At 31.1% G+C, this 72,089-nt stretch overlaps 4 protein-coding genes across 7 annotated transcripts; all 4 read left to right on the top strand.

Moving 5' to 3' along the window:
- The first annotated feature begins 17,825 nt into the window (after positions 1 to 17,825).
- Positions 17,826 to 28,485, top strand: LOC105768406 (probable disease resistance protein At4g27220). 2 transcript variants are annotated; one of them, XM_052630555.1, is made up of 9 exons: positions 17,826 to 18,131; positions 19,307 to 19,362; positions 19,542 to 21,460; positions 22,095 to 22,226; positions 23,311 to 24,145; positions 25,558 to 25,746; positions 26,601 to 26,870; positions 27,237 to 27,995; positions 28,187 to 28,485. In XM_052630555.1, the coding sequence occupies exons 3-9, from the start codon at positions 20,289 to 20,291 to the stop codon at positions 28,298 to 28,300; spliced, it is 3,471 nt and encodes a 1,156-aa protein (XP_052486515.1). In that variant the 5' UTR covers positions 17,826 to 18,131; positions 19,307 to 19,362; positions 19,542 to 20,288; the 3' UTR covers positions 28,301 to 28,485. The 2 variants fall into 2 exon arrangements, with proteins under 2 accessions (XP_052486515.1, XP_052486514.1); XM_052630554.1 differs by having other exon boundaries at positions 28,178 to 28,485.
- Positions 19,555 to 20,216, top strand: LOC105767314 (probable disease resistance protein At1g61190). Its single transcript, XM_012586814.1, has 2 exons — positions 19,555 to 20,150; positions 20,195 to 20,216. The coding sequence occupies exons 1-2, from the start codon at positions 19,555 to 19,557 to the stop codon at positions 20,214 to 20,216; spliced, it is 618 nt and encodes a 205-aa protein (XP_012442268.1).
- Positions 28,486 to 36,316: 7,831 nt separating the features above from the next.
- On the top strand, positions 36,317 to 39,753 carry LOC105767313 (uncharacterized). Of its 2 annotated transcripts, XM_052630557.1 has the most exons (6): positions 36,317 to 36,815; positions 37,227 to 37,376; positions 37,501 to 37,908; positions 38,144 to 38,357; positions 38,434 to 38,520; positions 38,877 to 39,753. In XM_052630557.1, exons 4-6 carry the CDS (start codon positions 38,289 to 38,291, stop codon positions 39,327 to 39,329), a joined length of 609 nt encoding a protein of 202 aa, XP_052486517.1. In that variant the 5' UTR covers positions 36,317 to 36,815; positions 37,227 to 37,376; positions 37,501 to 37,908; positions 38,144 to 38,288; the 3' UTR covers positions 39,330 to 39,753. The 2 variants fall into 2 exon arrangements, with proteins under 2 accessions (XP_052486517.1, XP_052486516.1); XM_052630556.1 differs by having other exon boundaries at positions 37,227 to 37,908.
- Positions 39,754 to 52,520: 12,767 nt separating this feature from the next.
- On the top strand, positions 52,521 to 60,577 carry LOC105768405 (probable disease resistance protein At4g27220). Of its 2 annotated transcripts, none has more exons than XM_052630553.1 (6): positions 52,521 to 54,552; positions 55,252 to 56,074; positions 57,444 to 57,659; positions 58,690 to 58,959; positions 59,328 to 59,397; positions 59,502 to 59,682. In XM_052630553.1, the coding sequence occupies exons 1-6, from the start codon at positions 52,556 to 52,558 to the stop codon at positions 59,537 to 59,539; spliced, it is 3,414 nt and encodes a 1,137-aa protein (XP_052486513.1). In that variant the 5' UTR covers positions 52,521 to 52,555; the 3' UTR covers positions 59,540 to 59,682. The 2 variants fall into 2 exon arrangements, with proteins under 2 accessions (XP_052486513.1, XP_012443763.2); XM_012588309.2 differs by adding an exon at positions 60,270 to 60,577 and having other exon boundaries at positions 52,523 to 54,552; positions 59,328 to 60,086.
- Positions 60,578 to 72,089: the final 11,512 nt, after the last annotated feature.

Genomic DNA, 72,089 nt, shown 5'->3' with positions numbered 1-72,089 from the left:
GAAAGAAAGAACAAAGTGGAAGATATTGTTGAAAGTCTTTTGGGTACAAAAATCTGTAAAATATTTTATATTTACTTTTTTATTTTTTTAAGATTTTATTTTTATCCTTTTATAATTAAGACTAAAATGACAAATCTTTTAAATATTGAGGATTAAATTTGTTGAATTTCTTTAGATTTGAGATCAAATTGATAGAATATATAAACATTGAAGGACTAAATTAGTTTAGACTAATAAAACAAAGTTTAGATTATACTTCCTTAAACAATAAATGGAAAGGTGACTAAAATATTTAATTTCAAAAGTTGAATAACTAAAAGAAAAAAATTAAATGATCTAACGAAGTAAAAAAAAAAAAAGTTGAGTCCCTATCCTTATACTTTACCCATGAATAAACATTAGAAGTTAAAATTAAGCCAAAGAAATTTTTGCATGATATATATATGTGTGTGTGTGTGTGTGTGTGTGTGAATAATACTATATTGAAACAGCGCCAAAGCCCATAATAAAAATGCACACAAAGCTAAATAATACCTCCATCAGTTGAGATTGAACAATAATAAAGCATCTCAATTTCTGGTTTTCAACTTTGGCCAGCACAAAGCATTGTGGCTCTGCATGTTTAAAACATATATCTTAATATTATATATAATTGAGGAATATCATGTAAAATTATAATTCTTAATTATGAAGTAATAATTTCAATTTAATTTTTTTTCATCAGAGAAAGAGGAAGAGATTAATAAGGTTTAAACTCATGTTATTTAAGTATCAAATAAACTTTAACTACTGCTTCAAACAAGTCTTGGCAATTTTCAATCAGATTAAACTATGTCATAAATTCTTTTTCTTATGATTTGACTTTTAAACTTTTATAATGGTCGGATAATTTTACTTTGATGAACATTTTTTATATGTATCTTACTTGGGTATAATTATCATATTTTGATTATTGATGCAAATTCTAGATAAAGCATTAATGATTAATCTGTTTAATTGTGTTTTAAGTCAAGTATGATGATTAAGGAAATTGTAGTGAGGGGGAGCTATAGTTGTTTTCTTGTTTACCTTCGTGGCTTGTTTGGTTTGGTTTTAAAAATCGTTAAAATGGAAGATTTAGGTAAGTAGTTTAAGTGGTTGTTTATGTGTCAATGGAAGCGAGCATTTCGGTCATCAATGATATATACAACTTATGTGTCATATTTGGAAGTTAGAAATTTTTTTAAACAAAATTTTTAGACTATGATTAATGCTAATTTTGTGAGAGTATTCAAGTCCATCAATGAAGATCAATTCATTTAGAGTAACGCATCTTAAAATTGGATTGGATTGAATCAATCTTACCAAATCACTTAAAGTAAGGAGATCAGGTCAAGGAGCATTGAAAACATCTCCAAACAATCCACTTTACATTAGTTTTTATTAGTATAATGTATTTTGCTATTTTATAATTGCTTTTAATAGGGATTGAATTATAATTGTTCTCTAGTATATTAATAAGTCTCGGACTTCCATATATTTGACAAACTTGTATAGGTATTGTAACTCAGCATTAAGAGCTCTAATCAATTTATTAAGGAATGCTATTAACTCATTCAATCCTTCTGCCGGTACCCAAAACTTTTAAAATAAGATTGGAATATTAATATTTTTATGTACCAAAAATAAAATTAAGTGCCTTTGGAGCCAGAATTAAATGAAAAGAGTAGAAAAGAAGTAGTTGTAATCCAAGTCCATCCTTTTTTTTTTTTTTTCAAGTTGAAGATGTGTATTAGTGGAGAACAATGATAATCAATTCAGTATGAACTGACAACCAAACTTAACACACTTAAGTAATATCCAAATTGAAACCAATTTGAAGTCTATAAAAATCTAACCAAACACCATGATTGGAATTGGTTTTTGCATTTTCTCAACCCTAAGAAATTAAGAACATTAAAAAGAAAAAGGAGATAAAATGTAGGTCTACCTCCGTAATTTCTCCTTGGACAAAACCAATGACTTGCTCTAAGCAATTGTAGCTCTCTGTATAGAGTTTTTGTACATGCAGCATACTTAGAGCAAGGGAAGGTGAGAAGATAGATTTTAGCTTATTGCAATCCTCAATGCTAACAACTTTTGGACTTTGAAGGCTTGCAATTGAACGATGAGATGGCTTTAATTTCCATATGCTCTCCAATTTCGGTAATGAATATAGCTCCAAGATTGTCGAATTCGAGAGAAGTGAAGTTCGACTTTCTACTTTTTCAAAAAGCTTATTCATTTGGAATGCTACTTGTATCTGCCAACAACTTTTGATGCTCACACCTTTCAGATTTTGTAAGAAATTACTCGTCGGTGGACCATGGCACAACTCTTCCAAACTAGTCATATTTTCTACTTTTAATACCGATTTGGTATTTTCAATACCACCAAATTAGAGAATGCAATAGCTTGTCATTGTTCTCCAATATCAATCGGGAACTCCATATCCTCACAATGGTTAAGAGAAGTCAACTCTTTTACTCAGCTTTTACCCATGCTTGGCACAATGGTTTTTTGTCCATTGACATTCTCTAACCGCGACTTTTCCACATTGAAAAATAAATTGCTAAATGTACTCAATGAGAATGAGGAATTATTAATTTTCAAGGTTCTAGATGTTAGCGCCTACAAGTCATCACGTTGATCATTTATAATTATGTTGTATCTTTGAACACAAAATTTTCTTGAAAGCATAGGTAAGTATAAACTGTCAATGATAATGTAATCAAACTTCAACTCCTGTAAGTTGACATTGTTTCACCTTTATGACATGTAGCTCTAGCAGTGATATCAACCTACATGAAAAAGTAGCACTAATTGTCAGGCTGTGTGATAGAATATATATATGCTAAGGTTTCTAAAAGAAAGTAGTATAATGCATGTCAATTGTGACAATTCCGCTAGTTCTTTAGGTATCTCAACAATATTTCTCAATGATGACGAGGAGTTCGAAGATTAATTGTAGGGATTGGACTCCTTCAAATGTTGTTGAATTTTAATTATTCAAACTAAATAATTAAAAATGTAGATATAAAAATAATGATGGATAATCTTTTTTAAGTTTAAAAGTGGTAACTTCTTAATGATTGTTTTAAATTAATTAATATTATAATTAAAGAATAATGTGCGAGGTCTAAGTCCAAAAACAAAAGCAACAAACTGCATTATGTCTCAATACAATCAGAAAAATACCAAAGAAAAATAGAAGACAAAAGAAAAAGAAACCCGAAAGACTGCCCCATAAGCAACTGATGGAAGCCAAAAAGTTGCATTTAAATATTATTATAACTCTATGTTTGAGAAAATAATAATAATTTATTATCATATGTATTACCCTACTTTCAAATGTAAAAGGTATTTTGTAGGGTATTAAAATCATTAAAAGTTTATTAAAACCAAATAAATTAAATTGTACAATATTATACATAGGGAAGTGTCACGGTTAGAACTTTAGCTTCAGAATTGTATGGTCTTTGGTGATTTTTTGCTTCAAATCTATATAAGTTAGTCTAACTCTTATAAAGTAAAAATTTTATAGAAATTTTTAATATGCTGAAATAAAGTGGAAACAATTCAAAAATGAAGAATTGAAAAAATCTCTAAAAAGTAATGAATACCAAGTATTTGAGTGAATGCTAGTAAAATATATTTAATAACTATTAATGGGATTAATTACAAATGAAGAGAAGATTTCGATTTATAGTGGAGCTCTCCTATAAATTGAATTACATTAATGATAACAAATGCAAATATATCCTCAAAAGTTTATCCCTTCAATTTGAGTGTATCCTGAGCCACAAATCTTGCTTTGTTGTGAGTTGTTCTTGTTTTGTTCTTAATGATCCACTTTATGCTAATTATGTTGCAATCAGCAAGCCCTGACACTACCTTCCAGACCCTATTCCTTTTAAACTGTTGTAGCTCCTCCTGTTAGTTTGAATCTAATCTGCATCCTTCAAGGAATCTTCAACATGGTTCTGGTTTTATCAGTAATAAAATTAAATATTTAGAAAGGGATATTAAGGAATTCGATGCAAGTAGTAATTTAAGAGATCTTTCGACCGAAGAATTAGAGTGAAAGAAGTTGTTGACTCAAGAGCTATGGTGGATATGCCTTGGTAAAATGAATGTCTCGAGTCCGATGTTGAAAGAGGGAGACAGAAATATAGGTTTCTTTCACTGAAAAACTAAAGTGAGAACACAAAGATAAGTGGGTTGAGGAACCTCAAGAGCTGCAAGATAAGATTCGATCAATAGGAATTTTATCACCAGTTTAGTTCCTGGTATAAGCAATAGAATTCTGTTTTGGACCTAAATTACCCGAGACTTGCGGATTCTGAAGTTAATGCTTTGAAAGGTCCCTTCTCAATGGATGGAATTAAGGATGCAATTTGGTTGTACGACAGTTTCCATCCTCGAGAACCAGATGACTTCAGCTTAAAGTTTTATAAAAATGACCGGTTTTACCTCAAGGATGAAATTACAAAGTTTTTCAGTGAATTTTTCATTTTGGTAAGCTTTCCAGAAGCATCAACTCGTCTTTTGTTGTTTTGATTGCTAAGGTCGAAATCCATTATACCTGAGGGAGTTTCAACCAATTAGCCTTGTAAACTCTATGTATAAAATAATGGCTATGGTTTTGGCCAAGAGATTACTAGTTATGATTCCCAATCTCATTAGTGGAACACAATTGGCTTTTATCAAGATGATGGGGTGCTTCTCTCGAACAATATTATTCACTCCATGCATTCCAAAAGCGAAGTAGGTGGTTTTATTGTCAAACTTGATTTTGCTAAAGCCAATTACTGTGTGAATTAGTTTTTTTATTTTATTTTATCATTTAATGAATGCAATAGGGTTTGGCGAGAGATGGAGGTTATGGATCTTGGAGTGTGTCTCGACGGTAAGAATTGCGTTGGTTATTAATGACTCTCCAATTAGGGAAACTTCTATAGCAAGGGCACTGCGTCAAGGTGATTATTTATTTATTATGTTTGTTAGTGGCGGAGACACTTCGTTTGGCTATATTATTCTGGTTTAATTTATGGTTTATCAGGTTTAGTGGATGGTTTCTGTATTTCTTACCTACTATTTGCGGATGACACGATTGTTTTCCTTGAAGGTGATGTGGTAAATATTTAAAAAAAATTATATGTATGCTGGGGTAGTGCTTTGAGATTTTTTCTGGTTTGAGCATTAATTATAGGAAATTGAAGTTGTTTGCTATTGGCATTGATGAAGCAATCACAACTGAGGTGGTGGATTTATGGGGGTTGTGGCATTAACACTTTTCCATTAATGTATTTGGGTATTCCATTAGGTGTTAATCCTGATAAAGTGAGGGTTTGGGGCCCTGCGGAAGCATGGTTATTTATCTTGTATGGCACGGGTTGTTTTGGTTAAATTTGTTCTTTCTTCATTGTCGTGGCATTATATGTCCATTTTCAAAATTCTTAAAGGTGTTCTCGACAAGATTAATGGGATTCGTAGATCTTTTCTTTGAGGTGGTTTTGTTCCAGTCATATAATGGCTCGAGTGAATTGGATGACGGTGTGCATGATTAAGAAAAATGTGGTCTTAGAGTGGTGGATTTGGCTGCTCAGAATAAGTCTCTTCTTGCAAAATGGTTATGGAAATTAGCGACTGAACTGAATTCCTTAAGATGCTAATTGATTTCAGCAAAATATGGAGTTGATTCTCTTCCTTGGCGGTTGAGTATGAGGACCAATTGGTCTATATTAGCAACCTAGAAATCAATCTTGAAGAATGAAAGGAGGAGTCGATTTTATCTTTTGCTGGGCCTGAGGGTTTTTTGTGGGTGCTAGGAGATGGTTGTAATATCCCTTTTTGGTTTGATATCTAGTCTGCAGAGAAACCATTAAGGGTGTGCTTTCCAAGACTTTTTCGACTGGCAAATGATAAATATGCGAAGGTCGTGGACTATTCTATTAATCCCTCTTGGTCGCATAATAATTAGGAACATTTCTTTTCAAGGGGGTTATTAGAAAAAGAGGTTAGGGTGCTTGATGATCTTAAAGTGTTGGTGGGTATCAAGATTAACAAAGTAAACAATGCTATATCAAAAGCATTTCTATCATATCATTAATGAAGAATCGTACATGATATTTATCCTTGTGCTAGTTAACAGACTTTATAACTAACAAACTGATCAGCTAACAGTTAACTAACTAACTAACTTCAGCTTACTTGACTTACTATTCCTAGCAGTGGGTTGAATGTTATAGGTTCCTTCGAAGAAGGATTCACTTATATGGAAATTCTACTCTGTCGTCAGATTTTCAGTTAATAAACTGTATAATTTGTTGTCAAATGTTCCACGGGTTGAAGATGATGGATTGGTGAATGCATTTGGAGATTAAAAATACCTCCCAATTTGCAACCTTTTTTTGAGGATGTTAATATTATAGAGACTTCCAGCAAAAGATTTCTTGTGCAAAAGGGGGATGGAGTTTGAACCTAATTCGTTGTGTTTCCCATGGTGGGGGAGGTTTCCTAAAATCGTCTATCATTTGTTTTATTCTTGCTCTTTTTTCACGTTCTTATTTTATGCAGTTTAATGCTTAGTGGGGCTTTACAAGTTTTGTAAGTCGATCCTTGGATGGCTTCTTGTTGGGGTGCTTTTGTTTATTTTTAAAAGGAAAAGCTAAGTAACACTTGTTAATTTGCGGCTGGACTTTGGTCGATTTGGATTGGCTCGTAACGAGCTGATCTTTAGGGGGAGATTATTGCCATTGGGTGAATTTTTGCTTTTGACAAAGATTTACTCCCTTTTCTAGATTAAAGTTGCATTTATCAGGGAGATTGTTGGTGGAATAAGCCTATGGAGTGTTGTTTTTCTTCATTCTCGAGTAGGGGTGACAACTCGAATCATTGGCGACCTCTTGCAATTGGTTTTGTAAACTTTAACATGGACGGCTCCTCTAGAGGCTGTCCGAGAAAGACTGGAATTGGAGGAGTACTTGGGGACAAGAATGGATGTGTGCTAGCCTTGTTTTTGGGTTCGATGGGTGAGGGAGACGCTGCAAACGCTGGATTGTTGGCCATTGAGAATGGTTTGGAGATCTTTGCAAATTATGGTTGGGTTGGGTGTAAACACCTTATCATTGAGTCCGATCCCATGCTTTCTATTTCTTGGTGCTGGAACCCGAGTAATGCTATTGGATCTATTGGATCTATCTCTTCCATGTATGTTTCTATGGAGTCTAATGGCTGGGCAGATGGGTTAGAAAAATTAGATGTTGTGATAGAGTTCGTTGTTTTTGACGTACTACTGTGTTGTATGGTTTGATCATTTAGATTAAATTACAGCTTGTAGTCACTCCATGGTTAAATAGCATGTGGTTAGTAAAGAAAATATTGGTATAATAACAAATTTTGTCCTCAATATTTATACATTATTTTAATTTAGTCCTAATTTTTAAAAAATAACACGTTTATCCCTCGATAATCGGCATATATACATTTTGTTGATTTTTTCTTGATTATACCAATTTTAAAATTATAAATATAAATTCAAAAAATATAAATAATAAAATTATTTTTTTAAAATCAAATTTTTTAAATATATATACAAATATTGAAAAATATTATATTTTTAGAAAGTATATAATACCATTAAAATTTAAGAGATATTTAAAATATATATAATGTCAATTTGGTGTGAGTCATATAAGTTTGTTTATGATATTTCTTTTATCTTTATAAGTCTTTGTTTAAATTTTGTAAAACTTATATAAATTAATTTAATTACTATTATTTTTTAAATTATTTGTGTAATTTGCAAAGTCAATACGCCATCAAGAATATGTTGATGAAACATTAGAGATGGGATTTTCTTCTTAGAATGCAAACACATAATTTTACAAGCATTGGAACTTAATCAAATTTTACTTCAAGATTTGGTCTTTCATTAAAAAAGAAAATGGCACAGTGGCCGAGCCAGGGGCTGGCGCATTTCGACTTCCAACTATAGGTTGTGTGCAATATATAGAACTCTTCATTTTTTTTCCCTTTCTTTTCTACTATTGAAGATATATATTGATTGGACGAGTTCCTTGCAAAGCGAAGGATAACAATAAATACAAAGGTTTGTCTTCATAATTATCACTAAATACAAGTCCCTCTCAATAAGTTTTGATTTATCATTGAAAAATATAAATATGCAACTTAATTGACTTTAATTATTTATTAACTTGCAAGTTGGATGGGTGTAGTTGGGGTAGGCTTTCTCCATAGCTGACCCATTCTTGCTGTAATAAATAATATTAGAAGGGTTACACGCGAGGTAGGCCAGTTTATCAACCCTTTCATAAAATACATATGAGTGAGTAGATTCAATATCAATTAATGCAAAGTAAAGAATAATATTAATAATAAAAGTACCTACTATTTGGTCTGCTGCATCGTAATTTTCTTTACATCTAGCCGCATATACAAATGTTGGCTGCCTTGCATTTGCCCGATCAGCACATGAACCATTGTTGTTTTAGATTTAATAAATAATAATTTACGTAAGTGCCCGGCTGTGCTGATGCTACGTTGAAAGGAGCCACAGCCTGACACTTACATAAATTATTATTTACTAAATCTAAAACAACAATGGTTCATAAACAGCCTACCTCGTGTAATCCCTTCTAATATTATTTAGTACAGTAAAAAATATATAGTATAAAAAAAACTCATCAAATTTTGGGAATAGAAAAACATTAATTGTAGTTTATATTAGGGACGTCAAAATAAAGTTCAAATCACAATCAACACCATCATTTACTAACCACTTAACATAATTATAAATAATAACGTGTAGAACTTATTTACTTATAAAATATATAATGAATAAATAGACAACTTTCCTAACAATATTATTTTGTTAATTATATTATAGTTATGATGAGTCAGGATTCTCATAGTCAAATATATAATTTCTTTTTTTCTATTACATATATAGCCTTAGCTTTGAAGTAGTGCAATGAGTTCCAAGTGTTACTGTTCAGGCATGTTTTGGATGTGGTTGATGGAAATGTCCATTTTGGTTAATACTACTATGTTTGATTCAAACATTTTAATAATTTATTTTTCTCTTTTCAAGAATTTTTTATAGATAATTTCGTGTTAATTAGTAGAGAAGAGATTGAATTAAGTAAGATTAACTTTTAGGAATTTTTATGTGATCTACTTACCCTATATACTGAGATATACAATCCAAGAATATATAAGTTGACTTTATGATCTTTTGTATCCTTATATTAAGGATAATTGATTTAATGAGATTTGAGTAGATTAAAATGGATTGATGATTTAAATATTGAAGGTTGTTAGTGTGTGGTGAAAAAATAAACTTATGAGAAATTAATGAAGGCTTCTGTAACACCCCAAACCCGGCCTAAATGTTATAGTCGAATCTAGGAGTGTTACGAAGAAGGGTTTCGCATCTAATCTTATCACGTTAAAATCTCGTATAGTTTATTGCTAGAAAGAGTCCATATTTTATAAAACGTATTTATTATCATATTCGTTACTAAAACCGTTGATAGTTTATTCTTTCAAAAAAAACATAGTTTCCAACGAAAATATTAAAAGTCGTTATTTCCAAAAAATTGTTTGTTGTGCGTCGCAGAATCATAATCAAAACCAAAACCCAAAGAAATCCAAAAGTCCGGATAGTCCTACCAGAAATTTAAATAAAATCGTTAATTAAAAATAGTGTGCGGACTAGTGGTCACCATCGAGCCTCCGTCGCACCGACCCGCCTATGCTTGAGGATTACCTGAACAGAACAGACAAACAGATGTGAGTTTTCAAAAAACTCATTATGTAACATAACATATACATACATACATACATACATATAAACTCAAATTTCCCACAAAATAGGACAAATGCGGACATAAGCCCTTAACAGAATTAGATTATAGTAGAAACATGCAGATATGCAAAGTCGTACCCTCATTCTTTACACACCAACTTTGACCATCCCAACACACCATGTAAGGTATAAAACACCCACCCATCCCTACACACCACATAGTGTCTAAACGACACTTATCAGAATAGTTTGCAGCCAAGCTATTAGTATATCGGTGAAATGTCTCCTCATAGATTACTTCCTCCACATATACAAATCCCACCCTATATATAGATATAGATAACAGATAAACAGATATAACAATTATCATACATATTTATACAAAATAGTTAAATCATATATCGGTTTTCCTTAATACTCAAATCAATCTATCAGAATAGCATATCTTATGCATTAGGGTTTGTTTTGCCCTTACCAATCCTACAAAAGACCAACAGTCGATCGGAATGACATGTGCAACCCTAGGGAAAAATATTGAGTTTTGGGCCCATATGCTCGTGTGGCCTACACGGCCTGTCCTATGGCCTACATGCCCATGTCGCCCACACGCCAAAATCGGTCTAGTCACACAGCCACACATACTCCTATCACACGGCCTTGTGTTACACACGACCTACCACACGGTTGGGCAAACGCCCATGTGGTGTCGACAGGCCATTTTTCGACTTTTATCGAACTTTATTTTCTCTTGTTTTCCTTATACACCTGATTCATTTTTCATGCAAAAATAATCCCGAGACCACCAGAACCTAAAAATTAACATTACACACCCCAAAATTAGTCTTTAATCCTTAATTAAACTAAATTAAAGGAATTGACTATAGCGCAACTCAAGCGTTCATTACTTACCCAACTTCCAGAACGATTTTGATACTACGATTCCATAGGAGGAGAGTTTCATTCCTCACAATTTGCTGCTAACAACCCAAAAACAACATTAATGAAAAGAACAGAATCGATTTAGAATAGCTTAAAAAATTTACCCCAACCCGTGCAGAACCCCACTATCTCTACTTACCAAGCCGTACGAAGAGGCCAGAAATCTAAATCACTGTGGTTTGAGAAGAAAAATATGATAGAGACCAAGAGGAAAAGAAAAAGAATATTTTGACAGAGGGAAAAACCAGAACGTTAGAGAGAGGGGGGAAATTTTGGAAAAGAAAAAATTTAAAATTACACAAAATTCCCACTCCCCCACCAACCACCAACCACTAACCACTAACCACTAACCACTAACCACTAACAACATCCAACTACCTCAGAATTTCAACTCCACCCAAACTTTATCAGACAACTGAAACAAAAATTAACATCCACACTCACGTGGGAATTCAAACACGAGACCCTATGGACCTAACACCTTACCACTCAAACCAGTAGGCTCATTCTGATATGGTTTGACTAAAAATTAAATATAAGTCAAACCACCAAGGATAAGATTAGAATAAAAATAAAATATTTTCCAAAAGTGAAACAAGAACCTAAGACCTCAAACACACATCCAAAACACTTAGCCACTGAAGCAAATACATATTTATGATAAGGCGTTACAATATCAATGTAATTTTCTCTAAGGTTTTATTTGCTCCCACCTATAATTTAGTGTGCAAAAGAGTTACTAACAAATGAACCTTGATGATGCAATACAACTTAATGATTGTTAACATTTTGCACTAACAGAAACAACCCACTGAGCATTAATATCAATTTCTATAAAAAAATTATTTCTTTATAGAACAATCTAGGAATTTTAGAATATGGAAGAGAAGAAACTTTTTTTTCTCAACTCTTGATGTGTTTTTGATGTTTCAAACAAGTGAATTTTGACTCCTGCTTATAGAAATTCTCATGTCTCTTCATAGAACTGTAACTATCTAAATGGATAGTCACATCTTTTGACAATAAACATAATTATTCAATAGATGTATCATTGGATAATCATGATTAATTGTTAATAATCAAGAAACATACCTTTTGATATTTAAGAGACATACATTATCACTATGAATAATGACAACTCTTGATCAATAGCCAAGTGATTTAACTTTTGGGTCACTTGTAACCTTTCATTTGTAACTTTTGGAACATTATACACATTTTGAAAATGCTCTAACAAAGGCTTGATCAACCTTGATAGAGGTTTTATTGTTGAGACAAATTTTTTTAAAGTGGTGGTTGAATTGTTAGCGGATTTGGCCACTTCGGCCTGGCATTTCTATAAGCAACATAACTTGCCTTATTTGGAGTTAGAAATTATTTTAACCAAATCACTTAGGAATGACTTAAATGATTTTGTGGATATGTGTTGGCTCATATTTGAAAATACATATTGTGGGCAAAAAATCTTTGAAGATTGGATCGGATCAAATCAAGCAATCAAATCTCTTAAAATAAGGAGATTGGATCTGGACTTCATTAAAGACATATCTTAAGGATTCTACTTTACATTAGACTTTATTAATATTGTATCTTTCTATTTAATAGAGATTGAATTGTGATTGATCTTTTGTATATTAGCAAGTCTCAAACATCTATATATTTGAGAGACTTGTATTGATTTATGTACGGGATATTGAGAGCACTTATTTGTTCATTGAGGAATGTATTTTCAGTGCAATTGACAATAAACAAGTTGTGTTTACAATCTAAATCTCAAGGGGAGAATTTAGAAGTCAGTGTTCTAGTTTTTAGGTACAAATGTGAGACATCTATAGTTAATGAGTGATAGAGTGTGATTCACTTGTATTGTGGATCAAAGATAGTGGGATTACTTACTGAGCTAGACTCCGCAGACATAAGAAAACTGAACTGCATAAACAAATATTTTTGTTCTTTGCAATTTTGTTTACATAGTTTTTAAAATGTCAAGCCACGATGGCCATTACAATCAAACACTTTTATTCAACTTTGACAATTCAAGAAATTAACGACTTTACGTCCCGATTCATATCCTATATCTTTTAGATGTTATCTCTTAAACAAAGATAATGAAGTAAGCTTCAAGTTCTATTACTAATTAAGCTTTTAGTATTAAATCAAATTATTTTTATTAGAGTTATATTAGTAATAGTATCATAACTAAAAATTCGCTTTTAGCTCATAATTTTTAAGAAGAGAAATTTCATGACATTTTATATTAGTTATTAAGCGTGTTCGAAAAATTTATGTTTGAACCGATATATATAATTTTACATTTTTATGTTATCTCTAATTATCATAACATCTACTCGTATATTGTGGCATAATATGAATTAGAAGAAACAATATTGAAAACTTTAAAAGAAAACATATATCACTAATAGTCACTCCATTCGTACATAAAATTTTGAATTCAAACTTAATTGTAGAATCTCCACCTTATAGTTTTCCTTCCTCTTCACTCAAACAATAATCGTAATCTTTAATATCTCATCATATAATTTTTCTACTTATTAATCTCTCAAAATGCATATATATTAGCCATTGTCATTACCCTTAACCAGAATTTTTATCTTTAATATTTCATTCAATGGTCATTTTTTCATCAATCTTACACAATACATACACATAAGCCATAATAATTTTAAAATTTTCCTATAGCCTCATTGTGCTTGATTACAAGAAGAATTGGAATGAGAATAATAGAGAAAACAATCTTGTATTTCATATATTTACGTTACACTCAGATAAATGTCCACATATATACATGAAGAGAATTAAGAAAGCATAACAAAAATGAAAAATTGCCACTAACTAACTTTACCTAACAAATTAACAGTCTTAACAGCTAATAGACTAAACCAACTGTACATTTATTGTTAACATTCCCCTATGAAACTAAAAAAATTCACTAAGCAGCCTTCTTATAGAACTCATTAGATGCACAAACTTTTAGTTTCTCTTTGAAGTAATTAAACGATCCAGCAGCTAGTAGCTTAGTCAATATATTAGCAACTTGTTCTGAAGAGGGAACATAGTTCACTTCTCGCTTATTAGCTACTACATGCTCTCGAACAAAATGAAGTTGCAACTCAATGTGTTTCAATCGAGAATGAAGAACAAGGTTGTTGGACAAGGCCATTGCACTGGAATTGTCACACCAAATGACTAGTACATGAGACAACAAAACACCTAACTATTCCAGTAACGCTTGAATCCACATGACTTTAGACACAGTACTAGCCACGCTCCTATATTTCGTCTCAGTTGTTAATAGAGCAACAACTTATTATTTTTTTCGAACTCCATGAAATAGGATTGTTTCCTACAAAAACCACATAACCTGAAGTTAACCTTCTGTCTTTAACACTACTTCCCCAATCAACATCAAAAAATGCAATTAAATTGAACTCGTTGGTGGGACCAAAATAGATGCCATAATCACAAGTTCCCTTTAAATACCTGAGAATGTGTTTAACTAATCCCCAGTGCCCTATAGTTGGTTGACTCATATGCTGACTGACTCTATTAACACAAAGTTATGTTAAGTTGAGTAGCACAAATATATTGCAAGTTACTAACAATGTTCCTGTATTTGGAAGGATCAGGCAACAACATTTCATCAAGTAAAGCTTTAGAATAGGAAACCATAGGAAAAATTTTACATTTTAGATCAAGACCCAGGTTATGCTCGTGGAAAAGGAAAAATTAAAGAATAGCCCTTGAACTTCTGCAACTACTACAATTCAGTTCAGGTATGTAACAACCCGTTTTTTTAGTAGTGTCTAAAATGGTGGTTTCAGGGCCAAAAATTTGACAAGCAAGTTTATAAATATTAATATTCATGAGTCAAATATGGTACTAAAATAAATTTTGAATTGGCAATTTATGCTATTTCAATGAATAATTAGGTTTAAGTGGTATGACCCTAAAGTCAAGTGGTTTTAAAAAATGAGGTATCGGGACATCATTTAAACTGAGTCATAAATATTTTTATAAATATTTATGGAGTGTTATTAAGGTTTTGTCAAAGTTTCCTTAAAAATTTTAATGTTCAAATACTTAATTAATTAAAAGGACTATATCATAAAGGATGTAAAATTTGATCACTATTTGATTTGAATGATTAAATGTCTTAATGAATATAAGTGGAAGGATTAATATGGTAAATATACCATTTTTAATTATTGGGACTGCAAGAGAGCTTTAAATTTTGTTTTATTCATGTGTAAATGTTAAAATAATTAAAAATAAGTAATAAAATTAAAGTAAAATAGAAATAAATCACTATCATCTTCTTTAACAAATTTCTCCACCGAATGTAGAAAGAAAAACATCCATAGAAATATTTCAAGGTTTGGAAATTTAAAGATTTTTGCATGTAAGTCCATTTTGAACCCATTTCTAGTAATTTTTTATTTATTTTTGAGATCATTGCAACTAGGTCCAGTTAGTTCGTACCTTCGTTTTTGAAATTGTTAAAGATTTTGAATGTTTCCATTGATGAATCTTTGTGATTTTAGATGTTAAGTGATGAATTTGAAGTATTAGTTGTTATTTATAAGTATTTTGTTAAGTAATTTTAATGATTTAAATGTTTAGGGATTAAATTGTTAAAGTAATAATAGTTTAAGGACTTGATGTGAAATTATTAAAATGTGGGCTGCAATGGAAGCTATTAACATTCGGATGGTATGGGTTTTCAATGAAATTAGTTTATTTGCATGATTAGGACATAAGGACTAAATTGAATAAAATGAAACGTTGAGGGTAATTTTGTTAAAATATCAAAATGACAAATGAATTGGTTTTACTATTTGAATTAATGAATTGAATGAAATTATTAATTTAGATCAATAATGAGTGGAAAATCGAGGAGAAGAAAAAAATACCAAATATCCCATGTACTTAATCATTATTGCATTTTAGCTAGATAAGTTCGTATGAATGTTTACTGTGTTATTGTTATTTAAATTGAATGCCAGGCTAAGTTACTTTTAATGAAATTGGATCGATATATATAAATGTATCAATGTCAATACAAATTGACGGTTATTGAGTCCCAGTTGGATCGATATATATATATATATAAATGTACTTAATCATTAGGGTTTTCATGTTTTGGGTGTTGGTCTTGAATTTCCTACCAATTACTGAGGTCCTGCATTTGTTGTGGATACTCCACAGCTTGTGTGAGCAGCATCGATGTCACTACGAATTGATAGTCATGCTAAGTTACTTTTAATGAAATTGGAGCGATATACATAAACGTATCAATGTCACTACGAATTGACGATTATTGAGTCCCGATTGAACTTTAGGAATTCATAGAATACAAATGACATGGCATTAGGGTTTTCATCTTTCGAGTGCTAGCCTTGAATGTCCTACTGATTACTAAGGTCCTGCATTTGTTGCAGATACTCCATAGCTCGTGTGAACAGCATCAATGTCACTAAGAATTGACGATCATGCTAAGTTACTTTTAATGAAATTGGATTGATATATATATATATATAAACGTATCAATGTCACTACGAATTGATGATTATTGATTCCTGGTTGGACATTAGGAATTCGTAAGATACAAATGACATGTTATTAGGCTTTTCATGTTTCGAGTGTTGGTCTTAAATGTCCTACCGATTGCTGAGGTCCTGTATTTGTTATAGATACTCCATAGCTCGTGTGAATAGCATTGTGTAGCCTACATTCTGACCTACAACTCGTATGAGAAATGATGTTAAGGAAAGGTTACAATTATATGTTTAAGCACACTTCGTGTGAGCTTTCTCGAGTATCCAATGATATTCTAAGTGGTTCTACGAGCATGAAAAGGAAAGGAACGGTAAGTGTTCAAATGAACTATATCATGTATTAATGAAAATGATTGAAATGGTAAAATTCAATGAAAATATGCTTATGTTTATGAAAATGTTGTATGAATCAAATGATGTATTTTCTCATGAAATGGTTTATCATATGGTTGATCCCAAAAGAGTTATGTATAAATACACTAACTTGTATAATGATAATGACGTTTAGGCTTGTGCCAAGCTTGTGGTTATGGTTGATGTTTATGCTTATGCTATATACTATGCAAATGAAACGAGTAATAAAAGGGAATTGAACGGTAAGTTCATAATTGGGATGTAATATGATGATATAAAAGGTTTGATGAGTTAAATGATGTACTTATATGTGAGAAATCTACTTATGCTATGGATGAATTTACCTATATCATGGATAAATTCACTAACTCGTGATTTGATAAGGTTGTTTAGACCTATGCTAAGCATTTAGAGTGCAATGGTAAGCAAATGGAATGGTTCATCTTATGAAAAGGTTGATGGTTATGTAATATGACTTATAAAATCCTAGTATGTTATGAATGAAAAGTATATGTGATGTTGAGAGACTTACTCATTTGTGAGTTGATGATTATATAGTTTTATAAATCTTATGGCATTGGTATAGGTTTATAATTATCCTATAAAGTTTATCATTGAAATGGAATATTATGTTTAAAGTTTATACGAGCTTACTAAGCATTCATTGCTTACGTAGTTATTTTCCTTTACTTTTCAGTTTATCAAAAACTCGATCGTTTAGAAGCTTGTCGTAGATCTATCACACTATCCAGCATAAAAATAAATAAATTAATAGACATTTATATAATATATTATCAAATCTTTATTAATAATGATTTAACTATACATTAAAGTATATATGAAATATTATAATATTCAATAACAAAAAGCAGCTTTATATATTTTGCTTCAATAAAACTTCAATTAAAATAAATAAAATAAATAATATTTTACTAAAATATAAAAATATAAAAATGGAATTTTACATTAACAAAGACATTGACTTTAATGGTAATAAAAATAATGATTATTTTATTATAATAAAGAAAAGAATGATGAACAATAATTTGTTTTATGAATTTAAATGAAAAAAGTAGAAAAACATTTGAAAGTTAAACCAACGACTTCCCATTCTTCTTCCTCATCCAAAGTGCTTTTTGCTTCCAAGTTCTCAAATCTGTGTTTCTCATCATTTCCACTCTTTGTTTTTTGCTTTCTAATTCTCGAATCTGTGTTTCTCATCATTTCCTTTTTTGCTTCCATATTCTCAAATCTGTGTTTCTGCTCATTTCCTTGTGTTGTCTCAATTAAGGGAAAAAAACAAAAACAAAAAAAAAACCTGCAAACTTTGTTTTATTTCTGAAAACCAAACTTTCTGCATACCTTGATTTCCACTTGGCAAAAGAAACAGCGCAGAGGATAGTTGAGTGAAGGTAAGTTTTGAGGAACTGCTCCTCATTGCTATATATTTTCATGTTTTTGTTGAGTGGATCTCCGTTTTATTTATTGGCCTTCTCAAATTTCTATTAGTCTGGTTGGAGTCATTTTAAATCACTTTGTGATTTTATTTTTCATAAAGAAAGGTTTCATACAAGTTCCGTCTAATTAAAGAGTTTATATATTCATTTTAAAGATTGAACAAACAACAACCTTGGAACTAGGGTGAGTATTTGATTAAGTTAAGTCGAATCGAGTCAAAAAATTTTGAATTAGTCGAGTTGATAAATCCTATTTTAGCAATCAAATCTCAATTTGAATTTTTTTTAATCAAATCAAATCGAGTAAAAAATTTTGAGTAAAGTTGAGTCGAGTTAACCAATCCTATTATTTATATTCAATGTTGCATTTACATGAACCAATTGTTTAACTAGTAGACAAAGTACAATATTATTTAACTGCATAAACAATATAGTAGTTTTGCCTCTTAAATTAATAAGTAAACATTTATCAAAATGACGTAATTTTACCTTTTAACTTAATGGTTTTGATTTTTAACTTTAGAAAGGTACACATTTATCAAAACGATATAGTTTTGCCTTTTCTAATTCGGATTTTCGGATAACTTGAATTGTGTAATTTATATTCAAGTTTATCCGAATAACTTGATTAACTCAAATAACTCGAACTAGTTAAAACAAAATTTAAATTTTTTATAAAGTTTTTCGAATCGAATCGAATCGGATTTTACTCAGAGTTGAAGTATATAACATGCGGATGAAACAGGAAAGGGGCAAATGAAGAGTGTCCTTTCTCCATTCATTAGTCTTCTCGTTTTTTTCATTAAACATTTTAGAGAGCACACAAACTCTAATTCTATAGGAACTTAAAAGCATCCAATCTATAATCGAAAATGTAGAAATAAATATAAAATATGTTTAAGAGGATGTAATCCTTCTTAGGATTTCTTTATGAGAAATTGTTTTTGAAAGAATATGATGGTATTTCACATACAAATTATAGCGAATGAATATAATGGGAAGAGTAATTACATGTATGGTTATATTATTTGCATTACATTAATTATTTATTTATTTGTGATCTGAAGGTTAAAACATGCTCTCAATTTTATTATTACCTGCACTAAATCAATTCTTTTCTTCTTTTACAGCTACTTATTTCTCTCAAGCTCTTTTTACTTTCTGGTATTCACAGACAGAAACAGAGGTATTTTCTACCTTCTTCAATAACAACATTTTTGCTTTACACCAATATTTACAGCTTATTTTGTAGCTTTCACTCGATTTTTTACTACAAAATACTGATTTTATTTGTCACAATTGCTTTTATTTCTCTTTATGTTAATCTTCTTACTAATAACCAATGTTTTTGTTCAACCTCATCAGACTATCAACAAAAATGGCCGAATATGTTGCCCCTGCTGTTGTCAAAATTGTGGCAGACCAGGCAAAGGAATACGCATCACCCTATTTCGGTTACTTTTTCTCTTATGAAAAGATTGTTGAAGATTTCACGAATCAACGAGAAGCACTTAAATCGAGGAAACAGAGGGTGGACACTCAAGTCGATGAGGCTAAAAGGCAGACTGAGATCATCTATGATGACGTTGACAACTGGCTTACAAGCGCTGAGGAAGAACTGAAAGAAACCCAGAACTTGAAAGATGAAATAGATCGCGTCAAGTGTTTCAAATGGTGTCCTAAATGGGGCTGGCGATATTCCTTAAGTAAGAAACTGGCAGAGAAGATTCCTATGATCTCTAAACTTTTAGAGACTTCTAACTTTGAACAGGTGGGCTATCGTCGTCCTCTTCAAGGAATGGAGTTCATCACATCCACTGGTTTCATGGAAGCTGAATCTTCAAAATCAGCTTTCAACCAGATCGTGGAGGCTATAAATGCTAAGGGTGTCAACATGATCGGACTGCACGGAATGCCAGGAGTTGGTAAAACAACTTTAGCCAAAGAAGTTGGGAAGCATGCTCGAGAACAAAAGTTCTTTGATAAAGTTGTGATGTTTACTATGTCCCAAAATCCAGACATCAACAAAATTCAAGGTAAAGTTGCAGATATTTTTGGTTTAAATTTGAAACAAGTAGCCAAGAAGGAAAAGCAGAGGAGCTATTCAGGAGTATGAAACGCGTGAACAAAATTCTCGTAATTGTCCACGACCTCTGGGAAGAATTCAAAATGGAGAGTATCGGAATTCCATTCGGTGATGAACACGAGGGTTGTAAAATTCTTCTGATTACACGTCGTCCACAAGTCTGCACTAAAATGAACTGTAAGGAAATTCAACTTGGCATCTTATCCGAAGACGAAGCATGGGTTTTATTTCGAGATAAAGCTCGTTTAGAAGATGATTGTTCCACCTTGAATGATGTAGCCAAAGAGGTTGCTGCTCAATGTAAGGGATTGCCTCTTGCAATTGTTGTCGTGGCCAATGCTTTAAAAGGTGAGAGTTTAAAAGGGTGGAGAGACGCAAATCAGAGATTCAAGGACTCAACGCATTTGTATGATGAAGAAGTCCTCGGTGGTGTCCTCGAGCCTCTTAAGCTTAGCTACGATTACTTGAAGAAAGGCATTAACCAAATGACGGGAAATCACATCCAAATGTGTTTCTTACTGTGTTCCCTTTTTCCTGAAGATGAAGAAATCCTTATTGAGATACTGATTATGTGCGGAATTGGAGTAGGATTGTTCCCTAATTTTTCCTCGATTGAAGATAAAAGGAAGAAAATTGTTGAAGCACTAAAAAAAGTCCAAAAATCTGGCTTGTTATTGGAAACTGATGGTGCAGATACGATTAGAATCCATGATGTGATTCGAGATTTTGCTCATTGGCTAACATCAACGGGAGAAAATAGGTTCATGGTAAAAGATACGTTGGAAAAATGGCCTCATATGGATGAAAGTTATACTGCAATCGCTTTATGGAATTGTAGTAGTATCATAACAAAATTTCCTGATAAAGTGGAATTTTCAAAGCTCAAAATTTTGTTTTTAGAGGGTGGGAGGAAGAGGAACCGAGCTTTCCTAGTGGTTTTCGGTACATTTTTTGAAGAAATGAAAGCCCTCCAAGTTTTACTTCTCCAATGTGTCAGCTTCCCACTGAAAGGATTCCCTTCCTTACCAAATCTTAAAACTTTGTGGTGTCATAATTGCATGCTGAAAAACTTCTCATCATCACTGACAAATATGAGAAGCCTTGAGATTCTTGCGTTGATTGGCACTGAAATTGATGAGATAAGTGAAGAATTAGTGAAGTTATCTGCACTGCAATATATACGTTTGAATTTACTAAGGTAAGAGTGCATCAGATTTAATTTTCCTTTTGTCATATTCGTATTTTGTTTGACATCATTTATTTTCCTATTAATTACTTTAATAGGTATTTTTTTAATTTTAGAATTCATGTTCCTTGCACGTGAAGATATCACAGTATATATTTCAAATAGTCAAGGCAATAAGTATTAAAACATTTTAAAATTTAGTTCTTAACATTTGTATTATTTATCAATTTAGTCCTTATTTGGTTTTTAGTTAAATTTAGTTCTAAACCTTTAAAAAAATCGAATTTGAGCAACAACATTTAAAAAAATGTTGAATTGTTTTTAAACGGAAATATTAACTAAAATGTTAAGTTTTTAAACATGAAAGTCAACATGACAATACATATTTTTGAATTTCAATTTTTATATTTTTTAATACTTTTATAAATTTTAAATTATTTGACTTGACATATAAGACAAATAGTATAATATCTACATGGATTACAGATGGATTGACATGTGCGCAGGGGTGAAGACAAAAAATTTTGTTAGAGGGAGCCGAAATTAAATTTTAATTTTTACGATTGTAAAAATGTAATTTCACCATTTGAATAGCCTAAATCTTTATAATTTTTAAATGATTAAATCAAAATTTTATCATTTTTAGGCGCATACCTAAATATTTTAATTATTCTCCAACGCACGATGAAGGAATCATTTTCCCCCCTGGCTTGGATTTAGGTCTTTCTGGTGTAGAATTTGAAGAAGAAATGAATATCCCCCCAAACTTGGTATCAAGGTAAGAGTGCATCAGATTTAATTTTATTTTTATCATATTCGTATTTTGTTTGACATCATTTATTTTCCTCTTAATTACTTTAATTGGTATTTTTAATTTTAGAATACTAGTTTTGACATCATTTTTCAATTTAGTCCTTATTCGGTTTTAATTAAAATTGGTTATGGACATTTAAAAAGCGCATTAACATTTTAAAAATGTTGAATTATTTTTAGCGAAATACTAACTAAAATGTTAAGTTTTAAACATGAACACCGCATTCCAATCCATACTTACTTCATGCTATATTTTATTAATTTTATGATTTTTTATATTTTTGAATTTCAATTTTTATTTTTGAATATTTTATAAATTTAAAATTATTCATATAAGACAAATAATGTAATGTGTGAACTATATGTGGATAGATATGTGGGTTGCCAAGGAAAATAAAAATTTTATTAGCTATAATTAAGTGTTATATATATATATATATTAAAGTAAATATAATATATATAATATTAAATAAAAATTAATTAAGGAAGTTTAATACAATAAAGACTTTAAATTTTAATAAAATATCAAGATAAATACTTATTTTTTTACTATTAGATATGTTATATATATATTATGGATAATGTGTTATACATGTGTCAATCCACGATATCAACATCAGCAAAATTTTAAAACATTAACTTTTCTATTCATTTTGAGATGATGATTTGACAAAAAACCTAAATTTAAGGGTTATAAAAGGTGAAAATTTAAATAGATGGGTAAAATGACTTTCTTATAAAATTTGAGAGTGAAAAAATATTATAAAAAACAAAAATTTACTTATGTTTTAGACCCAGAAATTTTGAGATAAATTGTTAAAAGAAGAAAAAAGTTAACCTCTTGAAAATTTCTTTGAAAGTAATAAAAAAATTTAGAGATTTTTTATTTAATTTTAATAGCGTCCTTTTATTACTTATCTTGATTTATTTCAAGTTTCTGACCTTTTTTACATATTTCTTTTTTATGAATTACTTTAAGGAATTACAATTTTTTTACGTCATCGAATGTGGATTGTCAATTAATGCTACTTTCTTTATGAATATAATAGGTTGACTTCACTACAAGAGTTACATGTCATACACAAAAATAATCTCAACTTATTGGAGTTGAAGTCATTGCCTTGTTTAACTGCACTATCATTGAGACTTTCTACTAATCAAATTCCTCTAGAAGATTTTGTGCTCCCTAAACTACAAAGGTACGCTATAGCAGTTGGAGAAGATTATAGAATCAATCGGGAGGCGTTTAGAAGATTGGATATTCAAGATTTCTCATCTTCATTAAGTGCATTTAACAATTTATTTTGCAATGTGGAAGAGTTGAATTTGAGGAATGTTGGTGGACAAAAGAATATTGTGCCAAGCATAGATGAAATGGGAGTAAATGAGTTGACTTCTCTGCAGCTAAAATCTTGCAATGATATGGAATTCTTGATTGATACAAAAAAGGATCAAGGGTCAACTGTTGCATTCTCTAATTTGGTGGAATTAAATATAGAAAGCATGGCTTCTTTGAAAGGGTTGTGCTATGGTCTTTCTCCGACTAGGTTCTTGCAAAACCTTAAGGAAGTGATCATTAATGGTTGTGAGGAGTTACAAGTGATATTTCAAATAGATAAACCATTAATGCTCTCAAATTTGACAGAATTGAGCCTACATTCATTGCCGAAATTGAAGAGGATATGGGAAGTAAAGCCATCCCATCGTGCAATTGCAAGCCTCCAAAGTCTAAAGGTTGTGAGAATTGAATATTGTGATAATCTGAAAACAATCTTCTCACCTTGCCTGGCTTTAAGTATGTGGCATCTACAAGAACTTTATATAAGGTACTGCGATCGAGTAGAGCAAGTCATTGGTTTTGGCGAAGAAGACGAGATTATTGAGGTAGGGATACCTATTCTCTCCAATTTTTTTAATCTTCTTAATTGTTTTAGCTTTATGATAGCATTCTTTTAAGGATGAAAACCAAAAACCAATTTGAAGTGAAGTGCTTGGTTTGGTATTTATTTTTATATTATTTATGTGTATCGGGTTTGTTGGAAGCGTAGTGGCCACTAAAGAAAGTAACTTTTATACTCAAAACAAATACACCAATGCAAAATACAAGTATATCAATTACTACCTACAACTAGTTATACACACCATTCACTCTTTGCTTATTTCCACTTTCATGCACACAAAGTCACACACATTTTTCTTCTCATCCACACGCTCCCTTATACATATCACAAATATATTAAACCTTTTTATAGGCTTATAAACTGCATCAGGAATTGTTGTGTCTGTCCTTTTTATTTAGATTTTATTTCTTTGTAGAAAAGCCTTCAATTAATTCAATGCCACCTTTCTTCTATCCTTGGATTACTAACTTACAAGGCCGGTTTGATATTATTGAAAAATATGAAACTAGCATTTTGGTGTTAGAGCGAGTGCCTACTCCCTAGAGCACCAAATCAATTTAGAGATAATCTCCATATTTATTATATTGTAGACATGAATACTTGAATTCAATTTCAAATAATTTCATTCTCCATTCCTAATTATAAAAAAATAAATTCAATTTTATTTATTTCGATTGCGTACGTTTTAAAAATGCAAAGGGTGCAAAATTTCTGGGGGAAAATGTAATTTTAAGAAAATACGGGACCAAAATGTAATTTTTAGAAAGTTAAGGGGTCAAAATGAAATTTTAAGAAAGTTAAGGGGTCAAGATGAATTTTGAGAAAGTTTAGGGGTTGAAATGTAATTTATATTTTTTGTATTTTTTCAAAATTTTATTATTACTATTTTATTAATATTTAAAACAAAAATTAAAAATGGGCAAAAACAAGTCCAAAATTAAATCCCAACGGGCCCAATCGTTGGGCCCCTATGAGATCATCCCGGCCCAAAACCCTAACCGGACAAAATTCAGTGATTACAGTAATTATTGATATAGAAGGAAATTCCATCTTTCATTTAATTATAATAATGCTTTAATATTTTTATAATCTAAAATAAATATTTGCATTTAAGTTGCTAATGATATTATTGAAAATATGAAACTAGCATTTTAGTGTTAGAGAGTGCCTACTCCCTAGAGCACCAAATCAATGTAGAGATAATCTCCATATTTATTATATTGACAACTCATTGAATGAGTTTTATGGGCTATGACTGAGTTTATGGTTGATTTTAGCCTATTATAGAAGATCATGTCACATGAAATATTATCTTTTGAAGATTTAATTGATTCAAAATTGCCCAAGATAATCTCTAAAATAAATAACTTACTAAAATGTGTTTGAAACATGCAGAATGATTGTCTTCTTTATTGCTGGCCGAAATTGGAAGTTCTTTGCATAAAAGATTGTGAAAGTTTGAAATATATTTCTACAAACACTTTGATTCAATCCTTGAAATGTGTTTACATAGAGAATTGTCATCAACTTATACAAATCTACAACACGGAACAAGACATTGTGCTTCCTGAACTTGGATCACTGGTACTTTTAATGATAAATATTTTAAAATTCATCGAGTATTTTTAATGAATATTACATATATATATATATATGTTTACATATTATTACTTTTTATAATTGTAATTTATTGTAATTTACTTTTTAATCAATTTATTGTATTTTCCATCTTTTATTTAATTTATAATAATGCTTTAATATTTTTATAATTTAAAATAAATATTTGCATTTAAGTTGCTAATGATGTTTTAGTCTAATAACAAAAATATTATATCGTAGATATGAACAAACAATTTCATTCTCCATGCCTAATTATAAAAAATAATTCAATTTTATTTATTTCGATTGTGTGTTTTATAAACAACTGTAAACCCCCTAGTTTTTTTGAGTTAGCTTGTTGCTTTTTTGGGTAGACACCCTGTGCATCTAACCATTGGTATGCTAAAAGAAACTAAGCAGCATATACATGTTTTGTATTTTATCTTTTAATTAATAATCTATTTTTATATTGATATGCTCAATTTTTTAGAATAAAATAAATAACTTGCTAAGATGTGTGTTTGAAACATGTAGAATGACTCTCCTCTTTGTTGTTGGCCGAAATTGAGGATTCTTAGCATACAATCTTGCCCAAATTTGAAATATGTTTGTGCAAACACTTGGACTCAAGGGCTTCAATCCTTGGAAACTGTTTACATAATAGATTTCTTTTTATAATAAATACATCTCTTTATAATTGGTACATTCAAAGATCAATTGATTTCTTTTTCATATGTTTTGGTAAAGAAATTCTTTAAAACTTAAATTATGTTTAATAAATCATTTATTTAAACAAATATATTTTGTATAATATCTAAATATATGGTTCATTCATGTAGAATCATTGCTGGACAAAACTGAAAACTCTCTGGGTAGTGGATTGCCAACTATTGAAATATGTGTTTGCAAACACTTTATCTCACAGATTTCCATTGTTGGAATCTCTTTACCTAAAGAACTGCCCTCAACTACTACAAGTCTTCAGTTCGAGAGAAGGAAGGGATGTGATTGGTGATCACGTTCTACTTAATGTGCCCTTTTTGAAAAATTTAGAAGTGTCAAATTGTCCCCAAATCTCATGCTTCATTGTACAAGCTCAGCTCATAGAGGTATTTAGATTGTTGGCATTTTATATATGGATTTTGGCACTATAGCAAATCAGTAAATCGATATGTTGCTTAGTTCATGTGATAATTCATTCCTCTTTTATACATAGTTTGTAAATGAATTCCACTGTTCACTCTTTAAATAAAAATGTATCAAGCAATGGCCTTTAGTGTTTAATTAATTTAGTAGATATTTTAGGGGTTTAGATTTAAAAAATATATCCTTTAAAAAATCAAAGATATATCTAGCATTGAGATTAGAGAAGTAGTATTTTCTATAACTTGGAATATGTAAAATTATGAAGACTTATGGGTAACATTTACTCTAGTGTGTTTTTATGACATTTATTAGGATTTCTGTGTATGCAGAAATTGGTTCTTCGTAACGTGGGAAATAGCCGCCAATTATGCAACACTGATGTTCCTATATTGAATGAAGGTTGTATAGTAGTTGGGAATCATAAAGAAGTATTTCAAGTTCAAGGCCGGTACTCGTTCTCAAGTATAGAAAAATTGGAATTGATGAATTTATTAGAAGTGCGGGTTATATGGAACGATTTTGCTCAAGTTGTAACCCTTGAGAACCTTACAACTCTAACACTGAGAGATTGCAAGAAGCTAGGATATATATTTTCACCTATGATGGCTCGCAGTTTATCACATTTGGTGGATCATTTCATCCTGGGGTGTGAGGAAATAAAACGACTCATTTTAGCCAAGGATCAAGTTTCTTCATCATCATCAAATGGTGATACTAGCCTCCAACCTATGAGCTTTCCAAATTTGACTCGGATCGTTGTTACAGATTGTAAAAATTTGAGCAGTCTCTTTCCTTTTGGATTTGTTCCTGTTCTTCCAAAGCTTGAAAGGCTCATAGTTGAAAGGAATTCTAAATTGGAACAAGTATTCAAATTAGAAGAAAAAGTGGAAGTGGTAGCTGAAGAGGAGATGAAATTTGATAAATTAAAAAGGTTATCACTTGAAGAACTACCTGGCCTCATTCACTTTTGTCCCAAAGGATATCATTCTGTATTCCCAGCAATGATAGAGTTGAAAGTAAGAGATTGCCCTAAGTTGACTACTGGTTTCTTCATTGATTCACAGGAATTTGTACATTGCAAAACAAAGGTATATATCCTATAACCCTTTAATCCTACTTTATTCTATGTAATTATAACAATTACAATTGAAGGCATAACATGCAAAATTTTTAATTAAATTCCTTGAGTGTATATGTGTTTCTTATTTTTTTCCTTGATGACATGAGATTCAAGTTTCAGTTATAAATTTTTCTTCAATTGTTTTCTAAGGTACCTCAGTTGGTTGAGCAAGATGCGGTTGAGGAGTCTACCACTGTTCGAAATGCAATTTTCAACGAGAATATAGATTGGAGCCGAGGAGGGGGTGAGAGTCAACTACCACACATTACATGAAAGAATGGATGATTTTAGGGTAGCTTTCAAAGCCATGTTACATCAGTAGGTGGAGCAATGTTGCTCGGTTGTTTTTAGTGTGATAGAACATAACTTTTAGCGGCATTTTTCCCACAAATGCCGCTAAAGAACATAACCTTTAGAAAAGTTATTTTAATTAAATAATATTTATTTATATGATAAAATATTTTATTTTATTTTATTTTTAGAATTTAAACTTTAAACTATATACTAAATAAAAATATTAATTAAATTAAATTTTCTATTAAAATTTTAACTTTAAAACTAAATATAAAAATTAATGAATTTAAATTTAGAATTTAAATATTATGTTTTTAATTCAAGTTCAACTTTTGGCACACCTTACAAACATGAGCTCTAAACAGGGAGAAAGATTGCATCTCGAGCAACAAAAAATCAAAACAATACAAAGGTAATATCTTCAATAATTTTATCAATATCGATACGGTACAATAAACCTGCTCACAAGTTACAATCATTGTTATTCCCAACTCATAATATTTGTAATAGGACAATTTTGGCCTGGGCCAAATTACAATAATAAACAAAACAAAAAATAAAAATAAAAAGTCCAAAAAGAGTAATAGTCCAGTACAAAAAAAGGCCCACTACCCAATCACAAGCCCAAAACAAATAAATCGTAGCCCACTCTTAATATTTTAGAAAAAGAAAGCCCTAGGATAGCCTAAGAGCTTCAGCTGCCACTCCTAGCAACCACCTCTAGGCCTGTTAGAAAAGAATGTGAATATTATAAAATTGTCATAGCATCCCATGCATATATTGGAAGCATATCATTTAGATTAGGTATGAATGCCACTAAGACTATTGTATGATTGTAATACCCAATTTGCCCGACCCTTACAAAAATTAAAAACTAAAAATAAAATTAAAGGTCCAAAAGTCCAAAAAAATACAGAAACATTGGCCGAATAAAATCAAACCCTAGCCTAGCCCAAAACCCAACTCAGCCCAAGACTCCCCCCAAACACCGAAAACCCTAGCAGCAGCCATAGCCTCCTGCGCCGCTGCCACGCACGCCTCTCCCCATGTACATGCCACGTCCGTGCCTCTGTACATGCCACGTTCCCCGCCGTACGCCGTACCTACAAATAGAGCAAGCAACACAGCAGAAAACAACAAAAGAAGATTGTTTTTTGATGGGGATTTCAGTTTTTATTTTCATTTTTTTATTTTTCGGCCTATAAAATGAAAGGCTAAACGTTTGTAAAGACTTACGCATTCAATATACGCATTCAGAAAACAAAAACTAAAAAAAAAAAGGTGATTTTCTAGTTTTTTTTTTCCATTCTTCGCTGGTTACCCGATTCACTTTTCTTTCTTTCTTTTTCTAGTTTCATGCTCATTAGTGATTAGTTGAAAAGAGAAATAGGAAAAAGAAAGGGAAGGAAACGTGTCTGGTAGTGCCATCCTGGCTCTCTCCGGCGTCACCGGAGCAGGGGCTGGGATCAATGACTGCTCGAGTTCCTTCAACATCCAAAACGGCGCAGAGAACCTTGGTTCTCTTTAGGTTTTCAAGGTTAATAGATTTTTAGGTTTTTACTTTATTCAAGAAGCTGGAACGTCGTAGTCTAAAGTCAGTGCAATGACTTTGAAACAGCGTCGTTTCGGCGACCGGATCCAAGCGGTGACCCGACCCGGGAAGGATCCGCTCACTATGGGTCGTTTGGTTTATTTATTTAGCAAGTCCCTCCGTGTTTAATGAAATTATGATTTTGTTTCTGTTTTTTGATTTGTAATTTATACCTCGAATTTAATTCTGTATTCATTTAGATCCGAATTTAAACAACGTTGTTTCTGTGATTGACTTGGATTGTTATGATGCTTGTGTTTAATTGTGGATTTAATCCTTCAATTTTGAAATTGGTTTCAATTTAATAATAACTTATTTTTCTTTAAATTCAGCGTTCTATTTATAATTAATTCTATTTTTACATACCATAATATTTAATATTCTTTATAATATTTATTTTGATAGTGTTTTAAATTACTGTTATATTATTTTAAAATACGATAAAGTTATTATTTTATGTTGTATTTTGTATTTTTAAATTTATTATATATTTGATTTTGCCTCCAACTTCTTTTTAAATAAATCAATTCTTATTTATTTATTATTAGTATTTTAAAATTTGCTTAAGGTTATTTTTAAAAAAACTAATTATTAGTATAATTTTTAAGGTAAGATACATTTTAAAAAATTATCACCCATATGATTTGAATCTATTAAACATTATTTTAAATTCTCTTTTATATACTTTTATTTTTAATTTAATACATTATTATGTATGATATTATTCTTAATATATATATAAAATAATAATAATAATAATAATATCTTTAAATATGTTAATTCGTATGTTGCAATAATGTTTTCAATTCAACATTTTGTTTTTAAAATAATAGTATATAATTATTATATGTATAATTTGTATGAAATTATTTTAGTATGGTTTATAATTTATAATTTATAGAATTTTATGTCTTATGTTCTTAAAATTATCCATTTCAATTATTTTAATTGGTTTACTTGTGGTTAAATATTTTTTATTTTCATATTAATTATTATCATTTTTATTTGTAATTAAAATATTTTTAGGAGATTGATCATTAGTTTATTAGGTTATTAACGTTGATACATTATATGCTTGGTTGCCCCATGTTGTAAATTTAGTTTGATATTTAGCTTTATATTTGGTTTTCAATTATATTGTTTGTAAGAATTGCATTTCATTAAAACATTATAATCATTTTATTTTAAATTTACTAAAAAAAGCTTGGTGTTCGTAAGTTCTTGAGAGAATTGTGCCCTAACTTACTAGGCTTCAATTCTTCTCAATGAATTTAGATCATCAAGTTTTCATTTTGTAAAATCATATGATTGAAATAATAAAATTCTTTAGATTACAAAATGTTGGATCCTAACTCACTGGATACGACGTTTTGTTGTCTCGTTTTAAAAACAAAGGCAATATTTGAGGTTTAAGCTCTTCGAGAAATCGAACCCTAAGTTACTGAATTCTGAATTCTCGATTATTTTAAACAATCAAGTAACCTTCTTTAAACTCGTGATTTTCATAAAAAAGGAGAGCATATTTAATTTCAAAGATTGAATTGGAGCACCCTAACTCACTGGGTGTAAAAATTTATTTCTTCGAAATAAGTATGTTTTATCATTCAATTTGGTTTATTCAAATTCTCTCACCAAGGATCGTATTTTAAAATCTTTTCAACATTTCGACACTAAGACATTAAGCAATCAATTTGGTTGGGCGTTACGAGGGTGCTAACCCTTTCTCGTACGTAATCGACTCCCAGACCTATTTTCTTAAAATTTTGTAGATCAAAAATTATTTTCAAGGTGAACCGATCACACCTTCAATAAAGATCGGTGGCAACTCCATTTTAAAAGGTTGATCCCCATTTTCAAATTTTTAAAAATGGTTTCGACAATGATCATTCTTGAAATTCATTTAGATTAGGTATGACTGTCAATAGGACTATTGCCACATATTGTTTATTACATATATTATTATTTTATTATTTTAGATCATTTTTCGTAATTTTTTCTATACAAAGATTGTAATATTTTACTTGAACTGTGGCATGGGACTTAGACTTTGGGATTGCTCAGCATGGATGATATTTTATTTTGATTTAGGTTATTAAAATATGGTTTTAATTAATCATGCATAAAAATCTAGTTTTCATTAAACTTAAGTTAAAAATCACTTTTTCCGCTACATTATTATGTAAAGAGATTTGAAAAACATATAAAATTGAGAACTGAATTTTACTAAGTAAAATTTAAATTCCATCCTTTTGGGGAAATTATACCTTTTGGTAAAACAAAGATAACATGCTAAGTTTTCCTCAATAATAAACAACCTTTTTATAAACTTCGATCGTACTAGGTCATTTCGGTGGCCGATGTAATATTCCAAATTTAATCTTAATGTCTAGGTCAGGTTTGGGATGTTACAAATTGTTTAGGTACCAAAATGGAAAAAAAATGACAGAGTCTACGTACCAATTTATGGGTTAAGCCTTTTTTTTTAAATAGATTAACGGTTTGACTGACTGTTTGACTAACAAAGGTTGAAAATACTGGTGTAAGCAAAGACCCGATTGAAAATGATACGGATAAAAACATTCATGATTAGAGTGACAACTCTAGTTATTATAGTAATGTTGATTATTTAGTTGATGTCAAAGACATTTGAAATTTCATTTCTGATGACATCTTTTAATTAGAAATAGTCTTAAAAAGATAATTTATATATCATTTGTGACTAAAAAATTTGAGTACTTAAATATCTAAGGATGAGTTAAGCCTATTCAAAATGATAGTATTTTAGATAGCAAAGCTATTAAAAAGATTTGAAGAGATAAATTATGTTTAGCACTATAAATAAATACCATAATTTCTTATTAAATAAAATAATCAACCAAAACTCATTTTTCTTTCGACAATTATTTTATTCTAAAAATAAAATAAAATAAAATAAACATAAACATAAAAAGTGAAACCAATAACTCCAAATAAAATGCCTTCGTCTTCCACTAAGTAATGATATTTTGAATAAAATAACTCTCACAAGTTTTAAAACGTAAGACTTGAAGAAATTCTATCTATAATTTAAACCATTAAATTTTATTATCCATTTTGTACTTTAGTTATTCTATTTGTAAAAGGGTTAATGAATTATTTGTCCCTAAAGTTTCACTCAATTATCACTTTGGTATTTAAAGAAACTTTTGCATTAATTTGACACCTAAAGTTTTTAACAATGTATCACCTTGTCCCAACTGTTAACTGTGTTTAAAAATGATGTGGTGCGCTCTTAGCATGTCATGTCTCCTAATTCTTATTTTCTTAAAATAACTTTTAAAATAAATTTAAAAGTGGAAAAAAAATTATTTACTTTTATTTTTTAAAATACATAAAATACCAAAAAAGTGAAAATGCAAAAAAAATCAAACAAAAAATCTCTAAAAATTAACAAATCAAAAAACATGGAAAGTCATATAAAATTCCCAAAAATTTAAAATATATATATACTTCTCTTCTTAAAATAGATAAAAATACAAAAAATAATTTCAAAATATTAGAAAATATTAAAAGTAAAAATATATAAAAATATATGGAAAGCTTTAAAACTTTCCAAAACTTTAAAAGTATACTTTTATTTTTAAAAATACATAAAATAAAATAAAATAAAATAAAACTTTCAGAGTTCCTTCTGGAGATAAATATGGAAGGTTGCATTGTTTTATACAAATATTTTAACTATCTTTTACTAATTTTTAGATTTCTCCTTGCATTTTCTTTGTATTTTCTCTCTTTCTTCTTATTATATATTTTCCCAAATATATATATTTAAAGTTTCTACAAATTTTATATAATTTTCTAATTTTTAAAATTTTTGAGTTCTACCAACAATCACTTTCTTTTTCTAAAATTAAAAGAAGTGAAACCAACAACTCCAAATAAGGTGGATATCTTTATCTTCCACTAATTAAGGATATTGTAAATAAAATAATCCAAAAAGTAAGACTTCATGAAACTCTATCTATAATTTAAATGGTTAAATTCTATTATTTGTGTTTACGTTCCATATTAGTCTTTAATTTTTATATAGGATCTGAATTTGTATCAAACAAGAATCAAATGAGACTTTTAATTATCCTCTCCGTTCAGGTTAAGGCTTCAAAGAGTAATTGTTACATTCATTAGGTTAAGTTATATTATCTTAAAATTTAATGTGACAAATATATTAAAGTAAATTATACCAGTGGTTACCTAATTATATTTATGTTCCTGTTTTCATCACTCAATTTAAAATATTTGAATTATCCCTATTTTAATCACTTGCCTTAACCACCATTATTGGTTTTTGAGAACAAAATTTTAATTTCTTAGTCTTAGATCGAATCGAGTAAAATCGGATGGAAAAAATCAAGTCGATAAGTCTTATTGTATCATCTTAACTTGATTTGAATTACAAGTAAAATAAAATTTGAGTCATATCAAGTAAAATTATTTGAGTTATATTAAAAATTAAACATATCAAATTCAAATCTTGTTATCATACAACTAATTCTATTTTAGAGCATATAAATTTGAAAGCATATATATTTGAAACTCTTTCAAAGCAAAATAATTGAAAAATAAAATACTTTAGTATGATAAATATGAACCATTAATTTACTTATTTAAGTCCCGAATTATTATTTTAGAATTTTTAAATTTTTTATATATTCTCTAGAATTTTATTTTCAAAATTTAAGAAATACACTTTTTCTAGCCAAAACTCACATTTGTTAAACTTAATGTAGAACTAATTGTTATGCAAGGTTCTCAACACAATCCTCAAATGCTCTTTATGATCACTCTCAGTCTTAGAATATATCAATATATCATCAATAAAGACTACAACAAAATGATCCAAGTAATTAAGGTTGGAATACCTGTTAATTAAGTCCATGAATATTATTGGTGCATTCGTCAACCCAAATGACATCACCAAAAAATCATAGTGACTATATCTTGACCGAAAGGCTGTCTTTGGTACATCGTCACCTTTAATCCTTATCTGATAATAACCTAACCTTACATTAATTTTGGAGAATCCCACTTAACTGATCAAATAAACCCTCAATCCTTGGTAAATTATATTTATTCTTTATCGTGACCTTATTCAACTAACAGTAGTCAATACACAGGCGCATAAATTACTTTCTCATTCAAGCATATCATCATTCAAGCATCACTTGAAAGCTCATCAAACATACATCTACGAATTCGTTAATAGCATTATTGTAACATCTTATTACTCAGGCTTGCCCATACACCCGTCATTACCTTGCCTCTCACTTGCCTAATTGTCGACTTTAGATCTTAATTTCAGAGTTCATTCATCTTCTCTTAGCCTTACTCCACCAATGAGAGAGCAGATATCTCTTCTTAACCTATCTAATGCCCCTAACTTAACCTCAAGTCTATATTGGAACTAGGCACACGTCACATATATCAATTGGTGGTTTTATCCAAATCTTACCAATTCCAAGAATATTATTCAAGTGGTTTCCTTTAATTCTTAACTATTTTAGTTCATATTCAATTAAACTTTAACCATTGTTTCTTTATAACTTAACTGGCTCAAGGCCATCGTTACTAAGTGTACTTATTGTTGACATAGACTTCTCGGCACACGGTTTATTTCCTCGTTACTTATAACATATTCCACCCATCCTTTTTACGCCAATCAAAGGCTTTTGGGTGAATCCTTGCTATCAGATATACTTCTTACTCGCTATGGGCTAACCTAGTGCTCGCCAATCTCAAGGTGCCATAGGTGCACTCAAATAGTTCTTATTCATAATCTAGCTTTAATCACTATACCCTTCTAGACTCATATTACCTATCTTATTTATTCAAACAACATTCAGATACTAAGATTTCGCCGGGCAGATATGCTGTGAAATATTAATAGATTAAGTTTGCATTTGAGTTTTGACACAAATTATGACCAAGTATAATTTTGAAACTTGGAAAATGAGAATATTATACACCTTTATCTCATTTATTTCATGTATTTGGATATTGAAATTCAATTAAGGAATTTAGCGAAAAATGTGATTAATTAAGTTTAGAGACTGTAGATTTTAATTAAAAAAGTTTAACTTAGGGACTTAAATGATAATTATTCAAAAGGCTAAAATGAGAAATAAATCAATCATAAATTGAGGATAGTGGAAAACGTCATTATATTAAGCTAATTAAATATTAATGCTGAACTAATAAGTAAATTATTAGGTTTAATTATAAATTAATGTAAGTAAAGAAGTGAAATGTTAGTGGAGAAAGATATAAACATCATCATCTTCAACCTTTTATGCCGTCCAAAAAGAAAAAAGAAGAAAGCATTTAACCTACTTTGGACATTCAACTACCATTTTCAACTAACATCGACCTGGAACCTTAGAGGGAAAGAGAAAACGGAAGTTATCCACGATTAATGGAAAAGTAGAATTGAGTAACTAAAATTGAAAATTTTGAAGGGCATAGGCGGAGAGGTGGATAAAAAGTAGTGTCTTTTATTTGCCATCCGCTAAATAACTGGGACTTGAGGCAGAAGCGGAAGCGGAAGCGAGGTGATTTACTAGTGGTTTCCAGTATATTTTTTGAAGAAATGAAAGCCCTCCAAGTTCTATATCTAGAAAGCGTCAGTTTCTCACCCATAGGATTCCATTCCTTACCAAATCTTAAAACTTTGTGTTGTGTGGATTGCGAGCTGGAAAACTTCTCATCATCACTGAAAAATATGAGAAGCCTTGAGATTCTTGCATTGATTGGCACTAAAATTGATGAGATAAGTGAAGAATTAGTGAAATTGTCTACACTGAAATATTTACGTCTTTCTGGTGTTGAAGTTGAAGAAGAAATGAATATCCCCCCAAACTTAGTATCAAGGTAAGGGTGCATCAGATTTATTTTTCTTTTTTATCATATTTAAATTAAAAATAAATAATTGGATAAATATTTTTCAAAAATAGGGTACCATTTGTAGTTTTAGATTTTTAAGAGCTTTTTTAAATTAAGAGTTAATACATATATATGAGATAATATTTGATACATTATCAATGTATGAATTTCATACAGAGTAAGTTAACTATAATGAGTTACTTTTATCATTTAATAAAATAAATAAATAAATAAATAAATATTTAAATTATTATAAAACTAAATTCATTAATGATTTATCAACTTTTATGAATGTTTGAATTTTTATCACAATTTTGACAAGTTTCATCTTTAACATTTCATATTCATCTCATGTGTATTGTGTCTTAATTAATGCTTTTTTTTTTATGAATATAATAGGTTGACTTCACTGCAAGAGTTACATGTCGTAAGCAAAAGCAATATCAATTTATTGGAGTTGAATTCATTGTCTCGTTTAACTGCATTATCAGTGATACTTTCCACTAATCAAATTTCACAAGAATATTTTGTGTTCCCTAAACTACAAAGGTATGCTATAGTTGTAGATGACTGTTATACATATTTGAAGGCACAAACCCTTAAAACAGTGACAATTGCAAACTTTTCATCTTCATTAACTGCATTTAACAGTTTATTTTGCAATGTGAAAAAGTTGAAGTTAAGGAATGTGAGTGGACAGAAGAACATTGTGCCAAGCATAGGTAAAACGGGAGTAAATGAGTTGACTTCTCTGAAGCTTGCATCTTGCAAGGATATGGAATTCTTGATTGATATAACAAGTGATCAGGGGCCAACTGTTGTATTCTCTAATTTGGTGAAATTAAATGTTCACAACATGGTTTCTTGGAAAGGGTTGTGTTATGGTCTTTCTCGATCCCATCGTGCAATTGCAAGCCTTACGAGACTAAGGGTTGTGAGAATTGGATCTTGTCATCAACTGAAAACAATCTTCTCACCTTGCCTTGCTCAAAGTATGCTGTATATAGAAAAACTCTTCATATTTCAGTGCGATGGAGTAGAGCAAGAAATTGGTTTTGCCCAAGAAGACGAAATTCCTGAGGTAGAGATATATATATTCTCCCTGATCATTTTGTTAATCTACTTAACTATTTTTTGCTGTTTTATAGCATTTTTTATAATATAATAAAAAATATTTTACATTAGTGAAAATACCTTGAAAATACAATATAATGAATATTTTTAAAATTTTTATATTGATATGCTCAATTTTTTTATAATATTAAAAAATTATTAAAAATAAATAACTTACTAATATGTGTGTTTGAAATACGCAGAATGATTGTGGTCTTTGTTACTAGCCGAAATTGAGAATTCTTCACATACAGTCTTGGCAAAAGTTTGAAATATGTTTGTGCAAGCACTTCGACTCAAGGGCTTCAATCCTTGGAATTTCTTCACATAAGTCATTGTCCTCAATTTATGCAAATATTCAACATGGAACAAAATGAGAATGGGCAAGATATTGTGCTTCCTGGATTTAGATCACAGGTACTTCTGGATTAATTGTTATATAAATTATAAATATATATTGTATAATATCTAAATGTGTGGTTCATTCATCCAGAATTATTACTGGCCAAAATTGAAAACTCTTCGAATAATGGATTGCCCAATATTCTCATGCTTCATTGTACAAGCTCGGCTCCTGGAGGTATTATTTAGATTGTTTGCATTTTATATATGGATTTTGACACTGTAGCAAACCTGTAAATCAATATATTGCTTAATTCATGCGATACTTGATTTGCACGTGAGTCCCATTGTTCACTCTTTAAATAAAAATGTAAAATCAAGAATTGGCCTCTCATGTTTAAATAATTTGGTTTAAATTTTAGGGGTTTAAATTTTAAAATATATCCTTTTAAAAAAACAAAAGATATATGTGGTAATGAAATTAGAGAAGTAATATACATTACTACTTGGAATATGTAAAATATGAACACTTATGGGTAACATTTACTCTAGTGTGTTTTTAAGACATTTGTTGGGATTTCTGTGTGTATACAGAGATTGGTTATTAGTAACGTGGGAACCATATGGAAAACTGATGTCCCTGTATTGAATGAAGATTGTATAGTAGTTGGGAATCATGAAGAAGTATTTCAAGTTCAAGGTGGGTACTCGTTCTCAAGGATAAAAGAATTGGACTTGAAGAATTTATTTGAAGTGCGGATTATATGGAATGATTTTGCCCAAGTTGTAACCCTTGAGAACCTTACAACTCTAAAGTTGAGAGATTGCAAGAAGTTAAGATGTATATTTTCACCTGCAACGGCTCACAGTTTATCGCATTTGGTGACTCTTTTCATCGAGGGGTGTGAGGAAATAGAACGACTCATTTTAGCCAAGGACCAAGTTTCTTCTTCATCATCATCAAATGGTGATACTGGCCTCCCACCTATAAGCTTTCCAAATTTGACTGATATCACAGTTAGAAATTGTGGAAATTTGGAAATTTGAAATTGAAAATGAACTCTAAATTGGAAGAAGTGTTCGAATTAGAAGATGAAGTGGAAGTGACAGCTGAAAAGGAGATGATTTTTGATAAATTAGAATGGTTATCACTTGAAGAACTACCAGGCCTCATTCACTTCTGTCCCAAAGGATATCATTTTGTATTGTCAGCATTGAGAGTTTTGACAATAAGAGATTGCCCTAAGTTAACTACTGGTTTCTTCATTAATTCACAGGAATTTGTGCATTGCAAAACAAAGATACCGATCCTGCAACCCTTTAATCCTACTTTATTCTAAGTAGTTATGACAATTACAACAAAAAGGCATAACATGCAAAAATTTTACTTAAATTACTTAACTGATCTTGTAAATTATAGGAAAATATCACTTTATAAAGAATATATGTGTTTCTTATTTTTCCTTGATGACATGAGATTAAAATTTCAGTTTTAATTTTTTTCTTCAATTGTTTTTTTAAGACACCCCAATCGGTTGAGCAAGATGCGATTCGAAATCCAATTTTCAGCAAGAATATAAATTAGAACTGGAGGTGAGTTGGGAGTCAACTACCACACGTTACATGAAAGAATGGATGATTTTAGGGCATCTTTCAAAGCCATATTACATAAATCAATAGGTGGAGGCCTATTTTGCTAAGATTTTTTTGATCAAGTGACTGATATAATTTGTGTCTAACACGAGTTTATTTAATTTTTTTAAAGGTTTTTTCATATATTTGGAGTATCATATTTTTATATCCATATCCAAACGGGACATGAATGCAAAATGGAAAATGAAGTTTTTCAATATATCAACTAAATGCAGGTAAAAACATGGTTGTCGATTTCAATTTTTAGTTCTTTTTTATTTTCTAATTTTGCCTATGAAATAATCAAATTTAGTGTGATTCACTTGTTTTAATGTTTATTATTTTTTGTTAAAAACAACTGCATTGATAATTGCGCTTCTAACTGGAATAGAAGCTTGTTTTAATGGAGTTGTGAAGCAACATGATACATCGTTGTCCATAGTTCCAACTAATAACTTAGCTAATTATAGTTATGTTGCAACTTTTATTATATATATGCTTTTGCGTACGAGTGAAAATTTCATTACATCATGTACTTGTTTTTGTGTGTTAAATCATATCCGAAATCGATAAAAGTATTATGGAGGTCCCTATACTAAAAGTTAGATTGCATTTTACAAATATATATATATATATATATATATATATATATATATATACTTCTCTTCTTAAAATAGATAAAATACAAAAAATAATTTTAAATATTCAGAAAATATTAAAATTAAAAAATATAAAATATATGGAACTTTCCAAAACTTTAAAAGTATACTTTTATTTTTTAAAATATATAAAATAAAATAAAAACTTTCAGAGTTTCTTCTGAGATAAATATGGAAGGTTGCATTGTTTTATACAAATATCTTAACTATCTTTTACTAATTTTTAGATTTCTCCTTACATTTTCTTTGTATTTTCTCTCTTTCTTCTTATTATATATTTTTCCAAATATATACATTTAAAGTTTCTACAAATTTTATACAATTTTCCAATTTATAAAATTTTTGAGTTCTACCAACAATCACTTTTTTTTCTAAAAGAAAAGAAGAAAAGAAAAGAAGTGAAACCAACAACTCCAAATAAGGTGGATATCTTTATCTTCCACTAATTAAGGATATTGTAAATAAAATAATCCAAAAAGTAAGACTTCATGAAACTCATTTTGTTCACCTTCCATATTAGTCTTTAATTTTTATATAAGATCTGAATTTGTATCAAACGAGAGTCGATAAGAATTTTAATTGCCTCTCTGTTCAAGTTAAGACTTCAAAGGGTAATTGTTACATTCATTAGGTTAAGTTATACTATTTTAAAATTTAATGTGACAAATATATTAAAGTAAAATTAAAATTTTAATTGTTTCATTCCTACTAGCTAAAGTGGTGAACAACGTCAATAATTCATTAACAATACCTATCCCACTAGCAAAAGTGGTGAAGACTCTTCGTCATTATCCATCATTCTTTTCTTCAATTATTGGAGGAGCGCAAAGAAAAGTAAACTCAAATTAATGATGTGAACTAACAATTTCACGTCTTTAAATTTGGAAATACCTGTTCTGCTCTAATCACATGCCTTAACCACCATTATTGGTTTTTCGAGAACAAAAATTTTAATTTCTTAGTCTTGGATTGAATCGAATAGAATCGAATGGAAAAAATTCAAGTTGATAAGTCTTATTTTATCATCTTAACTTGATTTAAATTTTTTTTAAAAATCAAATCAAGTAAAATGAAATTTGAGTCGTGTCGAGTAAAATTATTCGAGTTATATTAAAAATTAAACATATCAAATTCAAATATTGTTATCATTCAACTAATTCTATTTTAGAGCATATAAATTTGAAAGCATATATATTTGAAACTCTTTCAAAGCAAAATAATTGAAAAATAAAATACTTTAGTGTGATAAACACGAACCACTAATTTACTTATTTAAGTCCCCAGAATTATTATTTTAGAATTTTTAAAATTCTTTTATATATTCTTTAGAATTTTTATTTTTTAAAATTTAAGAAATGCACCTTTTCTAGCCAAAACTCACATTTGTTGAACTTAATATACAACTAATTGTTACGCAAGGTTCTCAACACAATCCTCAAATGCTCTTCATGATCACTCTCACTCTTAGAACATATCAATATATCAGCAATAAAGACTACAACAAATTGATCCAAGTAAGGTTGGAATACCCTGTTAATTAAGTCCATGAATATTATTGGTGCATTCGTCAACCCAAATAACATTACCGAAAACTCATAGTGACTATATCATAGTGAAATTTATTTTGGTTATCTGTTTATACTTAAAGATAAAGCACTACATGGCTCTGTTTATATAATAAACATATATATCATTCCACAATCCAGGCAATTATATATAACATTAATTTAGTCAATCATGTCATGGATTCTAGCATTTTCCATATTATCAGGGACTTAATCGAATAAAAATAAAACACTAAAAAATAGTTCAAAAACTATTCAGGGACTAAACTGAACAAATCATAAAATTCTAGGTAAAAATTTAAAATAGGGGCACATGGTCGTGTGCAATGCCTTCAGCCATGCGAAGGGCTTACACAATCATGTGACAGACTGTGGCCGTGTGGATCATGCGAAATCAGGGTGCAAGGGAGACACAATTATATGAAGGGTCCTAGGCCGTGTGTGAGAATCAAAGATCCTTGGGTTTCAGGGGGACATGGTCTTGTGAGGGGCTGTGTGACCTACACACTTGTGTGGAAGACTTGTGGTGCCATCATAGGCACAATTTTTCCCCGATTCGTCGAGATTCTTGAGCGATGTCCCTCACATTCAAATCTGATCCAGGATCCCTAAATTGGGTCCTTCAATCAATAATTATACAAGAGTTAACATTTGTATATTACGAAAGTTTTTTAAAGAACAGTGAAAGATTGACTAATTGATTTGAAAGATCAATACCAGATTAAAAATTTATGAAAGTTGGGGTCCTAAACTTTAGATTGAGAGGCACTTACTATACTTGATGGAATTATGGAAGCTACCAATGATGAATTCAACAATCAGTAGAGAATCGAATTATCGAGGATTGATTTGATATCGAGAGCAAAAATAGTTCCAGCAATGGAGGGAAAATTTGATGCAAAGAAGATGATGGAAAAAGAAATATGAAAAGAAATGGGGAGAGAGAAGAGAAATTCTAATTGGAATGAAAAAAGAAACATAATCCTAGTGTAATTAGGAAAAAGGGACTAAATAGCTAGAGTTTTCAAATATGAAAGGACTGCATGGGAGAGGAGTAAATGTTTAACCATTGGATTGCTACCCATTTCTTAATAAATTTACTCTAAATAATATTTATTTTAGTGTGGCTTTTATCTTGGGTTGCTGAAAATTTAAAAAGGAAAAATGAGAGAGGTGTGGTTTAAACCTTGGACTTCTAAGCAATGTATGGATCCGTTTCACATGTTAAATCAAGAAAACAGTGGTAACAGCTGCAATGGGAGCTGAATAAGCAACAGCGATCCAAGGCCGTATACCCAGACGAAAACTAGGTTCCCATTCACGGCCCATATAACAAGCTATACCAAGTAAGAAGTGTAAAACAATTAACTCATAAGGATGACGCTTCCTAAATTAGGTAAAAGTGCAAACTTATAGCTGTAGAAGTAGGACTAATGGCACCAAAAATAATATTGTTTCCAAAAAGTAGAGATCCAAAAATATTGGAGGAGCAGCAATGAAGGCGATATAAATACAGAAGTAGCGGTCAATAAGGTAGATAGGGATCATCAAAACACCAAACCATCCGATGTAAAGACGGTTTTTAGTGCTGGTTATCCTGTTACAGAAGCAACCCCATAAGCTTTCGCCTTCGCGTCTCTCTAAAATTGCAGTCATGGTAAATCTTGGTTTATTTAATTATCAAGGACTCCCAAGTGCACAAATTCTCTAAAACTAGATAATTGAAGGCTTTTAAGCCTAAAAGTTATTTCTTGCTTATTTATTACAATTAACTCCCTATATTTTGGGGTGTAACATTTTCGATCCTATCAGGTCGAGTAAATAGATAGAGAAGTTCCAAAATAAAAGCAATTGCCAACGTTTCAACCTCATGTGGGCTAATTTTGAACATTACTGGCATTGCCAAACATTATAAAAGAATAAGAAAGAATATAAAATAAATAAATAAATGAGAGATTTATCTCCAAAAAAATGAAAATAGGTTATATATAAAGTAATAATATATAAATGAGTTTAAAATAAATATTGTGTAATAAAGAATTTAGAACAAGTTATACACAAAACATCTTAAAAATAAATGGTATATAAAATAGATAGTATAAATAAAATTGCAATTGATAATATATGAAAAAATTTAAATCAAATAATCAAACAATTTAAAATGGATGATTTTTAACACGAGTTTTTAAAAAATAAACAACATGTATGACATAATATTAAAACAAATAAAGTATATAATTAATGGAAGAAAATAAAAAATGATAAAAATGGTTAAATGAATGAACAATATGTAAACAAGAAAGTTGATGGATAAATAAACGAATAAAAGTAAAAGAATAATTAATGATTAAACAATTAAATGGACAAATAAAAAAAAGGCTAAAAAAAACGCTTAAGTCAGCCTAACTCTCATAATATGAAAATTCAACGAAATTCCTCCACCAAAATCCAACTCAAATGAAAGCAACTTAAAAAGAAACGAATATGAACGAAGGACAAAATAAGAACAAGCCACAAAAAATAAGAACGCAAGAGAGGGAGAAATTTGAGTGAATGCTCTTAAGAGTTATTATTGCTCCAAACTCTAGTGTTTCACAATGAAGGGAGAGGCCTATATTTATAGTTGAGCCTCCCCAAATCCAATGGTATAGATCAATTACATCAACGGCTAAGATTAAAGGGTATCTACAAATTAAATATCAAAGATTGCAAAACCATATCTTCTAAGATTGCATATCGTATCTAAGATTGCATATCATATCTAAGATTGCATATCCTTGAAGATTATGTTTCCATATGCGTCAAGTTTGTAGATGGACTTCAACCTTTTCAATTAATGGGTCATTTCGATCGGGCCAAATGATATAATTTTGAACTGGACTTGGACTTTGTTTTATTATTTTGGGTTTTTTTTTGTGAGCCCGGGCTAAATTGGCTTATTACACTCCAAAATTTCAAAATCCATGTGGTTAAAGAGTGAAACCAGTCATGAACCTTCTTGTTCTACCTGTGCTAAATGAGGCCCATGTCCATTTGGAGCAAGCAAAACAAGACCATGCAGGACATTTCTAAATCCAACCATCTCATTTGGGCCATCATCTACAAAAAGAGGAGTCAAGCCACTCTGTAAACCAGAATCCCTAATCAAAATCATCTGGCTAGAAATCAATTTGTTACAGTAGATAAAATTATTTTAAATAAATTTTTTTATTTTTAACATATATTTTTCTATATTTTTACTTTCAAATGTTTTCTACGTGTCATTAATTTTTCTGAAGATTTTTAATATTAAATTAAAAATAAATTGTATTTTAATTAATATAAGGAAACTAGTTAAATAATAAATAGAAGAGGATGAAAGAGTGCATGAGTTATCGAAAAGAATGCATGATGGCTACTTGGATGATGGGTGAGAATACAGGGAGCAAAACGGCGCCATTTTGATTAAAATAATTTTTTTTTTGTGTTCTTTTTCAAAAAATATAAATGCCGCCAATGCTTCACTTTTTGTGGCATTTTTCTCATAGACGCCGCTATTGCTTGACCTTTTATGGCATTTTTCTCATAAACGCTGCTAAAGCTCTAACCTTTTGTGGCATTTTTCGATTAGCACCACTAATGTATAACTTTTGCAGTATTTTTGGTCCAAACGCCACTAAAAATGCCGCTAAAAGCTTAATTTCTTGTAGTGATTTAAGTCTTATATCCATTTTCAATTCACAAGAATTCTATGAATTTAAAAAAAATAGCACTACATGGAGATGATAATCAACAGTCTATTTCCTAAGAACCACATCCTTGACAATAAAAAACAATTTATAACAAATATATAATATCGCATCATATAACTCGAAACATGCATAAGATCTAAATAATGTCACTCTCTATGTAATCAAATCATTCAAGAAGAAGTGAAATTTATTTTGATTATCTGTTTATACTTATAGATATAGCACAACATGGCTCTGTTTATATAATAAACATATATATCATTCACAATCCAGGAAATTATATATAACATTAATTTAGTCAATCATGTCATGGATTCTAGCATTTTCCATATTACCAGGGACTTAATTGAATAAAAATAAAACACTAAAAAATAGTTTAAAACCCATTCAGAGACTAAACTAAACAAATTATAAAATTCTAGGTAAAAATTTAAAATAGGGGCACATGGCCATGTGCAATGCCTTCAGCCATGCGAAGGGGTTACACTAACGTGTGACAGACTGTTGCTGTGTGGATCATACAAAATCAGGGTGCAAGGGAGTCACAGTCATATGAAAGGTCCTAGGCCGCATGAGAATTGAGGATCCTTGGGTTTCAGGGGGACATGGTCGTGTGAGGGGCTATGTGACCTACACACTTGTGTGGAAGACTGTGTGGTACTATTATAGGCACGATTTTTCCTCAATTCGTCAAGATTCTTGAGCGATGACCCGTTCAAATATGATCCAAGATCCCTAAATTGGGTCCTTCAAACGAAAATTATACAAGAGTTAACATTTGTATATTAACGAAAAATTTTTCAAGAACCGTGAAAGATTGACTAATTGATTTGTAAAATCAATGTCAGATAAAAAATTTAAGAAAGTTTGGGTCCTAAACTTTAGATCGAGAGGCACTTACCGTACTTGATGGAATTAAGGAAGCTATCAACAATGAATTCAACAAACGGTAGAGAATCGAATTATCGAGGATTGATTTGATATCGAGAGTAAAAATAGTTTCAGTAATGGAGAGAAAATTTGATGCAAAGAAGATGATGGAAAAGAAATATGAGAAGAAGTAGGGAGAGAGGAGAAATTCTAATTGGAACGAAAAATGAAACATAATCTTAGTGTAATTAGGTAAAAATGGACTAAATAGCTAGATTTTTCAAATATGAAAGGGCTGCATGGGAGAGAAATAAGTGTTTAACCATTGGATTGCTACCCATTTCTTAATAGATTTTACTCTAAATAATATTTATTTTAGTGTGGCTTTTATCCTAGGTTGCTGAAAATTTAAAAAGGAAAAATGAGAGAGGTGTGATTTAAACCTTGGACCTCTAAGCAATGTATGTATCTGTTTCACATGTTAGATCAAGAAAACGGTGGTAGTAGCTGCAACAGAAGCTAAATATGCAACAGCGATCCAAGGTCGCATACCCAAATGAAAACTAGGTTCCCACTCACGGCCTATGTAACAAGCTACACCAAGTAAGAAGTGTAAAACAATTAACTCATAAGGATGGCGCTTCCCAAATCAGGTAAAAGTGCAAACTTGTAGCTGTAGAAGTAGGAATAATGGCACCGAAAATAATATTATTTCCATAAAGTAGATGTAATACCCAACTTTAGCTCGGGCCCAATGAATAAATAAATGTCCCAGTCTAATAAAATAGTTCATTTACAGATAAAATAAATCCAAACCTAATCCAGTCCAAATCATGTGGCCCAATTACAATTAACCCTAGTCCAAATTACTAAACCCAATTAACCCAAGCCTAGACCAAACCCAATAACCCAAATGAGCCCAAAATACCAAACGTAGCCTGAAACCAATAGTAGAGGAAGGATCGGGAAACCATAGCAGCATTCAACCTCAACGGCGCCGCGGACGAATTGGACCATTTTGCGCGTGCGTGTTAGAGGTTGTCGCCCTCCGCACATGCCGTTCACGTCTTCCTTCCGGTATGCACCTGCAACAAATAGAAAACCAACAGCGCAACACAATACATGGAAAATAACGAATAACAGGAGAAAATTTGGATTTTTTCCTTTTTATTTTTTCGGCGATATAAAAGCCATTTTTTTTCTAGAATACCGGGGGGGATATTGTATCAAAAACTATTGAAAGAAAAGGCAATAGAAAACATAATTTTTGAGAAGGTGATTCGAGTTTTCATTTTCCAGCGATTATCTTTTTTTGTGTGTGTGTTTCCTAGATTCTGTGTTGATTTGAGTCATTATATGGGAAATAGGGAGTAGGCTTACCTTGATAGTCGTGTGTCGGACACCTGTTCGCTTTGTAACCATCAGAGTTCGAATAGGGGAAGCTGTGAGTGGCGAAATAGTGCGAACGGCGGAGGGGGTGAGTTCCGTGATATCCGATTTTAGGGTATCCAAACTTAGGTTTAGGTTTTTTTTTAGTTTAATATAGATTATTGAAACGGTACCGTTTAGGCCTTGTTCCAAGGCCTTAAAACGGTACCGTATAGGCCACTGACCCGCGTACTGACCTGATCCAGTCTCAGATCCGGGTGTTTTATAGCGCGTGGGAAAATTGCGCAAATGGTCCCCTGTTTTCCATATTGAGTTTAAATCGATCCTTTTTATTTTTTTTAAATTTTGGCCCTCATTTTTTATGTTGTCTCATTTTAGTCTTTGTTGCTGCGTAGCATTTTGGGAGGTGGAATATTTCCAATCTGGCCCCCATTTAATTCGAGTGCTGCAGTTTAATCCCCGTGCATTTTGATGTCATTTGTTGCCCGTTAATTCCGTTTTAATTGCAATTTAATCCCCTTTTGTTATTTGTGTTTCTTACTAATTAGTTTAATATTACTATTAATTTATTATTATTATCAATACTATTATTATTACTGGTACTATTATTTTTTTATTTTTTATTTTTTATCAATTTATCTAAATCTTTATTCTATTATGTATCATTATTTAAAAAATTTTATATTACTATCGTATGTCATTATTTAATTTTATAATATATTATTCTTTATCCCGAATATTGTATACCTTTAATGATTTTAATTTTATATTATATATATATTTTAATTCATTTAAATATATTTTTATGTTTTAATAGATATATATATTAATATATTTTTCTTATATCAACTTTTTACACATATCATTGTATATTATTATTAAATCTTCCATTTTCTTAATATATATTTTTTATATATCACTTATTTTGATTTTCTTCCTATATAATGTTTATTTTAAAATTTATCAAGATATTATTAATATTTCATGTATGACTATATGTTTTGAAATTAGCTTTTAATTCATTAGCTTCCGATTGCTAATATGATGCAAGATTATTGTTCTTACATTGCTTGTTTATATTATTTGATGATTTATCGTTCATTAGCATGTATTGTAATCTACGAATTATCATTTTGGATTATGCGCTACCATTCAATCGCATTACATCTGTTTAGAAAAATATCGAAATAGTTTTGTCCATAAATTTTTGAATACTCGGTATTCAAGATTCACGAGAAGATTGTGCCCTAAATTACTGGGCTTCAATTCTCCTTGTTGAATTTAAGTAATCGAGTATGCTTTCTTACAAACGTAAAAATTTCGAATCAAAACTTATCTTGAGAATTCAAAACATTGTGTCCTAACTCATTGGATATGACACTTCGATATCTCGAGACGAGGTTTTTCTTAATAAAGGCAAACTTATACGTCGTTTTTGGAACTTTGAGGATCCGTGCCCTAACTTACGGGGTTTCGATACTCTCGTCGAACTAAAACAGCTAAACATTTTTTAATTTTCAAATATATCAAGTTTCAATAAAGATTTTTAAAAGGTTAGCTTATACTCGGGAATTCAAGTGTTGCATCCTAACTTACGGGATGCAACATTTTGTTACCTCGAGACAAAAGAAGCCTTTTTTTTAACACCCGCCCAAATTTATCTATTTTTTGAAATACAGTATTAATAAAAAGGAGTTGTTTTAACCTTTTCGCATTTTTGATATTCAACTTTAAGATATTAATTAATCAATTCGGTACCAATTTTGGGCGTTACGAGGGTGCTAACCCTTCCTCGTACGTAATGATTCCCGAACTCATTTTTTCTGAAACTCGTAGATCAAAATCATTTTCAAGGTGATCCGATCACACATTAATAAAATATCAATGGCGACTCTCAATTTTCATTTTTAATAAGTCGACACAAATTTTTTGTTTTCAAAAAGTGGTTTTGACAGTAGAGATCTAGAAACACTGGAGGAGCAGCAATGAAGGCGATAATAAATACAGAAGTAGCGGTCAATAAGGGATCATCAAAATGTAAAGACGATTTTTAGTGCTGGTTATCCAGTTACAGAAGCAACCCCATCGGCTTTCGCTTTCGCGTCTCTCTAAACTTGCAGTCATGGTAAATCTTGGTTTATTTAAAAAACAACTTAACCCACAAATTACTACCTAAACAATACTCTCTGTTTTCAAGTTGGTAACTAAACTTTTTTTAATCACTAGCCGTACATAAACTATTCTTTTGTTACCCATTTTACACCAATTGTTATATCCTTTAAAAAAATTCCAACCAATTATACAATGCCACATCATATAAACTTTAAAAAATAAATTTTAATTCTCTTTTTTACATGTTTTCTCTCTCTTTATTTATTTTATATTTATTTCTTATTCCTTTATAAATGTTTGGCAATGCTAGCAACATAAGACTTTATCTTCCACTAATTAAGATATTTTAAATAAAATATTCTAAAACATAAGACTTAATGAAACTCTATCTATAAACTAAATAGTAATTTGCGTAACAACATACGTATCAACTTGGGAAAAAATGATTTAGGTAGCATTTGTGATAATTTTTTTATTTAAGTATCAAAATTAGAAAAATGACAAAGTTTAGGTACCAATTTATGAGTTAAAATTATTTTTAAATAGATTTAACGGTTTATCTGACTATTTGATTAACAAAATGTGAACTTAGAAAAGAATAATTTATGTATCATTTAAGATAAAAATTTAATTACCAAAATTAAAACAAAATAAGTAATAATGGTATCTAGATAGCAAAGGCATTGAAGAATTGAAGCGATAAATTATAAGTAAACACCATATTTCTTTTAAATAAAATAATCACTTTTTTTTCTTATGTTTAATGCTTATCTTTCGATTTTAAAAATCTTTCAACTATTATTTCATTCTAAAAGTAAAAATAAAATAAATAAACAAATAAAAGTGAAATCAATAACTCTAAAAGTTTTCAAAAGTAAGACTTGATTAAATTCTATTTACAATTTAAATAGCTAAATTTTATTAATAATTTTTGTATTATGTGTAAGTTGTATATTTAATTTTTATATTTTATTTTGATTAATTTTCGACCTTAATTTTTTAAATTTAAAATTTCAGTCATGATCAAATGGTAATTGTTAAATTCATTAAGTTATGTTATGCTATTTTTAAAAGTGATATTACGTGGTCAGATCGTAATATGAAAAATTAATTTTTATTAATAGACGAACCTAAACATGTCCTTTGTCTAACTGGAAATTAGCAAACCGATTGAAAAACTAATATGTTGTCTATCAAGTGTAATGAGGGAGAAATTTTGTCTTGAGCTTCAAAGCAGATGACTCCCAAAAGATAGAGATATAGATGTGACTGACTGGACTGACAATACATTGGACAAGACCCAAGTGGAATAGATTTTATATCCGTTCATGGGTTCATTCACTTGTGATGTTCGTAGTGTGACATACCCTAATCCTGAGTGGATGAAGGATTATGTATGCGTGACTTGTATACTTTGATGTAAGTAAAAGCTTGAGTCCAAATAGATAAGGAATTGAAAGTTGGTGTATTGGGTATATGACTTGTACATTATGTAGCGTTATTCAAAATAGTGGAATTCAAAGCTCAAGAAATGAGTAAATGGTATCCTTTAATTGGCATTACATAATCGATTAAAAGTAAATGTGACTACAGGTCATTTTTCTTTGTGATAAACGACATGATTACTATTTGATAGTAATTGACTTTTCATAAAGGAAGATGTAATGATTACCATGACATAAAATAGGATTATATTGGGAGAACAAATTTATCTCAAAAAGATTAATGGTATCCTATGAGGGTAACACGCTTATGACTATATCATTGGACGATGACTGATTAAGTAGTTTTCGTAATGATATGTAATAAGGAGAGCTCAATCGCAATACTATAATGGAATAACTTTCATATAATTTTCATATAATCGTAATATAACATTTTCATATAATTTTAGAGATTAAAATCAAAATGATAAAAACAATTTAAGACCATAGTAAGGGAAAATAAAGTTTGAATTGTTAACAGTGTCCTTGACATTATTTAATTATTCATACTTAATTATTCAAAAGTGGTGAAGACTCTTCATACTTAATTATTCATCATAAAAATAGTAACAAGTAGCAGCATCAATAATCCATCAACGATGCCTGTCCCTGTAGCGAAAGTGGTGAAGACTCTTGATAATTAATTATTCATCATAAAAATAATAAAAAGTAACAGCATCAATAATTCATCAACGATGCCTGTCCCACTAGCAAAAGTGGCGAAGACTCGTCATAATTAATTATCCATCATAAAAATAATAAAAAGGTGACCGCGTGAAGAATTCATTGACAACTCCTAAAAAGTAGTCACAATTGCTTTTATTTCTCTTTATGTTAATTCTTACTAATAACCAAAACCTCATCAGACCATCAACAAAAATGGCCGAATATGTTGCCCCTGCTGCTGTCGAAATTGTGGCAGACCAGGCAAAGGAATACGCATCACCCTATCTCCGTTACTTTTTCCGTTATGGAGAGATTGTTGAAGATTTCAAGAATCAACGAGAAGCACTTGAATTGAAGAAAGAGAGGGTGAAAATTTGTGTCGATGAGGCTGAAAGGCAAAATGAGCTCATCCATAAGGACGTTGACAACTGGCTTACAAGCGCTGAGAAAGAACTGAAAGAAACCCAGAACTTGAAAGATGAGATAGATCGCGTCAAGTGTTTCAAATGGTGTCCTAAATGGGGCTGGCGATATTCCTTAAGTAAGAAACTGGCAGAGAAGATTCCTATTATCTCTAAACTTTTAGAGACTTCTAACTTTGCACAGGTGGGCTACTGTCGTCCTCTTCAAGGAATAGAGTTCATCACATCCACTGATTTCATGGACTCTGAATCTTCAAAATCAGCTTTCAAGCAGATCATGGAGGCTATAAATGCTAAGGGTGTCAACATGATCGGACTGCACGGAATGCCAGGAGTTGGTAAAACAACTTTAGCCAAAGAAGTTGGGAAGCATGCTGGAGAACAAAAGTTGTTTGATAAAGTTGTGATGTTTACTATGTCCCAAAATCCAGAAATCAACAAAATTCAAGATAAAGTTGCAGATATTTTTCGTTTAAAATTTGAAACAAGTAGCCAAGGAGGAAGAGCAGAAGAGTTATTCAGGAGTATGAAACGCGTGAACAAAATCCTCGTAATAGTCAACGACCTCTGGGAAGAACTCAAAATGGAGAGTATCGGAATTCCATTCGGTGATGACCACGAGGGTTGTAAAATTCTTCTGACTACACGTCGTCAACAAGTCTGCACTATAATGAACTGTAAGGAAATTCAACTTCGCATCTTATCCGAAGAGGAAGCATGGGTTTTATTTCGAGATAAAGCTGGTTTAGAAGATGTTAGTTCCACCGTGAATGATGTAGCCAAAGAGGTTGCTGCTCAATGTAAGGGATTGCCTCTTGCAATTGTTGTCGTGGCCAAAGCTTTAAAAGGTGAGAGTTTAAATGGGTGGAGAGACGCAAATCAGAGATTCAAGGACTCAACGCATTTGCATGATGAAGAAGTCCTCTGGGGTGTCCGCCAGCCTCTTAAGCTTAGCTACGATTACTTGAAGAAAGGCATTAACCAAATGACGGAAAATGACATCCAAATGTGTTTCTTACTGTGTTCCCTTTTTCCTGAAGATGAAGAAATCCGTATTGAGATATTGATTATGTGCGGAATTGGAGTAGGATTGTTCCCTAATTTTCACTCGATTGAAGGAAAAAGGAAGAAAATTGTTGAAGCACTAAAAAAACTCCAAAAATCTGGCTTGTTATTGGAAACTGATGGTGCAGATACGATTAGAATCCATGATGTGATTCGAGATTTTGCTCATTGGCTAACATCAACGGGAGAAAATAGGTTCATGGTAAAAGATACGTTGAAAGAATGGGCTCATATGGATGACAGTTATACTGCAATTGCTTTATGGAATTGTAGTAGTATCATAAAACTTTTTCCTGATAAAGTGGAATTTTCAAAGCTCAAAACTTTGTTTTTAGAGGGTGAGAGGAAAAGGAAGCGAGATGATTTCCTAGTGGTTTTCGGCACATTTTTTGAAGAAATGAAAGCCCTCCAAGTTTTACTTCTCCGACGTGTCAGTTTCTCACCCATAGGATTCCATTCATTACCAAATCTTAAAACTTTGTGTTGTGTGGATTGCATGCTGGAAAACTTCTCATCATCACTGACAAATATGAGAAGCCTCGAGATTCTTGCATTGATTGGCACTAAGATTGATGGGATAAATGAAGAATTAGTGAAGTTGTCTGCACTGAAATATTTACGTCTTTCTGGTGATAGATTTGAAGAAATGAATATCCCCCCAAACTTGGTATCAAGGTAAGAGTGCATCAGATTTAATTTTCCTTTTATCATATTCGTAATTTGTTTGACATCATTTATTTTCCTCTTAATTACTTTAATTGGTATTTTATATTTTATAATACTAGTTTTGACATCATTTATCAATTTAGTCCTTATTCGGTTTTTAATTAAATTTGGTTATGGATATTTAAAAAGAGCATCAACCTTTAAAAAATGTTGAATTATTTTTAACAAAAATACTAATTAAAATGTTAAGTTTTTAAACATGAACACCCACATTCCAATCCATACTTACTTCATGCTATATTTTTTAATTTTATGATTTTTTAATCTTTTGAATTTCAATTTTTTTATTTTTGAATATTTTATAAATTTAAAATTATTCATATAAGAAAAATAATGTAATGTCTGAAGTGTATGTGCACGTGGATAGATATGTGGGTTGCCAAGGAAAATAAAAATTTTATTAACTATAATTAAGTGTTATATATATATATATATAATTAAAGTAAATATATAAAATATATAAAATATTCAAGAAAAATTAATTAAGGAAGTTTAATACAACAAAGACTTTAAATTTTAATAAAAATTAACCTCTTGAAAATTTCTTTGAAAGTGATAAAAAAATTTAGAGATTTTTTATTTAATTTTAATAGTGTCCTTTACCTCATAAATTTTCAATTAATGCTACTTTCTTTATGAATATAATAGGTTGACTTCACTACAAGAGTTACATGTCGTAACCAAAAGTAATCTCAACTTATTGGAGTTGAAGTCATTGTCTCATTTAACTGCACTATCACTGAGACTTTCTACTAATCAAATTCCTCTAGAAGATTTTGTGCTCCCTAAACTAGAAAGGTACGCTATAGTTGGAGAAAATTATAGTGGCAATCGGGAGTTGTTTAGAAGATTGGATATTCAAGATTTCTCATCTTCATTAAGTGCATTTAACAATTTATTTTGCAATGTGGAAGAGTTGAGTTTGAGGAATGTTGGTGGACAAAAGAATATTGTGCCAAGCATAGATGAAATGGGAGTAAATGACTTGACTTCTCCTCGGCTAAAATCTTGCAATGATATGGAATTCTTGATTGATACAAAAAAGGATCAAGGGTCAACTGTTGCATTCTCTAATTTGGTGGAATTAAATATAGAAAGGATGGTTTCTTTGAAAGGGTTGTGCTATGGTCTTTCTCCGACTAGGTTCTTGCAAAACCTTAAGCGAGTGATCATTAGAGATTGTGAGGAGTTACAAGTGATATTTCAGAAACCATTGCCCTCAAATTTAACAATATTGAGCCTACATTCATTGCCGAAATTGAAGAGGATATGGGAAGTAAAGCCACCCCATCGTGCAATTGCAAGCCTCCAAAGTCTAAAGGTTGTGAGCATTGAATCTTGTGATAATCTGAAAACAATCTTCTCACCTTGCCTAGCTTTAAGTATGTTGCATCTACAAGAACTTTATATAAGGCACTGCGATCGACTAGAGCAAGTCATTGGTTTTGACCAAGAAGACGAGATTATTGAGGTAGGGATACCTATTCTCTCCAATTTTTTTAATCTTCTTAATTGTTTTAGCTTTATGATAGCATTCTTTTAAGGATGAAAACCAAAAACCAATTTGAAGTGAAGTGCTTGGTTTGGAATTTATTTTTATATTATTTATGTGTATCGGGTTTGTTGGAACCCTAGTGGCCACTAAAGAAAGTAGCTTTTATTACTCAAAACAAATACACCAATGCAAAATACAAATATATTTTCCTCTTCCTTTCAATGACTACCTACAACTAGTTATACACACAATTCACACTTTGCTTATTTCCACTTTCATGTACACAAAGTCACACACCTCTGTTTTGTTTCACACTCTTTCTTTTTCTTCTCATCCACACGCTCGCTTATACATATCACAAATATATTAAACTTATTTGTAGGCTTATAGACTGCATCATGATTGTTGGGTCTCTCCTTTTTATTTAGATTTTATTTCTTAATTTATAGAAAAGCCTTCAATTAGTTCCATGCCACACCTTTCTTCTATCCTTGGATTGCTAACTTACAAGGTCGGTTTGATATTATTAAAAAATATGAAACTACATTTTGGTGTTAGAGGGAGTGCCTACTCCCTAGAGCACCAAATCAATATAGAGATAATCTCCATATTTATTATATTGACAACTCATTGAATGACTTTTAGCCCATTATAAAAGATCATGTCACTTGAAATATTATCTTTTCAAGATTTGATTGATTCAAAATTGCCTAAGATAATCTCGTGAATCATGGACTTTGATTTGATTTGTGATTCTATATGAAATTTAAAATAAATAACTGATACATTGGAAGATCAATTTATTTCTTTTCATACGTTTTGATAAAGAAATTCTTTAAAACTTTGCTTATTTCCATTCTCATGCACACAAAGTCACACACCTTTGTTTTGTTTCATACTCTTTCTTTTTCTTCTCTTTCACACGCTTGCTTTTACGTATCACATATATATGAAACCTATTTATAGGCTTATAAAATGCATCATGAATTGTTGTCTCTCTTTTTTATTTTGATTTTTTCTATTTATAGAAAAGCCTTTAATTATTTCCATGCCACTTTATTCCACCTTTAGATTACTAACTTACAATGTGAGTTTGCTAATTTTATTTATTTTGATTGTGTGTTTTATAAACAACTGTAAACCCCCTAATTTTTTTGAGTTAGCTTGTAGCTTTTTTGGGTAGACACCCTGTGCATCTAACCATTGGTATGATAAAAGAAACTAAGCAGCATATACATGTTTTTGTATTTTATCTTTTAATTAATAATCTATTTTTATATTGATATGCTCAATTTTTTTATAATAAAATAAATAACTTGCTAAGATGTGTGTTTGAAACATGTAGAATGACTCTCCTCTTTGTTGTTGGCCGAAATTGAGGATTCTTAGCATAGAATCCTGCCCAAATTTGAAATATGTTTGTGCAAACACTTGGACTCATGGGCTTCTTCAATCCTTGGAATCTGTTTACATAAGAGATTGTTCTCAACTTATACAAGTCTTCAACATGGAACAAAATAAGCATGCACAAGATAATGTGCTTCCTGCACTTGGATCACAGGTACTTCTGTATTTACATTTTTAAGGCTGAGCAAAGAGTTCAAAAAATTGAAAATTAATATGAATTGTAGTGTTCAATTCAATTTTTTTTATTGAGTTTCAATCAAATCGAACATACACATACCATATAACAACTATTTAAAAATATAAAAGTTATAATTTAAAAATTAAATTACAATTATATGTTTTAAAATTAATATATCAAATTAATTTATAAATTTTTATTATCAAATACTAATATACTATAATATTCATATTTAAAATAATTCATGTATAATTATAAATAGTAAAAATAAAATAGAGAAATATTATATATTTATTTTCTATTGACGTTAAGCTTTAATATTTTTATTTAATATAATAATAATTATTTAAATTATATTTTAGAAAATTATTAAATTAATTTACCATAATATGATTTGATTTTGCAATGCTACCATATTTTATTTAATATAAATATATATTAATATAATTGTAGAATGAATTTATTTGAGTAGTGGTTAGTTCTACCTAATAAATATTATTTGATGACAGTAATTTTGGTAAATTTAACTAATAAATATTGATATCATTGTCAGAATTGAGGTGCATATGAAATGGATCAAATCATTGCGTTAACCTCTATAATCTGAAAACTATTAGAATAACTTATCAAAGTCCATTTTAAATATTAATATTTTTATTCAAAACTTCAGGTTGGACTAAAAAATTGTATTCATAATTCTTTGATTTTAAAGTTGAACGAGCATCAGAATTCAATCTCTCTCATCGACTATTACAATGAATATTGTATTTTTATTTTTTATTGTCATGATTAATGATTTTGAAGTGGTTGGGGTATCACAGTTCCAAAATATAATAAATACATCTCTTTATAATTGGTACATTCAAAGATGAATTGATTTCTTTTTCATATGTTTTGGTAAAGAAATTATTTAAAACTTAAATTGTGTTTAATAAATCATATTCCTCGCTTTTATTTAAACAAATATATTTTGTATAATACCTAAATATGTGGTTCATTCATGTAGAATCATTGCTGGACAAAACTGAAAACTCTCCGGATAGAGGATTGCCAACTATTGAAATATGTGTTTGCAAACACTTTATCTCAGGGATTTCCATTGTTGGAATCTCTTCACCTAAAGAACTGCCCTCAACTACTACAAGTCTTCAGTTCGACAGAAGAAAGGGATGTGATTGGTGATCACATTCCACTTAATGTGCCGTTTCTGAAAATTTTAGAAGTGTCAAATTGTCCCCAAATCTCATACTTCATTGTACAAGCTCAGCTCATAGAGGTATTTAGATTATTCGCATTTTATATATAGATTTTGGCACTATAGCAAATCAGAAAATCGATATGTTGCTTAGTTCATGTGATAATTCATTCCTCTTTTATACATAGTTTGTAAATGAATTCCACTGTTCACTTTTTAAATAAAAATGTATCAAGCAATGGCCTTTAGTGTTTAATTAATTTGGTAGATATTTTAGGGGTTTAGATTTAAAAAATAGATCCTTTAAAAAAAATCAAAGATATATGTAGCATTGAGATTAGAGAAGTAGTATTTTCTATTACTTGGAATATGTAAAATTATGAAGACTTATGGGTAACATTTACTCTAGTGTGTTTTTATGACATTTATTAGGATTTCTGTGTATGCAGAAATTGGTTCTTCGTAACGTGGGAAATAGCCGCCAATTACGCAACACTGATGTTCCTGTATTGAATGAAGGTTGTATAGTAGTTGGGAATCATAAAGAAGTATTTCAAGTTCAAGGCAGGTACTCGTTCTCAAGCATAAAAAATTTGATGTTGGAGGATTTATTTGAAGTGCAGGTTATATGGAACGAATATGCTCAAGTTGTAACCCTTGAGAACCTTACAACTCTAACACTGAGAGATTGCAAGAAGCTAAGATATATATTTTCACCTATGATGGCTCGCAGTTTATCACATTTGGTGGATCTTTTCATCCTAGGGTGTGAGGAAATAGAACGACTCATTTTAGCCAAGGATCAAGTTTCTTCATCATCATCAAATGGTTATACTAGCCTCCAACATATGAGCTTTCCAAATTTGACTCGGATCGTTGTTACAGATTGTAAAAATTTGAGCAGTCTCTTTCCTTTTGGATTTGTTCCTATTCTTCCAAAGCTTGAAAGGCTCATAGTTGAAAAGAATTCTAAATTGGAACAAGTATTTGAATTAGAAGAAAAAGTGGAAGTGGTAGCTGAAGAGGAGATGAAATTTGATAAATTAAAAAGGTTATCACTTGAAGAACTACCTAGCCTCATTCACTTTTTTCCCAAAGGATATCATTCTGTATTCCTAGCAATGATAGAGTTGAAAGTAAGAGATTGCCCTAAGTTGAATACTAGTTTCTTCATTGATTCACAGGAATTTGTACATTGCAAAACAAAGGTATATATCCTACAACCCTTTAATCCTACTTTATTCTATGTAATTATAACAATTACAACTGAAGGCATAACATGCAAAATTTTTAATTAAATTCCTTGAGTATATATATGTTTCTTATTTTTTTTCCTTGATGACATGAGATTAAAGTTTCAGTTATAAATTTTTCTTCAATTGTTTTCTAAGGTACCTCTGTTGGTTGAGCAAGATGCGGTTGAAGAGTCTACCACTGTTCGAAATGCAATTTTCAATGAGAATATAGATTGGAGACGAGCTGGGGGTGGGAGTCAACTACCACACATTACATGAAAGAATGGAAGATTATAGGGTAGCTTTCAAAGCCATGTTACATCAGTAGGTGGAGCAATGTTGCTCAGTTGTTTTTAGTGCGATAGAACATAACTTTTAGCAGTGCTTTTCCCACAAATGCCGCTAAAGAACATAACCTTTAAAAAAGTCATTTTAATTAAATAATATTTATTTATATGATAAAATATTTTATTTTATTTTTAGAATTTGAACTTTAAACTATATACTAAATAAAAAATATTAATTAAATTAAATTTTCTATTAAAATTTTAACTTTAAAACTAAATATAAAAATTAATGAATTTAAATTTAGAATTTAAATATTATGTTTTTAATTCAAGTTCAACTTTTGGCACACCTTACAAACATGAGCTCTAAACAGGGAGAAAGACTGCAACAAAAAATCAAAACAGTACAAATGTAATATCTTCAATAATTTTATCAATATCGATACGTTACAGTAAACCTGCTCACAAGTTACAATCATTGCTGCCCGACTCATAATATTTGTAATAGGACAATTTTGGCCTGGGCCAGATTACAATAATAAACAAAACAAAAAATAAAAATAAAAAGTCCAAAAAGATTAATAGTCCATTACAAAAAAAGGCTTACTACCCAATCACAAGCCCAAAACAAATAAACCCTAGCCCACTCTTAATATTTTAGAAAAAGAAAACCCTAGGGCTAGCCTAAGAACTTCAGCCGCTGCTCCTAGCAGCCACCTCTAGGCCTGCCGTCGCCGTATACGCCTAACACTTCTCTGCCACCACCTGCAAAAAGAACAACACACAAGAGGCCAAGTAGAAGCAGACAACGGAGAAACAAACAAAAAATAGAAAACAAACAGTTTGGAATGGTCTATAAAAACAATTGTTGACACCATTTTTTTGTGAAAACGGGGTCGACTTGGATTTTGAAAACGAAAATAAAATCGGGAGTTGCCACCAATCCTTTTTGATGAGGTGTGATCGGACCACCTCGAAAACTGGTTGTTTTTAATAAAGGATTTGATTTTATCAAAACAACGATTTTGGTCAACGAAATTCAGAAAAATAGGTTCCGGAATCGGTTACGTGCGAGGAAGGATTAGCACCCTCGTAACACCCAAAATTGGAACTTAGTTGATTATTTAGTATCTTAGTGTCGAAGATCGAAAACTTTGAAGAGTTTTTTAAAAAATACGATCCTAAAAAATTCTTGAATAATATAGGTTGAAATTTAAGATTCTCTTGTTCCGAAAGAATATCACATCCAGAACGTTAGGATATGATACTTTAAACCTTCGAAACCAAGATCACCTTATGATTTCCAAATCCCATATTTTGAAATTTTAAAAGGATATTTGGCTATTTTGCCCAAACGAGAAGTCGAAACCCAGCACGTTAGGGCACGCTTTCTCGAATTTCCGAATGCAAAATATTGCCTTATTTAGAAAAATTTCCTTTTGATGTATGGTGTTAATATGCATAACAAAACAATAATAAATACGATGATGCAAAAATAATACAAGCAATAGAACAAAGGTAAGATAAATAAAAAGACAAATCAATAACATACAAAATGACAAGTTCGAAGCAAATAAAATTAAAATATTATTTCGAATAATAATGAAAATGTAAATAAAGGAATAAACAAAAAAATGAATGAAATTATAAAAATGAAAAAGATACATATATGTGTATGTACGTAAAATTATGAAAATATGAATAATATATGTGTATACATATTTTAAAATTATTAAATATAGAAATATATGTAAGTATGTATATATATATAAATTATAAAAAATATATGTATATTATAAAACGTATGCGTATATATATATATATAACAAAATTTAAGAATTAAAAGGTATAAATGAATAAGTAATAATAATAATAATAATAAAAGAAGATTAATGATGCCATATAGTAGTATTAATAATATTAAAATAAGTAATTTATAAATAAAATAGCTAAAATAACAAATGAAGGATTTAATTGAAACTTAAACAAAATTTAAGGGCCGAAATCAAAGTAAAAAAAATGCGAGAAACACAGGAAAGGGGTAAATCAGGATGTGCGCGAAAGGAGGGGGCCAAAATAGTAAATATCCCACCCTTCAAAATGCATCACTTTACGCGGGATTAAAATGAAACAAAAATAAAATTATGCGGCCAAATTAAAATAAACGAAAAGAAAGAAAAAGGATCAAATTGCAACAAGTGGCAAAAGCGTAAGGACCGCGCGTATAAATAACCCTTTAAAAAACACGCGGATCCTCTTAAAGGGGCGGGTCGGATCACACAGGGATAGGCCTAAACGGCATCATTTTGGCATCTGTGGTTTGAGCCCAAAACGGCACCGTTTTATATCCTTATAAAAATCAATTTCTTTTTCTTTTTTGCTTATTTCTGCCACTGTTTGCTCATTTTTGCTCATTTCTTTTCTCTCAACACTCCCATTTTCGGCCATAGCTCCGGCGAGCTCTCGCGATGGCTCTGTCGCAGCTCCGCTGTACCGAAGGAAAAAAAGAACCCAAAACCTAAGATTTTTGTTTAGATCTCCTTTTTGTAGTTATTTATACCTGATTTGGGTTTTTTTTTGTAAATATTTATACCTGATTTTTGTTTAGATCTCCTTTTTGAAATATTTATACCTGATTTGGGTTTTTTTTTTTGGAACCAAAAATGGAAGAAAAAGAATGGAAAAAGGAACGGCCTTTCGGCCTTACTGCCCCGTTGGTCGCAATCCAGGTGAAGCCCTAAACGGTTCTCGTGGCCTCGCTGAACGGAGGACACCTCCAATGATGGCTCGCGGTCCGGCCATAGGTACATTTTCTTTTCTCTTTTTCTATTATTTTTTAATGTTTATAAAAGAATAATGAAAATATAAAAAAATTGCATAAATATTGTAAATAGGAAAAACGAAAAGATCCAAAATCACCTGAGTTTTTGCTTTTCATATTTCTAATGTGAGTAAAAAAATACAACGAGGGTGAGATTCGGTTTTTATAGCCGAATCAAAATTATTAGTTTTTATTTTTTCTACATTATTTTTCTGTTTTTTCTTTGTTGTTGCATGCGATCCTTTCTTCTACAGGTACCCGTGGCCGACAGTGGTGGCAGAGGGCGTGCGAGGAGGCTGGTGGCTGTGGCAGAGGCGTGCACAAATGCATGCTTATTGACGTAGAGGAGTGGGGCGACTGATCATGCGGCTAGGGTTTCCAGGGTTTCAGTTTTTACTGAAATTGAGTTTAGGTTGTGGGCCGACAGTTTTGGGTTGTTTGGGTTTAATTTGGGCTTGATATGTAATGGGTTATTTTCCTTGTAAATGGACTATCTAAACTCTTTATTATTTTGGTTTTATTTTGGGCCCGGGCAAAATTAGGCTATTACAGCTGCCCCTCTTTGCTCATTGTCGTGTAACGAGAATGGAGCAAAGACTTTATAAGAGACAATTTTGCCCGGCCTTGCCTAGTCTTGACTTCTTTGGGTGCTTCTCTTCTTCAAGTAGCCTCCCTCCAGTCTACTGTGTCTTGTTGCTTCGATCCATTCTATTGCAACTTCAGATACGACTAGTGGCTTCAATCGACTCGTCGCAACTTCAGGGGGATGAGACTTGTATCTTCAACCTACTCCACCACGACTTCAGGGAGATAAGGTTTGATATGATAAGATCTAGTTCGACCTACTGCAACTTAAGAGGTATATGATTCATCATTTTAATCCGTTCCACTGCAACTTCAGGGAGATAGGATTAGTAGCTTCAGTCTGCTCCACTGCAACTTCGAGGAGATAAGACTCACTATCTTTAGTCTGTCCCACTGCAACTTCAGGAGGATAAGACCTGATATGATCTGCTCTACTGCAACTTCAGAGAGATAAGATCGGTAATTTATAGCTTTAATCTGTTCCACTGCAACTTCAGGGAGATAAGATTTATTTATTTTTTAACCTGCTCCACTGCAACTTCAGGGAGATAAGGTTAGTTATCTTCAGTCTGCTCCACTACAACTTCATGGAGCTAAGACTCGGTATCTTCAACTTGCTCCACTACAACTTCAGGGAGATAAGGTTTGTTATTTTCAGTCTGCTCCACTACAACTTTAGGGAGATAAGACTTGTAGCTTCAATCATTTTAATTGCAATGTTGGGGAAGCAAAATTCGCCATTGTAGCTTTAATTTGTTCCACTACACTGCCAAGGAAGTAAGATTCGCTATTGTGGCTTTAATCTTTTTAATTGCAATGTCGGGGAAGTAAGATTCACCGTTATAGCTTCAATCTGTTCCACTGCACCGCCAGAGAAGTAAGATTCGCCGTTGCGGCTTCAATCTTTTTAATTGCAATGTCGGGGAAGCAAGATTCACCGTTGTAGCTGGCTGGTGTCTTCGATCTGCTTCGCTACCGGTACAGGAAGACAAGATCTGCTATCTTCAGTCTGCTCTACTGCAAACTCAGGGAGGTCAGGCTGGTGTCTTCGATCTGCTTCGCTACCAATACAGGAAGGCAAGATCTGTTATCTTCAGTCTGCTCTGTTGCAAACTCAGGGAGGTCAGGCTGGTGTCTTCGATCTGCTTCGCTGCCAATACAGGAAGACAAGATCTGCTATCTTTAGTATGCTTCACTGCAAACTCAAAGAGGTCAAGCTGATGTCTTCGATCTATTTCGCTGCCAATACAAGAAGATAAGATCTTCTATCTTCAGTCTACTCCGCTGCAAACACAAGGAGGTCAAGCTGGTGTCTTCGATCTGCTATCTTCAGTCTGTTTCGCTGTAAACTCAGGGAGGTTAGGCTAGTGTCTTCGACCTGCTTTGCTGCTAATACAGAAAGACAAATATGCTATCTTCAGTTTGCTTCACTGCAAACTCAGGGAGGTCAGGCTGGTGTCTTCAATCTACTTTGCTGTCGATATAGAAAGACAAGATCTGTTGTCTTCAGTCTGCTCCGCTGCAAACTCAGGGAGGTCAGGCTTTATATGATGACTTCAATCCATCCCACTACAACTTCAAGGGTATGGGTAACTTCATTGATCTATTCTCTGGGGAATATGACCTGCAAAATCCATTTCATGGACCTATTTATGCCTAGTGTTTAGGATGTCATGATTGGAATGAATCAAATGCTCCTAACTAGATGTGTATGTATGATATTTGTAGAATGTCGTGAGAATGATCCCTTTTTAATGCTTAGGTTGTCATTACTCGTCGTTCATCAAGGTTCTATAACTGATGCCTTCTTGTTCAGCCGGTATCTTTGACAGAAAAACCAAAGAAATAGTCGCAATTTAGACTATTTTTTCTCCAATGCTTCTAACCCTTAAGTTGGTTAGTTCTAAACAATAGCCCTGTTTCAGGTCATTGTACTATTTAGAAGCTTTTAGAGTAATATGCAGAACTCCTTCTGCTTGAATATTGTCAGTCCATTAAGCATTACTTCAATGAGAAATGCTTGAAAAAATATTATCAAAATGGACAAGATGAAGTTTTGTTGAGAGCAAAGCTCAAAATGAATGAATTAATCAAGATAGCAAATTTTGTTAGAATACAAAATGAGAATAAATTAATCAAAATGACGTATTTTGTCAAAAATACAAAAAATGAATAAAATGGAAATAGGTGCCCCAGATATCGTAGCATGAGCTTCTTTGCCCAAACTTCTTGAGGACCCTTTTGAACCTGATATGTGTCTAGAAGTTTTAGAAGACTTTGTTGATGCCCCGCGATGTAGCATCCCCTCTTCTTATTAATTCGGAGAGGAAAAGACTACCACATGCCCTACCTTTGATCAAAAAATTTGAATTGCCCATTCCTAGGTTTTCAATTCAAAACCCTTTTGGTCTCAAGGTGCCCTTTGCAGGTTTTCACCTTAGCCTCTCATTTTCCTTTTTTCGTTCTTCTTTTCTTTTCTTTTTTTCTTTTCGTTCCTTTTTTTCAAGTTAAGTATTTATTGCTTGAATCAGAATTCTCAAGATAAGGTAGGTTTTTACCATCCATCTTGGTCAACATCGACGTTTTTTTAGATAAGGCCTTCCACATAAGGTCCTTTCCAGTTTGGCATCCACTTTCTTCTGAAGTCCTTTTGTATGGGAAGGATCTTCTTTGGTACCAGGTCCCCTTCATGGAATTCTCTAGGGCGAACCTTTTTTGGTGAGCTTGCATTATTCGTTTTTGGTACATTTGACCATGACAGATAGCTTTCAACCCTTTTCTCTTCAATCAACTTTAACTGATCGTATCGGGCTTGGATCCATTCTACTTCATCCAAATTCAGCTCTAACAAGACTCGAAGGGTAGGAATATCAACTTCGATGGGTAAAACTGCCTCTATTCCATATACCAATGAGAAATGAGTTACCCCGGTAGAGGTTTTTTATTTTTTGTTTTTGCTTTTTCTCTTCTTTTTTCTTTTTTTTTGCCTCCACTGTACCGTTTATTTTGGGGTGACATGATGTTAATCTTGAACAGACTGCAAACTTCTGATGTCGTGCTGTTGTTCAAATTCAATCCATTGTCTGATATGAGCTTTTTAGCATTCCATACTGACATATAATTTCTTTTTCAGGAATTTGCTGACCGTCGACTTTGTGACATCGGCATATGAAGCAGCTTCTGCCCACTTAGTGAGATAATTGATAATCGCCAAAAACCTTAGGCGAGATTGGCTCAATGACATTCGTGCCCCACATAGAGAAAGGCCATGACTTCCATTGATTCTTTGTAAGGTAGGATCTTGTTCTACCATCCTTAACAAATCAGGGGATAAGCTACAGTTTCAGTTATCTTCAAAGTTCTGAGGCTCATCTGTACACATATCTTGCTCAAAAGGAGATTCTAAGTCAATAGCAGTGTCATTCATGTCTTTGATATCTAGAGACCTGTTGTAGGGACGAAGGCAGATCCAAAGTATAAAAGAATATAAGAATATCTATCTCTACAGTATGATTATGAATAAAATGTAAACAATGAAAGAATTTTTGCTCGAAGTGAAAAACAAAGATGCATTTTTATTGAAATAAAGATATTGGACATAAGCCTATCTCACAAAAGGATTCTTATCGCTCCTAGGCTTAGAGCAATAAGCGTGTTTTGAACATTACTCTGAATTAGCTCTAAAAACTACAGAAATCTCTTCCGCAATCCAATTGTTCAGAACACTTCTAGGCCTATAAGGGTAGATATCTAACCAGGTCCCTTTTCACATGGCATTGATGTGAACGCCTCCCAACACTTCTTCGTACGTCGCATTCACCCTCTCATCAATGTGATTGGGTAGCAGATTTTTCTCTGGAGGACTCATCGAATTTGACAATGCCGCATTGATGAATCGTTCCACTATCTTCTTGAATGCGATTGACTTGGATTTTGAAAACGAAAATGAAAACGGGTGTCACCACCAATCCTTTTTGATGAGGTGTGATCAGACCACCTCAAAAAGTGGTTGTTTTTAATAAACGATTTGATTTTATCAAAACAACAATTTTGGTCCACGAAATTCAAAAAAATAGGTTCGGGAGTCGGTTACGTACGAGGAAGGATTAACACCCTCGTAACGCCCAAAATTGGTACCTAGTTGATTATTTAGTGTCTTAGTGTTGAAGATCGGAAAGTTTGAAGAGTTTTTTAAAAAAATACAATCCTAAAAAATTCTTGAATAGTATGGGTTGAAATTTAGGATTCTCTTGTTCTGAAAGAATATCACATCCAGCATGTTAGGATATGATACTTTAAACCTTTGAAACCAAGATCACCTTATGATTTCCAAATCCCATATTTTGAAATTTTAAAAGGATATTTGGCTATTTGGACCAAACGAGAAGTCGAAACCCAACACGTTAGGGCACGCTTTCCCGAATTTCCGAATGCAAAATATTGCCTTATTTAGAAAATTTTCCTTTTGATGTATGGTGTTAATATGCATAACAAAACAATAATAAATACGATGATGCAAAAATAAGGTAAGATAAATAAAAAAGACAAATCAATAACATACAAAATGGCAAGTATATAAGCAAATAAAATTAAAATATTATTTCGAATAATAATGAAAATGTAAATAAAGGAATAAACAAAAAATGAATGAAATTATAAAATGAAAAAGATACATATATGTGTATGTACGTAAAATTATGAAAATATGAATAATATATGTGTATACATATTTTAAAATTATTGAATATAGAAATATATGTAAGTATGTATATATATAAATTATAAAAATATATGTATATTATAAAACGTATGCGGTATATATATAACAAAATTTAAGAATTAAAAGGTATAAATGAATAAGTAGTAATAATAATAATAATAAAAGAAGATTTATGATGCCATATAATAGTATTAATAATATTAAAATAAGTAATTTAGAAATAAAATAGCTAAAATAACAAATGAAGGGTTTAATTGAAACTTAAACAAAATTTAAGGGCCGAAATCAAAGTAAAAAAAAAGCGAGAAACACAGGAAAGGGGTAAATCAGGATGTACGTGAAAGGAGGGGGCCAAAATAGTAAATATCTAGCCCTTCAAAATGCATCACTTTACACGGGATTAAAAATGAAACAAAAATAAAATTATGCGGCCAAATTAAAATAAAAGAAAAGAAAGAAAAAGGACCAAATTGCAACACGTGGCAAAAGCGGAAGGACCGCGCGCGTAAATAACCCTTTAAAAAACACGCGGATCCTCTTAAAGGGGGAGGTCGGATCACACACGAATAGGCCTAAACGGCGTCGTTTTTGCATCTGTGGTTTGAGCCCAAAATGGCGCCGTTTTATATCCTTATAAAAGTCAATTTTTTTTTCTTTTTTGTTCATTTCTGCCACTGTTTTCTTAAAAAAAATTCAAAGGCTTCTCTTTTCTCTCAACACTCCCCATATCTGGCCATAGCTTCGGCGAGCTCTCACAGTGGCTCCGTCGCAACTCCGCCGTACCGGAGGAAAAAAAGAACCCAAAACCTAAGATTTTTGTTTAGATCTCCTTTTCGATTTATACTTGATTTGGGTTATTTTTAGAACCAAAAATGGAAGAAAAAAAAAAGAAAAAGGAATGGCATTTCGGCCTTACTGCCCCGTTGGTCGCAACCCAGGCGAAGCCCTAGATGGTTCTCGTGGCCTCGGTGAACGAAGGACACCTCCAATGATGGCTGGCGGTCCGGCCACAGGTACGTTTTCTTTTCTCCTTTTTTATTATTTTTGAATGTATATAAAAGAATAATGAAAATATAAAAAAAATTGCATAAATATTGTGAATAGAAAAAACGAAAAGATCCAAAATCACCTTAGTTTTTGCTTTTTATATTTCTAATGTGCGTAAAAAAATACAACAAGGGTGAGATTCGGTTTTTATAGCCGAATCACAATTATTAGTTTTGTTTTTTCTACATTGTTTTTTCTGTCTTTTCTTTGTTGTTGCGTGCGATCCTTTCTTCTGTAGGTACTCGTGGCCGACAGTGGTGGCAGAGGGCTTGCGAGGAGGCTGGCGGCTGTGGCAGAGGCATGCACAGATGCATGCATACTGACGTGGAGGAGTCGGGTGACTGATCATGCGGCTAAGGTTTCCAAGGTTTCAGTTTTGACTGAAACTGAGTTTAGGTTGTGGGCTGACAGTTTTGGGCTGTTTGGGTTTAATTTGGGCTTGATGTGGGTTATTTTCCTTGTAAATGGACTGTCTAAACTCTTTATTATTTTGGTTTTATTTTGGGCCCGGGCAAAATTAGGCTATTACAACAACAATAGGCATTCTGTATTTTTTTCCTTTTTTACGAACTCATGAGAAAATAAAAAAGAAAATAGAAAACAAAACTTCAGAGGTGATTTTTACTTTTTTTTTAAATCCTTGTTTGATTCTCTTTTCGTTTTATTGTTTCATTTTTTACATACAAATAATAAGAATAAAAAAGGGAAGAAAAGGCTCACCAGAATGCCCTGTGACTGCATCATCGGAGATTCCTTCTCTGTCGTCGAAGTTGGGTTTAAAAGTGGGTGCAGGGTCCTTTTCTTTTTAATTTTCTAGACTAGGAAGGCTTTGCCTTCAGATCCATTTTAAAAGGGCCTGAAAACTCGATTTTTCTGACCACCACCCACGGTGGAGCCACGGCGACGCAGCGGCAGTGACCATGGCCAGCCAAAGGGGAGGGCTGAAAGAGACTGAGAGAACTCTTAGATTTTTTTGAAAAAAATGAAGGTCGAAATATTTTTTTTCTTTTTTTTGCTATTTATATAGGGTACAATACGGCGACATTTTGGACTTAAGCACCAGTGGTCAAAACGACGTCATTTTGCATCAGACCCGAAAATCAACCCGAATGCGGCCAATATCCGCACGTTTTTCCTTTGATGGGCTACTTGCATATTCAACTATTTCACCTTCGATTTACTTTTTAATTTAGTCTTCCCTATTTTTATATATTTCCACATAATACACTATAACTTTGTTTTAATTTTATTTTTAACCCACCTGACAAACGGCGCGCATAAGGAATTAGGGGTAAATTCATGTTTAGCCCCTAGTCCTTTTAGCGTGTATCATCTTAGCCCTCTATTTTGTTTTATTAATTCCCCTTTTAAATTTATCTCTTAAATTTCGTCTAAATCATGTTTTAATCCTTAAATTTTGTTGTCCATTTTAATTTGGCTTTCATCAATTAAATTCCAACCCTTTTTTATTTTCTTTATTTATTATTAATTCTTAATTTATTACACTTAAAATGTTTAAATTTAAAATATGTATATTTATTTTATTTGTCTATTATTCTATTACCTTTTAAATACTTAAGTTATTATTTATGCTTGTTTTACCTATTTATATATTTATTAATTTTTTATTATTCGTTAGATATTTAAATGTAGTGTTATTTGTTATTTATTTCATCTATTTATTTTTATTCTTTCATTTTTAATTGGATGCTATTTATACTTCTTTCTCATTATTACTCTATTGATATTGTTACTATCATGATATTTATCTATTTGTTTTCATTTATCATTCCAATATCCCGTTCGTATAGTCATTTTATACCGGTTTATCATCACTGCGTCATGTATTATGGCCATTCTTACGTTATGCCCAAAAAAGATAAGTACACATCGTTTTAAAAAAAATTTATGCTTGTATTTATTCATAAAAAAGAAATTCTCAAAATAAGGCAATGTTTCGTTTTTTTTTTTTGGAAATTCAAGAAGTTGTACCCAAACTTACGGGGTTTCGATTTTCTCGTTAAATCTAAGAAATTGAACATCATTCTAAATTTAAAATACCTAAGTTTCAAATCAAAATTAAAGGCAAGCTTATTCTCGATGGTTCAAATGTAGCATCCTAACTTACGGGATGTGGCATATTGTTATCGCAGGACGAGTGGGCCTTTGCTGCTCATTTCAATTTAATTCAAGCGTTTTTAAAATTAACATTAATAAAAAGGGATCGTATTTTAAAATCTTTTCAAAATTTCAACTTTCGACATTAAGATATCAAGTAATCAACTAGGTACCAATTTTGGGTGTATCGAGGGTGCTAATCCTTCCTCGTGCGTAATCAACTCTCGAACCGTTTTTTGGATCTTGTAGACCAGAATTTATTGTTTTAGAAAATTTAAACTTTTATTAAAATGATTAAATTATGAGGCAATCCGATCACACCTAAATTTCAGGAATTGGTGGTGACTTCGTTTTCATTTTTAAATAAAAAGTCAACCCTAATTTTTAAAAAAAAAGGT

Source organism: Gossypium raimondii, chromosome 5 (genome assembly GCF_025698545.1).
Source record: "Gossypium raimondii isolate GPD5lz chromosome 5, ASM2569854v1, whole genome shotgun sequence".
NCBI lineage: Eukaryota > Viridiplantae > Streptophyta > Magnoliopsida > Malvales > Malvaceae > Gossypium > Gossypium raimondii.
Note: the sequence above shows the minus strand (reverse complement) of the source record. Positions and strands in the feature narration are given on the sequence as shown.

Excerpts from the sequence above, each read along its gene's own strand:
- LOC105767314 (XM_012586814.1), top strand. The coding sequence starts at position 19,555 with ATGGCCGAATATGTTGCCCCTGCTGTTGTCAAAATTGTGGCAGACCAG. Across the intron at positions 20,151-20,194 it reads AAGCATGCTCGAGAACAAAA|ACATCAACAAAATTCAAGGT; the intron begins GTTCTTTGATAA and ends CCCAAAATCCAG.
- LOC105768406 (XM_052630554.1), top strand. The coding sequence starts at position 20,289 with ATGAAACGCGTGAACAAAATTCTCGTAATTGTCCACGACCTCTGGGAA. Across the intron at positions 22,227-23,310 it reads CCCCCAAACTTGGTATCAAG|GTTGACTTCACTACAAGAGT; the intron begins GTAAGAGTGCAT and ends TGAATATAATAG. Across the intron at positions 24,146-25,557 it reads AAGAAGACGAGATTATTGAG|AATGATTGTCTTCTTTATTG; the intron begins GTAGGGATACCT and ends TGAAACATGCAG.
- LOC105767313 (XM_052630556.1), top strand. The coding sequence starts at position 36,535 with ATGAAAGCCCTCCAAGTTCTATATCTAGAAAGCGTCAGTTTCTCACCC. Across the intron at positions 36,816-37,226 it reads CCCCCAAACTTAGTATCAAG|GTTGACTTCACTGCAAGAGT; the intron begins GTAAGGGTGCAT and ends TGAATATAATAG. Across the intron at positions 37,909-38,143 it reads AAGAAGACGAAATTCCTGAG|AATGATTGTGGTCTTTGTTA; the intron begins GTAGAGATATAT and ends TGAAATACGCAG.
- LOC105768405 (XM_012588309.2), top strand. The coding sequence starts at position 52,556 with ATGTTAATTCTTACTAATAACCAAAACCTCATCAGACCATCAACAAAA. Across the intron at positions 54,553-55,251 it reads CCCCCAAACTTGGTATCAAG|GTTGACTTCACTACAAGAGT; the intron begins GTAAGAGTGCAT and ends TGAATATAATAG. Across the intron at positions 60,087-60,269 it reads TTGTACATTGCAAAACAAAG|GTACCTCTGTTGGTTGAGCA; the intron begins GTATATATCCTA and ends TTGTTTTCTAAG.